The 72,089-nt window shown below is 40.7% G+C and overlaps 1 protein-coding gene and 1 pseudogene across 3 annotated transcripts in view; both read right to left on the reverse strand.

Moving 5' to 3' along the window:
• The window catches only part of LOC117514653 (focal adhesion kinase 1-like), a 176,274-nt gene extending 168,918 nt beyond the window's left edge, over positions 1-7,356 (reverse strand). For 2 of the 3 annotated variants that reach the window (XM_034175216.1, XM_034175215.1), the window contains exon 1: positions 7,144-7,356. Coding sequence is in view for 1 of the 3 variants with exons in the window: in XM_034175210.1 (XP_034031101.1) it covers positions 4,747-4,783 (37 nt within the window). In the remaining 2 variants the exon portion in view is untranslated. Of the gene's footprint in view, positions 1-4,746; positions 4,980-7,143 lie in introns of those variants that run through there. The other variant, XM_034175210.1, reaches the window with a different exon arrangement.
• A 7,799-nt stretch (positions 7,357-15,155) lies between these two features.
• On the reverse strand, positions 15,156-40,003 carry LOC117513506 (annotated as a pseudogene).
• Positions 40,004-72,089: the final 32,086 nt, after the last annotated feature.

Genomic DNA, 72,089 nt, shown 5'->3' on the forward strand with positions numbered 1-72,089 from the left:
CATAAATACAACTTTCTAATGGCTCAGTGCTTCAAAAACTAACACAAAGAGAAAACAGCTGCCGTGGAAACGTAGCAGAGCATCACCGGGGGAGAAAACCAGCATCTGCTCATGTCTACGGGATCTACACTTCATGTACTCATTGATTACATGGAGTGTTTGTTTTCTCAGTGCGAACCAAAACGCATCAGATTTAAATTAATGATTATTTTCAAAATCATTTTGAGAAATAACTGATTAGCTGTTAGGGCCATAAAATATCAGCAAGTGGTGAAAAACTTCAGTGTTTTCTGAAGAACAAGAGGTTTCCTTCTAAATATCTTGTTTTATCCACAACCTAAAGATATTCAGTTTACTGTCAGAGAGGAGGAAAGAAACTAGTCAAATAAACCACAAAATATTCACATTAGAGAATTTGGATATTTACCAAAAAACAAACAAACAAACAAACAAACAAACCACAATTACTCTGTTATAAAAATACTTGAATAATTTAATCGATTAATCAGTGAAACATTTGCATCACACGGTAAAAATTGGTCAACATTATTAGCTCCACCAACTGAAGGAGGATGGGTTTTAAACTTTGTCCTAATGTCTTTGTACAGAATATTCACAGATATTTATAATGTCGTAAGACAAATTTTTGAAATACCAGGAGGACACAGATAAAAGGAAAAGGAAAACATTTTTTTCATTCAGATTCAGATCTACCTCTAAATTTAATCAGTTCTCTTCCCTGGCCAAGGATCATCACTCCAGAAGTTCATCAAAATCCTCTACATTTACAGTTTTATTATATTATATATATATATATATTATATATATATATATATAAAATAACAGACGGGTGTAGTCAGACAACCTATGCTCCCTCTTCAGAAATGTGTGGAGGAAACAAACAGGAGCGATCACATAACCTCCACCCTCCTCTGTCAGACGGCGAACGTCAACAATGAACCCAAACCAGAACTTGTTATTAAGAAGACTCAAACATCTGTCACTACAAATGTGCAATGCATTTTTCAAATGTGTAAATGCTCTGGTGAGCTTCTCCCTCCTACTCTGTCACATTTATGCTCTCAGCCTTTTTCTTCTCTCTCCCACACAGAGGAGAAAGCGTTTGCCTCTGGCTGCAAACTACAGAGTCTGTGTCACAGTTGACACCATGCTAAGAGCATTGCACAACTCGGATTTGACAGAAGACAACAACAGCAGCCTTCCACAGTCCATGATCAACCCGTCAGAACATCAGATCCACCATAATGTTACCATAGCAGCAGCTTTAAAGCAATGGTATGGTTGTTCTCTGCAGTACGGTGCAGAAAAGAGGGAGAAGGACCTACACCACCATCATTTTTACAACTGTATTTTACTGACTGATTACAACCAAAACCACTACTAAACAATTATTCATGTAATGGCCAAAATAAATGCAATGCTAAACAAAAAAGCAATTTTCACACCGGGTGTTTGACAGAACAGCAGCTGTTACCATTTCTGCTTGACTCAACGATTCACTGGTTTAACATCACATTTAAAAGGATATCTGTCTTCAGCGGAAGTGATTAAATGATTAGTTAATTGGCCGAATAGCTACTGACATGGATCATCGATGAAGTGTTTCATTTGTCATTGTGTTTTAAAAACAAATGTTAAATTTTATCTGTAGCCCAGCAAACAGACCCGCTGGGCCGCTCATGAACCGCCATGAAAGATCGTCTTTTTGCTTCCCACCAGTGAGCCCGGGGAGAAATAATATGGTTCAAACCAGAATTACTAAACTGTTTATGAATCTTGTGTTATGTAAAACCCTGGTTCCCAACCTGGAAAGAATGCCTTAGGAGGGTGCCAAAGAATACAGGGAGGGGGCTGCGTGAAGGTTTGTCTGCTATGAGGTCACCAGCTGGCACGCCCACAAAATGCAAGTGACACTCCTCACCTTATTCTTGCTGAACTGTGTGTGGTGCATTTCTCTGTGCATGATTAAGCCCACAGGTGCCTCATTGTTGAGGACCCCAATGGCTGGAGAATGTCAAAGCACCCATGTTTCACCTGGCTGCAGCAGGCAGATGGTTACTTTCAAGAGGTGGGGTTGTCTGCCTGGGTGGTCGCCATGAAGGACCCATGGCAGGCTCATAGAGCGGTGGATGCATTGACACTTGGTACCAGAACACAGTACCAGACTTGATATGAGGTTGTCAAAACCTTTGATACAAAACAGCATAAAAACTCTGCACTCGACTGTAGACCAGCTTTGTGGAGGTCTATTGCTGCTCATGGGTGCCCTGATGAGTGCAAGTACACTTGCTATTTAAAATGACAGATGTGTCGCTTGGAAGCTAGCAATGACACTTGCGCTGCACAGTGCACTGCTTTGTGCTGGGTCGCAGATAGCACATACACACAAAAGGAAAATTTCATGAATGTGTACACAACAGAAAACAAGTCTGGTTGCATCCAACAAGGTAATTTACTATTTACTGTACGGGTTAACAGGTACGAAACATATGACATAACCCATGAGGCATGTGAGTAACAACTATGAGTGCAGCAACAGAAAACATGGCTTGAGGCACAGAATGGGTCTTTGAGGTGGAACAGTCTTGAAATTCAATACAACACAATAAAGTAACTGCAGCTGTCACAAGACATGAGACAGCATCTTACATCTTTTATAGATTAAGAAAGGTTTGTGTCTTTTTGCATATGGTGTAACTATTAAAGACACAAACACACAATGCATTTATTTCAAATGCTTTAAGAATTATGTGTACTCAGCTCAATAGGCTTATGTGTGTTTATCTATAGGAAACAAAAAAATGGTTTAACACAACAGTACTAACTGAAGAAATGTAACTTTTTCAATGCAAATTGCAAGATTTGAACTTGAGCTCAATGACCAAGTACTTGGTGCTTATTGTAGAGCAGAGAACTCAGGGATATAAGAAGATGGGCTACTAATATGTCAACCTGGGTTCAATTCCTGTCACACTGCCTGTTTGTGTCCTTGGACAAGACACTTCATCTATATTGACAGTCTATATGGCTGTAGTAAGGTATCAGCCAGTGAAATAACCTGCGTCAGACTCGCCAACTGAGCAAATAGGACTTATTTCTTCTTCTTCTGTGACATAGGAGTTGGACTAGCAATCTATAGATCAGGGTTTGGTGGTTTGGGGGGGGGGGGGCATTTTTAATTTTTTTTATTCTTTCTTACAGACAGTGAAAGAGACAGAAAATGGGGACTTGAAGACATGGAGTGGCATTCAGCAAATGTCACCCTAATGGGGAATGTGTCTTAGCACCTCCACAAGCACCCAGAGGTTTGATACCAGGTGTGTGCTTCAACGTGTCTGTATATGAACAAGACACTTCCTTATCATTGTTCCAGTCAGTGTACGTGTTGAGGGTGGGTGCGATATACTCTTCTTACAGACAAATCAAAATAGTGATTTAAAAAAATACATAAATGAGCTTTGTTGTTGTTATTGTGGCCATTTACCTCCTTGCTTACAGAGGCAGTACAGGTGCGCAGCCAGTGAATCAAGGGTTTGAAAGGGTCACCTCATCCCAACACCCAGTTAAAGAGCCACTTTTGAAGATATTTTAAAAACATTTTTTTTTTACATATAGTAACAATAACAATAATAATGAGAATTTTTATTATGACTGACCCTTGGTGACATTTCAAAAAATCTAGAAAACTCAAATGTACTCAACCAGGCTGGGAGCTTTGCCACTGAGGCAAATGTGTGTCAGGTGTTGGTCAAAGAAGCATTATGAACAAATAGAGGATAATAAATATGTTCCAGTTTTGTGTTGTAGTCAAGAGTCAGTTTATTTCAAAGTAATGGTTGGAGGGTGTGAACTGGCCTGCACCCACTGCTAATACAAATCATAATGAAAACACTCGATACATGCTGGCTGCATTTATATGGGAAGATAACTGAGTATTAACCATTCATGGTACAAATGGGACCAGAAACTGATACCCAAATACGGCCTGAAGATGAAACTCATTGTAAAGAAGACATAAAAAGGATGCTTTCTGTATATGTAACTAGATTGAGATCCATAAGTCTGAATTATATCACCTTAAGGCACAACAAACAAAACAACAACATATAGCTGTAAATCTGATCTAATCAATCTTTCTGTCTGATCTAATCAATCCTATTAGTGACACAATCAAAACATAGTGATACTGTGAACCTCTTTGGAAACCTTTTAGCACTTTCACAGATCCTTCATTAGTTGCAGTAATGACAATCGCAGTCATATAGCATCAGCAGCGACTACCAACAACGGCAGTGGTGCCAATGATTATTATACCCTGCCATTATAGTGGGTTATATCAACTATACAGCAAAAGAGTAGTTTAGCAATTTTTTAAAAAAGAATGCTGCCTTCATGTTGCAGTATGTTCGATGGGACCAAATGTAGCAAATACTACAAAAATTCACTGCAACAGCTACAAACATTTGAGTCAGTTTTTCATTTGTCAAATATGTTGTCAGAGGCAACCACTCTAGTTTATTAAAGGAAAACACAGCAGTCTGACACTGTATCGGAGCTTTCTGTGTCTTTGTTTGTCCACACGCACTACCTGTCTGAGGTTTTCACATGCAAGTGCTTGCAGAGCGGTGAGCAGCGCAAATTCCTTTCCAACCATCAGCCTGCCAGGCGCAGCCACAGTCAAACATTTTCACAGTACAGGCATCAGTAGACTACACATGTACGTACCTCCGTTGGTGCAGCCCAGGAAATCCCAGAACTGCATGTTGGCAGTCGGTATGCAGAGAACTGGACTACTGCTACAACACAGACGCCTGTATATGCTCGTCTCCTGTCCTTCTACTTCCTAGTTGTACTGTATGCTGTCACAGCGATAAAAGAGGGAAACACCCTCCCACTGAGTGTCACACCTGAGGGCTGAGTTTCAATTCAAAACAGCTGCAACTGCCTCCTCCTTCCTCACCTATCCTTTTTCTTCAGGTTCTCTCCTCCCTTTCCGTTTCATTCATGCGCTTTCTGTCTCTCACAATTATCTTTCCCTCAGTGAAAACAGGTGCAAGGACATCATCCAACATCCTCAATGTTGTTGTCAAAACTGCAGCGAGATTACAGGAAAAAAGATGACAAAGGGGAGAAAGGCAAAATTAAGAACTATAAGAAAATGGGCAAAAAAATTCCACTGCAATGTGATGGCATATGAGGATTCCTCATACATATGGCAGATACTCAAATATGACAAACTTCTCATTATCTTCATTTTACTTGACTGAAAATTGAATACTTTTGTGAAATAGTGCATGTTAATACACTGTAACCCCTCAATCACGACCTCTACAATGACAGAAAAAATGATATCAGAGCCAAAAATCCTTTCCACACAAACTAAAACAGCAGCTCATTCACACTAAATGGCGCCACCTGCAGTTGTTAAGTCACCTGATTAGAATACATCTCCTTTGGAGATTTTGGAGGCATGCCCAACTGGAAGCGAGACCCCAGAGAAGAAGCACAACACAACAGAGGGATTACAGTAATTCATCTCTGGCACAGGATTACCGTCAAGGTATTTTTCCATGTTTTTGCACTATATGATCCCTTTAAAAATAATCTTATCTGACCTTAACTATTGGTCGGCAACTGCTGGCCTACAGGCCAGAACTGGCCAGCCAGCAATAATATTTGGCCCCTCAGATGACTTAAAAAATTAGATTTTTTTATTATTTATTTTTACAAAAACAACAGATTAGATCACAGGTGTTGCTTTAGAAACACATTTCTCAAGGATACCTGGTTAGGGTTCCCGAAGGACAAAAGTTGGGAACCAGTGTCTTAGTCCCTAATACTAATATCAAGCAGATTCCTGACATTCAAGATTTTTGATAAAAATGAAGGGAAAGGGCAAAGGATGGGTATCAGGATTGGGCCTTTATTAAGTCCTTACTGGAGGTATAGCATGCACCATTTCAAGGCCATGACATGGTTCTAATCATAGTATGTTACTGTCAGGTTCCCTCAAGGTCATGGCTATGGGTATGGATCTGTATCTACAGAGACCATTCTAAAGATATGGAGGGTATTCCCCGGTGACGCCATATCTTACCGACCAATCAGAATGTGCAAATATGTCCGTACCGTGCACACCTGTCATTATTGTATGTGTCGCTTAAGGCTTAAAGCCTTTGAAACAATCCCTGTAAGCCTTAACTTTCGCAGTCCGCTAATGCTACTGTATACAAAATTCAGTGGGAGCGGTGTGAGTTTGGTAGTTGGAATTTTTGCCTCCGTTTGACCCACGCATGCTCAGATGCATTGCGCACTTCGTTTATTCTCCTCGGCCCATACCTTTAGCAGTCCTGCAGAAGATACGGATGTACGTATCCTTAGCCACGTCGTTCCCTCAAACAGGCACAGAACAAAAGACTTGCACAAAATTAACAAGCAAGAATATTATCACTTGAAATTGGAGTTGTGTAAAGAAGGGCATCTGGTGTAAAACTTGCAGACCTTAACTGAATCCAAAAAGAAAAATCTGTGCAGGAAATGACAGAACTTTGACACCACAAGATGAATTTGACATCCAAAGCACCGCTGTGATTTTTCATCACTGCATTAAACTGCTAATCGCTAATCCCGAAAGGAGTGGATTGCATTCCTAAAGAGAGACCTTCAAATATTAATACATTTCAATGAACCTTCTTCAATATTAAGTGGGTTTGACAAGACACATGCGTGAGATGCACAGAACCGCTCTTTCGTCCAAAAAAACCGATGTTTCTTACCACAATGAGTCTTTGACAAACTCGTTGATCAACAAAACCCAGATGTTTGGCTGCAGCGCTGCTGTGCGTGACAGACTGAAGCTCTGCCTTTGGACCTTTGCACCTACTTGAGAAAGACAGAGGGGTGGATTCGACCACTGCACCACCGTCTGTTACGAATACAAATGACTTCACCTTGTCAAAAATATCCACCGTATCCACGCACAAATCCTCTTCAAAAAACAGCCCACGTATTACACACTGGTGTTTGTTTACCCATTGTCTGTCACCCCCTTAAATGCTAAGCTAGCTGAGCTAGCGGTGGGCTATTACCACTCAAACGCCCCCACGGAGGATCGATACTCACCCGCTTTGACTGGCCGCACCTACTCTCTGAAGGCGGCCGCCTTCTCCAGACACCCTGCTTGAATTTTTACATATATACCCCGTTGTTTTGGAGCCGGCTCGGTGTCTGTGTCTGTCCCGCTGCGTGTTTTTGTCCACCGTAGCGCCGTAACCCGGTGGCTGTCTGCGTCCACTGACGCTAACCGTTAGCTTCGCTTTTCCAACATGGCTGTAGCAGAAAGAAAGCGGGCTGACAGCAGCAGAGGGGCCCCAGCTGCCCCCCACGGCAAAGATATAAGGAGTCCTCGCTGTTCTGACTTGGTAGGAGCCACGTGTTTTGTGCCATAATAATTTGTCCGTGGAGGGTAACCCACTTAGTGTAATTTTACCCCACACCCGTACTTTGGAGTAACTGGTTCCCAAATTCAGGAGTGGTACCAAAGGTAGGTAGGGCAAACAATGTGAATTTCAGCATAAATTGAATATACAGTTGCTTGCAAAAGCGGCTATACTAAAATACGAAATAGTGCGAAATGGAGCGAGATGGAGCCTAATGATCACGAAAAGGGGGTAAAAAGTAACGAAATGGAGCAGATTGACTCCAAACATGATTCAATTAATGTAAGTATTTTTAAGCAAAATGGAGTGAAATGGGGACTGATAATAACAAAACGGGGGTAAAATGTAACAAAATGGAGCAGACAGGCCTAGACTGACTTCAAATATGATTAAATATGATTCAATTAATTACTTTTATTTAGAGCCCGACCAATATATCGAGTGGCCGATATTATCGGCCGATATAAGCCCTTTTCAAAGTACTCACTATCGGCCGAAATTTTGCCGATAGAATGCCGATAATTTCTCATAAACAGAACAGTTACCGAAATAATGTTTGTGTCGGCAATGTAAAATGTCCTTGCACCGTTTGTCCAGTAGATGGAGCTCTGACTCCATTCAACTGAGAGCTGCTTACACCCCTGCTTAAATGTGTTCATCACCGGCCCCCATAGATCGCTGTCACACTGCACTGATCGACTGACAAAAGCATACAAGTAAGTTTATAAGGATGTTGTTTGTAATAACTTTGCGATTACATTCACCCCACATTTCTCCCGTTTCAGTTCAACAAAGTTTGATTAACTCAGTTTATATAGTAATTTGTCAAATGTTCGTCATTGCATCGGTCACACTTTTTATTAAGCCCACGTTGTGTAGACCTTATTTCTAGCATGAAAACTTTTGTTTACTGCTAAGAGGTTGAAACATTCACATTCACTGGTCGTCCAGAAGGGTTCTGGGAATTACTGTTGTTCGCCATTAACCCTCTGGGGGCTGGGACCAAGCTTTACTAAATTGTAAATAACTTTTTAATGATATGAGATAGAAAGTTAACTGCGCAAACTTTTGATCCACTGTCGGTACTCCTCATAGAAGATGTGTGATGACGTGCGCAATGTGAGTGTCCAATCGGAATTGGTTCTCCGTCACATGGTTTTCCAAAATCCAATCATAGGGCAGATTTGCCTCACGTGATATGGCAAAGATCATTTTCAGGAGTGATATCTTACTAGTTGGCCCATTTGAATAGCCCCCTAACTGCTCCAATTGCATTTTTGCATTTTTTGAACTTGAAAATTCTTCTCTGTTATAAAGTTAATCAATATGAGGACAAAGCTTCAGCTTTTAGCTCATACCTTTTCTGTTAAGGGTCCAAAAAAGAACATTTTATTCATGTAAAAAAGAATAAAAAATATTGGCTGATTCATCGGCTTTTGGCAAATCAGCCGATTTATCGATTATCGGCATTTTTTTCATCTAAATATTGTTATCAGCATCGGCCTCAAAAAATCCATGTTGGTCGGGCTCTACTTTTATTTAATTATTTTTAAGTGAAATGGGGACTGATAATGATAAAATGGGGGTAAAACTTAACGAAATGGAGCAGACTGATCCATTGATTGAAGTTTCATCTCTCGAACGCCAGATGGCGCACCTGCCCCGACTACATGTACTGAGCGTGTCTTACAAAAAACAAAAGCTAAACAATTAAATAAAAGTAATTATTTGGAGTCAGTCTGGTTCACTCTGCTCCATTTTGTTACATTTTACCCCGATTTCGTGATTATCAGTCCCCATTTCGCCTTTCGTATTTTTGAAAGGCCCTGCAAAAGTATTCAGACCCTTGATATTTCACGCATTTCACGCATTTGTTTATGGCATTTCAAATACAAAAAGTAAACCAGGCTTCTCAATATAAAAACTGTAAAATTATCTTCCTTAGACTCAAACTGAAAGTAAATCTCTACAACTTGATATAAATTAATTAAAAATATAAAAGCCAAGATGTTGGGTTGCATAAGTAATCAGCCCCTTTGGTATAATACCTGTAAATAATCAGTTTAATTGCCAGTTTTCTTCAGACAGGTCAGGGGATGGATACATGAACATTTCCAAGTCACTGAATATGTCTTGAACTTTATTTACATCAGTTATGAAGAAATACAAACAGTATGACACTCTATGGTAAATCTGTGTGGAGTAGACAGTTCTCAAAAACTGAGTGACTGTGCAAGAAGTAGAAGAGTGAGGGAAGACACCAAGACACCCAGACAATCCAGAACAAGTTACAGGCTTCTGTGGCTGTGATTGGAGAAATTGTGCATAGTGCATGTTTTGCTTTTTTATTATCCCGTTATACAGCTTCACAAGGAAGTGGTACAGAGGAGGGTTTTATTCAAAAGAAGACCTGAAAGTTCAGCTACAATTTGCTAGAAGGTACATCTGAGATGCAAGCCTAGATTTAATGTTTTGGTGAAAGAAAACCTTCCTCTGTACCACTTTATTCTCTTTATTGATGAGTCTGATCCCTTTGAAAAGAGACCAAATTCCATGTATTTATATTGAGTTCAACAATGTTTTCAGTGGCTACAAATGGCCACCAGAGGGCGCTCAGGTAAAGCCTGCGCTCTCCTATTACAGAACTGGACAAGGTCTTGATTGGAAATCTGTTCCTGTAAAGACTTCCTTCTTTGTGGAAGGTGATGTTCCCTGGTTCCCAAACTGTGTCCCGTAGGTGCCAGTGCTTACTTCTGGATTCTGTAGTGTCACACGGACGACAGTCTATGATGCTCCTTGGGTGGGACACCAGTCTGACGCAGGTTACTTCCCCAGCCAAGGCTGGTACACATTTACAGGTGGGTGGATTGAAACAATGTAGATTAAGTGTGTTGTCCAAAAACAAAGACAGGTAGCATGAATGGGATTGGAACCAATGTTTACATATTGCCAGGCAAACACCTTATCCACGCAGCTACCTGCTCTACACAACAAGCAATCCGGTTCTGAGGAGAGCAGAAGAAAGGCTACAAGGACCTCCTGAAGCACAATGTCAAGAGCTGCTCCATCAACTGGAAGATCTGTGAAGAACAAGCGAGGGACCAAGCAAGCTGGTGAGCAATGATCCACACTGGAGTGGAAGTCTTAAAAAACAACATAGAGGAGAAGAGGAGAAAGAAAAAGGTGAGAGAGTAAGATCCTAACCAGAAGAAGCTTCCTGCAACACCCATGTGCAGCATCTGTCAGAAACAGTGCACATCAAGACCGAGCCTGTTCAGTCATCTCCGCATTCACCATTTATCAAGAGACGATCTTCCTTGCTACAGAGGGATTGTCATGAACAGCCGTGTTGTTGAGGTAACCTGTGTCATACTGATGTCCCATCCAGGGGGAGGCATAGACTTTCATTTCACATTCAATCTGGAGATGAGCACTGGCACAATGGGTGTCAGGGCCTATATAGTCAGGGGTGCACATAACTGGTACTCATAGTGCTCATGTGTGCTAAAAATCATTGATGCACAGCAGACACAGGGAAACACTTTTCCTACAATCTGTCACTGCTTTCCTCCTATGAAGTGCTTCCTTTGTGTTTTCATTTTTACCATGCACATGCACCATGAGTACCAGTTATGTGCATGTCTGTATATAGTACTTCATTTTTCTTCTATGGCATAGGAGTTGGACTACCAATCTATAGATTGGGGTTCAATTCCAGGTGTATGCTTTAGGATGCCTGTGTCCTTGAGTAAGACACTTAATTTGTATTGTCTCAGTCCACCCAGCTGTAAATGGATACCAGTGTTGGCTGGAGAAATAACCTGATTTAGACTAGTGTCCCATCCAGGGGGAGTCAAGGACTCTCCTCCGTCCCATGCTACAGAATTCAAGGATGCACGCTGGTACCAGGGCCTAACACTGACTTACTGCTTCTCCTTCTATTTAGCATTTCTGATGTAAGGGTTGTGATTTGGGGGTCCAAAAATAGAACCACTGCTAGAAATGCTTTATCATTTTAATGATGCAGCCCATCTGTGCCGAAGAGTCGTGAAATTAATGAGACAGTTGGACGTAGCGTATGTAAGAACTCACGTTCACGCTGGTGCTGCTATTTCACAAGTTCAAGGAGTCTAACAGATTGTAGTGCCACATTGTATGGAGTATCATTATATAAACCAAACAAAAGAATCTTAAAAAAGATAAATATATGCTTCTTGCACACTTGTGGCTCCGAGTGCCGTTATATTTTGTTGGCTCGGCATTACCACTGTATCACAGCAGATGACAATGCATCCACTCATCAGCCTACACACTCAGTCCGACCTACACATACAGCACATTCATACATACAGTACATATGGCTACACACATGCACATGGTCGCATATAATTCTAACATTTTTCAAGTTGTTTTTACTTCTTTGGCTGACAGAGGAAAGTGATGCAAATTCTAAGGACAGAGAGGTTAATCACAATTCTTTTTACAGACTCAAAATGTGTCTTTTTTTCTTTCAAGAAAACTGAAAGCTTAATATACAGTAGTATCTGCACATTGCTTATATCTGGAAAGACAGCTCTGGACATTTTTCATAACAGCTTCTGGTAAATTTTCAAAGTCAAGAGTGCATTTGAGTTTGTCTGAAAGTTTTGTTGCATACTGTTTGATGAAATGGAAACGTGCACACTGAAAATAACAGTTTTAATAATGGGAATGTGGTTATAGTTCAGAAGTAATTTGGATTTATATTCAAAATTATGCCCTTTAGTGTGCAGTATCAGCTGTATTTGACAATGCTGCTGTTGGATTAGCAATGATTAATCAATTATCTATGACTAATACATTATTAATTGATTAATAAATTCATACAAATTTTTAAAATTCCAAATACTCTTATTTCAGCCTCTTAATTATTAATACTTTCTGGTTTCTTTACTCCTCTCTGAGGGTAAACTGACCATCTATGATATCTTGGCTGCAGGAAATAATCAACATTTTCCACCATTTTCTGGCATCTTATGTCCTAAATAAGTAATTGATTATTGTAATTGAAAAAAATAATAGACAGATTAATCAATAATGAAAATAATTGTTGATGGCAACCGGAGTTATTATGCAACACAGCAGTGTTGTATATGAGTCGTTACAATTTGGAGTCCCAGCCAAATCTCGAGTCTCCATCATTCAAGTCATAGTCCAAGTTGCTAAAGAAGAGTCAGAGTCAAGTCCAAATGATCCGAGTCTGAGTCCTCAAGGTTGAGTCTATGAAAACAAAGGTCACAATTTGGTGCATCTCTTTTGGCATCTTAGCACCATTTTTGTGTACAGAACACGATAGATGCACTTGAATCCAGATAGACGTTCATGCCTTCCCTTGTATGAAATTGAGTAATCTTACTGTATTAAAATTAATAATAAGGTCCAAGTCATAAGTGCCCAAGTCTAAGTCAAGTCAGAAGTCCTAAGAATCAGAATCAAGTCCCAGATTCGATTACTACAAGTCTGCATTCTACAACATACTCTACTTCACCGTACAGCTAAGAAGATACAGGGCTGAATACAACACTTCAAAATGCTATTGAAATTATTCACTGCAAATGATAAAAAAATACCAGTAATCTTTTAATTAAGACACGTTTTTAATTGTCATTCAGTAAAAAACATCACAGATGCTGTCACAGAATGATACATTGATGCACTGCACAAAAAAATAAAATAAAAACACAGAAGTAAAGCACAGAATACGAGGTCTGTCAATAAAGTATAGGTCCTTTTTATTTTTTTTCAAAAACTATATGGATTTCATTCATATGTTTTTACGTCAGACATGCTTGAACCCTCGTGCGCATGCGTGAGTTTTTCCACGTCTGTCGATGACGTCATTCGCCTGTGAGCACTCCTTGTGGGAGGAGTTGTCCAGCCCCTCGTCGGAATTCCTTTGTCTGAGAAGTTGCTGAGAGACTGGCGCTTTGTTTGATCAAAATTTTTTCTAAACCTGTGAGACACATCGAAGTGGACACGGTTCGAAAAATTAAGCTGGTTTTCGGTGAACATTTTAATGGCTGATGAGAGATTTTGAGGTGATACTGTTGCTTTAAGGACTTCCCACGGAGCGAGACGTCGCGCAGTGCTCTCAGGCGCCGTCGTCAGCCTGTTTCAAGCTGAAAACCTCCACATTTCAGGCTCTATTGATCCAGGACGTCGTGAGAGAACAGAGAAGTTTCAGAAGAAGTCGGTTTCAGCATTTTATCCGGATATTCCACTGTTAAAGGAGATTTTTTTAATGAAAGACGTGTGGGTGGATTGCAGCGTCGGCTCGCAGCCGCCGCGACGCTCCGCCACAGGAAAAACACCTCTGTTGGAAGCCTTAAGGACAAGTTGGAACATGTCCAGCTGTTAAACAATTTCTCATATACTCACTCCACTGAAAGCCATCAAAAGCCGCCTGGATTTTACAAATGGTTATCAACACGGAGGTGTTTTTCCTGTGCCGCCGCACCGCGCCAGCTGCGTCCCGACACGCGGACCCGTCCGCACGTCTTTCATTAAAAAAATCTCCTTTAACTGTGGAATATCTGGATAAAATGCTGAAACCGACTTCTTCTGAAACTTCTCTGTTCTCTCATGACCGTCCTGGATCAATAGAGCCTGAAATGTGGAGGTTTTCAGCTTGAAACAGGCTGATGACGGCGCCTGAGAGCGCTGCACGACGTCTCGCTCCATGGGAAGTCCTTAAAGCGACAGTATCACCTCAAAATCTCTCATCAGCCGTTAAAATTTTCACCGAAAACCAGCTTAATTTTTCGAACCGTGTCCATTTCGATGTGTCTCACAGGTTTAGAAAAAATTTTGATCAAACAAAGCGCCAGTCTCTCAGCAACTTCTCAGACAAAGGAATTCCGACGAGGGGCTGGACGACTCCTCCCACAAGGAGTGCTCACAGGTGAATGACGTCACCGACAGGCGTGGAAAAACTCACGCATGCGCACGAGGGTTCAAGCATGTCTGACGTAAAAACATATGAATGAAATCCATATAGTTTTTGAAAAAAATAAAAAGGACCTATACTTTATTGACAGCTCTCGTAAAAGTCCAAGATGTGTGATAGTGATGAGTTGGGTTTGGAAAAAAACTATGGATAACTGTCTCTGTATCTGTATATACGCAGCATACAATAAATAAACAAAGGACACGGGATATAATTGGACATATGAAGATGCTACAAGGATAAATTTGCTACCAGATGCTACAGTGTATTCTATATACTGCATTCTATATTGCACAGTTCTTTCTATCAATGTGTATTTAGCTGTCTTATGGCGGTTGGGTAAAAGCTGTCCCTGAATCTGTGTGTTTTGCACCTCAGACTACAGTGACGTCTACCTGAGGGCAAGAAGGAAAACAGTTTGTTAAAGGGATGTGAAGTGTCCCTGATTATCCTTCTTGCTCTGGATAAGCAGTGCAGTTTTGCCAGTTCACCAGTGGTTGGTAGCCTGGCCCTAATAAAATTCTCTGCTGCCCTCACAATCCTCCCCAGTGTGTACCTGTCTGCAAGGCTGCTACTTTCATGCCACAGAGAGATACTACTGGTTTGTACACTCTCTATTGTTCCTTTATAGAAGGAGGTGAGGACAGCCGGACTCAGATGAGCACTATTTAAGCTGCGGAGAAAGTGCAGATGCTGGTTGTCCTTTTTAATCAGAGAGGAGACCAGGTCAGGTTGTCAGAGATGTGAACCCCCAGGAATTTTGATTGTTGCACAATCTCCACAGCAAAGTCCTTGATGTAAGTGGGTATATGGGGTGGGGGTGGGCATCTTCTCCTGACATTGATCACCAGCCCCTTGGTTGTCTCCACATTAAGGATCAGATTGTTGTTGTTGCACCAATCAGTGAAGAGTCTCACTTCCTTCCTGTAGTGCATGTCATCCTCGTTCTGGATGAGCCCCACTATGGTTGTGTCGTCAGCATATTTTATGATGTGATTTTTGCTGAACTTTGCACAACATTCGTGAGTCAAGAGGGTGAAGAGGAAGGGACTCAACACCCACTGTTGTGGAGAGCCTGAGGTGATGTGTTTGACCTGCTGTTGTTACCTCCACACACAAACTGAGGCATGTTTGTCAAAAAGTCCAGTATCCAGTTTAGCAGGAGGGTGTTCAGTCCCTGTGGGCCCAGTGTGTCAATCAGATGCTCTGGGATTATGGTGCATATGAAGACATAAAATCACCCAGCAGCATGGACATGTGGAGAGCAGTGGATAAGGCATCCTCAGCAGAGCGGTTTGGTCGATACGCAAACTGTATAGGGGGTTGAATGTGCTCTAGCTACTAGAAAAATGCACCAGTTAAACTGTGGTTTGCCTTTCAAAGAAGTGAGCATCCACAGCATGGAACTTAAGTATTTACAACAAACATTTTGTGGTTCACATGATCTCCAAGATTATGGAATATTATACTAGTTTTCAGCATGCTACTATGAGCCACTGTATACCAACTTACTATACTATATGTATAGTTTTGATATTTATATCAGTTTTACCAAATTTTTTAGGTGTCATATCCACTTTAAAAACACACACTAAAGTTTGTAACTCAGAAATTCCCCACAGACACTGAGGTGATGCAGCCTAAAAACAGTATCGTAACATTAATGATTTCTGTGCCTGTTGCTTTAAATAGAAATGATCTGCATATTTCACAGAATAAAAAACAAAATAAAAAATCAGGGCTAAATATTGTTGATAGCAGGAGTGTTTTTATGCGGGACTTTCGGGATGTTTAACATTCAGTCTTAGCCGTATGCAACTATAAAAGGTAGGTAAAATTGTGTACAGTGCATCTTAAAATACATTTTCAGAGTAACATTCAAACCAACATTAAACCACATTCTACAAACACATGTGGATGCACAACACATTACTGCAGTTAATAAAAAAAATAGATTCATAATAATTACACATTCCTACAGAACATTAAGCTGCTGCACTAATAAATATCCTAATACATCAGCTGGGTTCTTGTCTTAAACACTCAGGAATGCAGATTTCAGTTTTTACGTCAGTTTTTGATTGATACTTCTCAGCTTCTTCACACGCTGTATGTAACTTTCAGATGAGAATGATTAGCGAGTCAGAGGAAAGGAGGCAAGGACATGAAGGTGGAAGCACAGGGAATGAAGATTGATGAACATTTGTTTTAGAATATAGAGAGGTTCAGGATGTGATGATGAAAACTTGTTTGGAAAGACTGCAAAGAATGGTGACGGACTGACGTGTCGAGATATTTGGATGGAGAAGGAAAGAGAAGAAAGCGTTCCAGCTAGTCAAGCGTGGTGTGACATTATAGTCAGAAACTAGGGGTCATAGGGCAGAACAGGACAAAGTAGAGAGACATGAGGCGAAGACAGAAGTGGAACAGGAGAGAGGATAGCTGAGTAGGTACAGTGAGATAAGTAAGATGGATCTGAGTTATGTTCATGGGTTTTGGTTGCACTGGGGTCTAGCAGAGTACTTCATTGGACTTGTTCTGAGCCGCAGTAGAAGTACACTCCTCCGTGCGGTGTGAGTGGGTTTGGCTGTGTTGGAGCTCACTGGTCTGTGTGACTGACATTTATCGATGGATGAGATGCTGGAGGCAGAGGTTGTCTGTGAGCAAGTCAGTCTGGTCATACTAGCACTGGACACTGATGAAAGACAGATCACGGTTAGAGAGAACACACAGGTTTGTACTACGCCGCATGAATGATCAAGGTTTACCCTGTATTTTAACATATTTCATTTCAACATCTTTAATTCACAGTTCTTTTGTTTGGTTGGATCTAGTTCATAAGGGCCTCATCTTGCAGCTGGTGGAAAGGGGTGTACAGTGTAATGCAAGCGCCATTTGTGGGTTCCACCAAATTCCCTTATGGGAGTCATGCCCAGGTCCCACATTCTCAAAATGCAGAGTATAATAGTGCTCATCTGTGGGGCCATGGTCTGAATATGAGGTGTGGGCAGTCACGGTGCAGGTGGATTGCCATTGTTTGGAGGAAGAAAGTGTTTATACTGTAGACCACCAAAAACCAAGTTTAAAGTCCAACACTGTCTCAAACTATAGAAAGACTGCAACAGTCAGGTGCGTTTGAATAACTGCTGATGATACGCCAACATGCATAATGGTAACTACCGTTACCTCTAATAATATTAATATGATGGCAAATTATGGCTGCTGTAGGCAAAGAAAAAATGAAGTCAGAGGAGGGAGAAAAAACTTTCACAAGAGAGCAGTCTCTCCCTTCTTTTCTCAGAGACAGGTGGCATTATCTGCATGGATGAAATGCACACAAGTGAATTGAAAACAACCATTAAATAAAATAAAAGAAAAAGAAAAAAAAAAATCAACTTGATGTAGGCTTCACCTCAGGGAGGTTTAGTTGCAGCTACGTGCATGCTGTCAGGTTGGCACTAATCAGTTAATGAGTCAGTACCTTTGCTTGTATCCACTTCTTCGATACCACAGAGCTGTGTGCCTGTTACAGTACAGTTTGAAGGGAAGTACAGGTGCTACTCTGATTAATTGATATCATCAACACCCATGAATCATGAATCCAGTAAACACAACCATTTTGTGTACAGTGGTTGCCTTTGTGCCAGTATTTTTAGCACTTAATTTGCAAAGTGTGCTCAGACATGACATAAACACTAGCTTGGAAATACACTAGCTTGTGCACTCTGGGCATGTCCTAGTCTGTGTCCACTGGCAAAATTGGGGCATTACTGGCAATGTTATTATCAAAACCAAGCAAATTTTTTGCTATGGTGGATGACCCACTACGTCACGTTTTTCTCTGGTTGTGTATTCTTGATTTTTGTGTAAAATTATTCCAACATATAAAATCGTTTCTCGTCTGCATTACATCAGCAGAGGTAGAAAGATAAGTATTCAGCTATGATTTTGATTATTTTGTTGGGGTCAAAGGTCAAAAAAGGAATTTGCCATCATTTTCTGAAAATGTTCTGTTTGACCAAATGGAAACTCAGGGTTTCTGAGCACTTTAAACCAAACATCTGCTCTCTGGTCTCAGTGGATGCAAAGTTCTGATTAGTTGGGGTTTTTAGATATGTTTGGCCATTGTCACAATAACTATTCTTTTTCCTGACAAATTGTTCCATTCATGTTTATAGAAACTTGTACCTTGCAAATATTTTGATGCCCATAATAATACAGTAGGACCAGCAGTTCCTGAGATATGGCACATGGCAGCGACATACTCGTGGACAGAGAGAATATAATAGACTACAAGTAGGATCATACTGAGGGAGAGATTATATGTTGAGATAAAGTGCTATAAATGACAGTGACATACAGTATCCTAGGCCCTGGATGAAATATTTGAAGGCTTCAATGACTTTGGCTGGCTGTGGAGCAGAGAGGAAGACAGACAGGGATGAAAACACATTAGGATTTGTTTACATCTTACTTGGTAATGAATAGCAGATTAGCTGATTAAAAGCCTTAAAAGCCTGTGGTACATAGCCAACTAATAAAGATAGATTGATCATATTTAAGATCGAAGCATTAAATAATGGTAGGGCTTCCTTGAGCAGCCTGGTAGGAATGGGGTCTAATAGACATGTTGATGGTTTGGATGAAGTAACTAATGAAAATAACTCAGACAGAACAATCTGAGAGAAAGAGTCTAACCAAATACCGGCATCACTGAAAGCAGCCAAAGATAACGATACGTCTTTGGGGTGGTTATGAGTAATTTTTTCTCTAATAGTTAAAATTTTATTAGCAAAAAAAGTCAAGAAGTCATTACTAGTTAAAGTTAAAGGAATACTCGGCTCAATAGAGCTCTGACTCTTTGTCAGCCTGGCTACAGTGCTGAAAAGAAACCTGGGGTTGTTCTTATTTTCTTCAATTAGTGATGAGTAGTAAGATGTCCTAGCTTTACGGAGGGCTTTTTTATAGAGCAACAGACTCTTTTTCCAGGCTAAGTGAAGATCTTCTAAATTAGTGAGACGCCATTTCCTCTCCAACTTACGGGTTATCTGCTTTAAGCTGCGAGTTTGTGAGTTATACCACGGAGTCAGGCACTTCTGATTTAAAGCTCTCTTTTTCAGAGGAGCTACAGCATCCAAAGTTGTCTTCAATGAGGATGTAAAACTATTGACGAGATACTCTATCTCACTTACAGAGTTTAGGTAGCTACTCTGCACTGTGTTGGTATATGGCATTAGAGAACATAAAGAAGGAATCATATCCTTAAACCTAGTTACAGCGCTTTCTGAAAGACTTCTAGTGTAATGAAACTTATTCCCCACTGCTGGGTAGTCCATCAGAGTAAATGTAAATGTTATTAAGAAATGATCAGACAGAAGGGAGTTTTCAGGGAATACTGTTAAGTCTTCAATTTCCATACCATAAGTCAGAACAAGATCTAAGATATGATTAAAGTGGTGGGTGGACTCATTTACATTTTGAGCAAAGCCAACTGAGTCTAATAATAGATTAAATGCAGTGTTGAGGCTGTCATTCTCAGCATCTGTGTGGATGTTAAAATCGCCCACTATAATTATCTTATCTGAGCTAAGCACTAAGTCAGACAAAAGGTCTGAAAATTCACAGAGAAACTCACAGTAACGACCAGGAGGACGATAGATAACAAATAAAACTGTTTTTTGGGACTTCCAATTTGGATGGACAAGACTAAGAGTCAAGCTTTCAAATGAATTAAAGCTCTGTCTGGGTTTTTGATTAATTAATAAGCTGGAATGGAAGATTGCTGCTAATCCTCCGCCTCGGCCCGTGCTACGAGCATTCTGGCAGTTAGTGTGACTCAGGGGTGTTGACTCATTTAAACTAACATATTCATCCTGCTGTAACCAGGTTTCTGTAAGGCAGAATAAATCAATATGTTGATCAATTATTATATAATTTACTAACAGGGACTTAGAAGAGAGAGACCTAATGTTTAATAGACCACATTTAACTGTTTTAGTCTGTGGTGCAGTTGAAGGTGCTATATTATTTTTTCTTTTTTGAATTTTTATGCTTAAATAGGTTTTTGCTGGTTATTGGTGGTCTGGGAGCAGGCACCGTCTCTACGGGGATGGGGTAATGAGGGGATGGCAGGGGGAGAGAAGCTGCAAAGAGGTGTGTAAGACTACAACTCTGCTTCCTGGTCCCAACCCTGGATAGTCACGGTTTGGAGGATTTAAGAAAATTGGCCAGATTTCTAGAAATGAGAGCTGCTCCATCCAAAGTGGGATGGATGCCGTCTCTCCTAACAAGACCAGGTTTTCCCCAGAAGCTTTGCCAATTATCTATGAAGCCCACCTCATTTTTTGGACACCACTCAGACAGCCAGCAATTCATGGAGAACATGTGGCTAAACATGCCAAGTCTCTGAAATTTCACTGTTCTTCACCACAATCTACCCGTATTTTCCAAGTTCATCACAAAACAGTATATTACTAACACGAGTGTCTGTGCATTGGTGTTTTCAAGACGAGTAGGCCTTTCCACACACAGAGCATGTCGGTGTTTGTAGGAGTGGAAGAACTGACTCACGTTGACTTGGTTCATTGTCTTCGTGATATGGTGACGGTATTTAGCAATGAGGTCATGGTTGTTCTGGATCTCATTCTGACAAGTCAGTTTGAAAACAGAGATGCTGGGTGTGTTTAGGTCACAAAATGCTGATTGCACAGTTTTATACGGATGCTATGACGACTCAGTTACAATTCACTGGAAAATCTGGATTTGAGCATTTTTGTCTTGGCCTACCTTTCCAAATAAATGTGTGATCAGTGTGTCAGGGAGGGTGTGTGTGAGAGAGAGAGCGAGCAGTTGATATAAAGGGATCAGAATCAGCAGTTCAGGTTGTGGGTGTTGCCCTGATTTGACAGTGGGATGAGGGAGCAGCTCGCACACACACACACACACACACACACACACACACACACACACACACACACACACACACACACACACACACACACACACACACACACACACACACACACACACACGCATGTCTGACCTTGTTTGCAACACTATCCATTAGTCCTTCAGCACTGGGGTTGATGTTGATCAAAGCCAAACCGTCTACCAAATCACGGTGATTCAACTGCAGAGAGAGAAATAACTTGTGATTTTTGTTCAATTGAGGAATAAAATTATTTAAATGCCAAACAATGTCATACTTCAGACACAGAAGAAATTTTGAAATTAACTACTTAAAAAGAGGAATTAAGGGATCTGCTCAAGCCATCAAGTGAAAAAAAAAATGAGTACGTTTAATGCTGTTTCACCCAAAAGCCGGACTCCCATCACTGAAATCTGGAAGTAACAGGATGGCATGAAACTGTCTCGCCACATCAAAGCTGTCTCCAATACAAGGGAGTCAAAGGTCAACCTCCATCACAGGGATGAACAGAATATTACTCTGAGGAAACTTAAAATACTACTCCATACCCTCCATTTCCTAATTTACAGTTTCACCTGAACCCCAGTGGCCATGTAATGTTTGAAATCTTTTTACCCTTTAATATACCTACTTGACTGAGTTTTTAAAAGATGAGGCTCTAACTCATCTAGCCAAGTCAAATCTAGTCAGGATGTAGGCTCCTGTTCCAACTCCCACTCCAATCACGTTGTTAATTCTGCAAAGCACACATTTAAAATGTCAAAACTAACTTGATTCTACAATGCTGCGTCAATAAACATGTTAAAATAGCTTGCCCTTTGAAGGTCGACGCTGAGGTAACACAAGGTTTGTTTGTCTTTATTATTCCAGGCCTGTCTTACCCAAAGTGCTTGAGGACTACACGAAGAGCTTCGGACAGCTGGTCCATGGAAGGGTACGTTAAACTAAGCAGCCAAATGTGCATATTAACATGATCTGAGTCAGATGCATTCACATGAATTAGATAATGAAAATAAGATAATTATTTGGGACATAATCCAGAACATTTGACAGAGTAATGGATGAGTAATAAACTGACGTGGTAGGAAGTGTTTTGGCACCCTCGTGTTGTCCTGGTACTTCTACATGGCAAACAGGCAAATGTTTCTTCATTTCCTGCATGTCCACATGGTTGAACATTGTCTCAAAACATGACTTGTCTACAGGAAGAAAAGTACAGAAGCGAGATGAGTTTTATTTATGAGAAAACCTCAAAGTAAAATTAATGTTGTTGTTGTTGTCGTCCATTCAGCTGCTCCCGTTTTTGTTCAGGGTTGCCACACAGCCAGATCCGCACTGGTAGTTGGCACAAGTTTTATGCCCTTCCTGAAGGATGCCCTTCCTGACGCAACTCCAGTGTTACCTGGAGAAACCCACACAGCCGCGTGTTCCAAAGAGTTCTCCCATCCAAGTACTAACCAGATCCTGCACTGCTCAGCTTCTGAGATCTGACGGGATCAGGCTGACACAGAGCAGACCAGCTGCCAAAAGTAAAATTAATAAAAAAATATACAATGTGCATTTTATTGTATACATTAAAGTGTTTTTAACACTGGATTTATGTCCCACTTTTTCATATAAGGCAGACACTCCAAGTGCTTTACAATAATGGATCAGATACACACGTCAAACTGCTCCCACAGAAGAGGCTCAACTGCACATGTGGAGCAACGTCAGCATTAAGGGTACATTAAAGATGGTAATAAAAGAGGAAAACAAATGCTGTTCTTTCAGCTTTCCCACATACAACCTCAATTCCAATGCAGTTGAAACATTGTGTAAAATGTAAATAAAAACAGAACACAATGATTTGCAAATCCTCTTCAACCTATATTTAATTGAGTACACCACAAAGACAAGATATTTAATGTCCAAACTGATAAACTTTGTTTTTGTGCAAATATTTGCTCATTTTCAAATGGATGCCTGCAACATGTTTCAAAAAAGAGCTGGGACAGTGGTATGTTTACCACTGTGTTACATTACCTTTCCTTCTAACAATACTCAATAAGAGTTTGGGAACTGAGGACACTAATTGTTGAAGCTTTGTAAATGGAATTCTTTCCCATTCTTGCTTGATGTACGACTTCAGTTGCTCAACAGTCCGGGGTCTCTGTTGTCGTATTTTGCACTTCATAATGCGTCACACATTTTCAATGGGCTGTCAAGAAAGGTTGAAATCCCTCACTGCTTACTGATATTAAAAATTGTCATCAGTAATCTAAGTGGTGTGTTTTGTGAACTAGAAATACACTGAGAAATGGTTTAAAGCTGCTAAAGAGAAAAATTTTTGTGATTGAAATGATTCCATGATGAAAAGAATTGAAGATGATTTCATAATGAAGATGTCAAAATAATGTTGTGATTAAAGCTGTTTTGAGATGAAAAAAATAATTTAACAAAGTGGTTAAGAGTTGAGGAGAAACTCCGATTTAAAAATATTAAAATAATGCTGTAAAAAGAATAACTGTTGAATGTCTGTTTCTGCTGATTAAAAAAAAGGAGAAGTGAGTGCTTTCCGGTGGAGAGGAGCAGTCCGGAACTTTCCACTGTGACATGACAAACAACTGTTGTAATCTCATGTGACTGTTAATGTTAATCAAAGAGAAAAACCAATGTAAATCAATGCTAATCAATGTTAATGTAAATCAACCATGTCCAGCACACAAGAGGAGAAGAATCAGCTCAACTTGTAACTATATTAGGAAGAAAAACCTGAAGAAGTGAGAGGCGCATGCCCACTGAAACAAGGAATATTTAAGGAAAGAACCAGGAAGGATCGGAGTTAGACGTCTGCCTTTCCTCTGACTGGACCTGATGCGAGGATGGACCACACCAAGCAACAGACTCTGGGACAAGAAAAACTTCAAAGAGGGAGTTTCTGAGCACTTATCATCGCAAAAAGAGACTTCACGTTTCACTCCAGCTGAGCTAAATGCAAAATAAGAACAGGCTCAACAGAAGGTAACCAACTATCCCCCAACCCTCAGCCGAGGGACAAATCCCCAGTTTGAAGATTTCTGAGCTCTAACCCTGCAAGGACCGTGAGCCTCGAGGGACATTAGACTTTGTACAAAGTTTAGTGTTTCCACCGGAGGATTACATTCCAGCAGAAAAGGATAAGACTACAAGGTGCCAAGTGGGTTTTCCCTCTCTCTTCTACTCGAGTATATTTTGGATCTTATTCCCCTTGAATTGGATTTTTGACCTCAAGTTTCTGGGTTATAATTTGGACATTACTCCCCTTCCATACGGAGTTTGGATTATAAATTAAGTTTTCCTAGGATTGGACATTCAACATCACCATTCTACAGTTGGTTTTTGTTCCTTTTTTCTGATTTGATCATTTTATTCCTTTTTATGCTATTAACTTTAATCTGTATGCCTGCACTTGCCATCTCTGCAAAAATTTTTCCAACTGCAGTTAAAGCATAAGTGTGGGCATTAGATTTTTTTGGAGTCTTCTTAAGGAGTGGTAATTAAATTGGTAAAGTGTGTTCAACATCAACAGGTTCTGTAAGGTTTTTCTGTTTTTTTTTTAAATTAATACATCCCTTGGGATCCACTGTATGGATCACTAAAACGTTTTCTAGCAACTACCAAGAGCCCAGATCGCTTAGAGGAGAGCTGCTGTGAACAGGCGTGGGCGGCTTTGTATCCTGGCTCCAGGGCTGTTCAGCCAGTGTGCGAGGTCAGCGTGAGCAGGGATGGACGTCCGGATGGAAGCAATGAGCAGCTAGACGAGTGTCCTCGCCACCAGCTTAAACAACCCTCAATCTAAATCCTCACGGGTTATACCCGCAGGTGATTGGGGGTTGGACCATTTAGATGGAGAGCTGGTCCAGCCAGTCCACAAGCTTCTCCCGTCCTTGTTTTACTTCTTTTTATGAAGATTTTTCTTGAATCCCCACTTTAGACAGAGCCACGATTTCGATCTCTGGGCGGACGTCTTTCTTGTTGATATTGGGGCTTCTACTGGCTGGTCAGACAGGTTCTCTGTACTCGGTCCAGGTCGCGACTCTTATCCGTCTCTCCCCTTTCCATCTGCAGGCTCACCTCCATCACCAGCTTCACTGAGTTCCTCCTCTGTGTCCTGGGCAAGGCTCCTGTTCTCATCTGCCTTGGGGTTAATCTCTTTGAGTTTTTCCCCCAGTTCTTTCAGCCATCGTGCCACGCCTTTAACCTCCTTCTGCTGACTGGTTGCCCGTGCTAAGGGGTCATCCAGGATTGCATCCATTGCCAGCAACCCTGCTGTCATCTTTACTATGGGATCATAATTTTTCCCGGGGTTTATCAGGGGCGTTATCTTGCCTTCTTGCAACATCTCTAGTAGCTCACACCACCATGCGAGCCACTCCTCGATATCCTTTTTGGTTTTTGGGACTTGTGGTCACTTCAGGACTATCAGCATCTGCCCTTCTACCTTGCGACCACGGTGGAAGACTCCTGATTCTGCCATCGCCTCACACATCCCTCGCTTCATGAGCTCCTCAATTGTGCTCACAGCATAGCCTTTGACATACCTTTGGACAGGCTCCGTCCAGGTGTTGTATCCATCTCCATACAGCACAATTCTGTGGGGTAGCCAGAGGGCGGACAGTGCTGGCTGAGAATCTCCTCCTTCATTCTCTGACTCTTCTTGGTTATCGAGGTCCTGCACTTGACCTGGTACTCCTCCTTCATCAGACACGGTCTGCGTGACTGTCCTGGAGTCGTCTGCCATGACGATTTACTGGTTGTTTCTGTCGTTAAACCTGGTGCTGCTTTCTCTCTTTTTTCTTTTGCCATCCTCCGCGTTCACACAGTTGTTGGTCATTGACACTGCCGCTGGCCTCACCACCTACACTGCTGCAGTCTCTGTCGTCTCGAGTCGTCTGTCTCTCAAAGCCTCTCGTGGTACCTGGAATCAGGGATGAGTGGCAGACTAGTTAGCTATTCAGCACCGATCTCAGGATTCAGCTTGACTGTCCCTTCTCAGCCGCTCCTTTTCCCGCTTCTCCTTGAAGACTCTCGCAAGGCTGGTGACTCTGCATGTCCTCGCAGATCATCCGACAGCACTGCTTCCCTCGCAGGGCTGTCATCCTTCTGACGCTCCAGCAGTCGTATTCTTCTGCTTCACGTCCACTTTGCTCGGTTGGTTCCACATGACAGGCAATACTTCTCTGCCGGGGTTCTTCTATAGATTCAATGATCCTTCCATCAGGTCCCTGTTCGGGCGCCCTGTTCAGGATGAGTCGCAGACTAGTTGGCTATTCAGCGCCGATCTCGGGATTCAGCTTGACTGTCCCTTCTCAGCTGCTCCTTTTCCCACTTCTGCTTGAAGACTTTTGCGGGGCTGGTGACTGTGCACGTCCTCGCAGATCACCCGACAGTACTGCTTCCTTCGCAGGGCTGTTGTCCTTCTGACGCTCCAGCAGTCATCTTCTTCTGCTTCACGTCCACTTTGCTCAGGTGGTTCCACACGACAGGCAATACTTCTCTGCCGGGGTTCTTCTATAGACCCAGTGATCCTTCCGTCAGGTTCCTGTTTGGGTGCCCTGTTTGGGATGAGTGGCAGACTAGTTGGCTATTCAGCGCCGATCTCGGGATTCAGCTTGACTGTCCCTTCTCAGCCACTCCTTTTCCCACTTCTGCTTGAAGTCTCTCGCGGGGCTGGTGACCGTGCACGTCCTCCCAGATCACCCGACAGTACTGCTTCCCTCGCAGGGCTGTTGTTCTTCTGACGCTCCAGTAGTCATCTTCTTCTGCTTCACGTCCACTTTGCTCAGTTGGTTCCACACGACAGGCAGTACTTCTCTCCCGGGGTTCTTCTATAGACCCAATGATCCTTCCGTCAGGTCCCTGTTCGGGTCCTGTTCGGGACGAGTGGCAGACTAGTTGGCTATTCAGCGCCGATCTCGGGATTCAGCTTGACTGTCCCTTCTCAGCTGCTCCCTTTCCGGCTTCTCCTTGAAGACTCTCGTGGGGCTGGTGACTCTGCACATCCTCGCAGATCACCCGACTGTTCTGCTTCCCTCGCAGGGCTGTCATCCTTCTGACGCTCCAGCAGTTGTCTTCTTCTGCTTTACCTCCACTTTGCTCGGGTGGTTCCACACGACCGCGAATACTTCTCTGCCGGAGTTCTTCTATAGACCCAACGATCCTTCCGTCAGGTCCCTGTTCAGGCGCCACGTGTCAGATCCAACCGAGTGCCACACCCTTGTTTCAGGAGGCACTGGACCAGCTCCCCGTCCAAAAGGTCTGACCCCCAATCTCTTGCGGGTATAACCCGTGAGGATTTAGATTGAGGGCTGTTTAAGCTGGTGGCGAGGAGACTCGTCTAGCTGCTCACTGCTTCCATCCAGACGTCCATCCCTGCTCACACTGACCTCACACCCTGGCCAAACAGCCCTGGAGCCAGGATACAAAGCCGCCCACGCCCACTCACGGCAGTCTCCTCGAAGCAATCTGGGCTCTTGGTAGTTGCTAGAAAAGGTTTTAGTGATTCATATAGTGGATCCCAAGGGATGTGTTAATTAAAAAAAAAAAAAACAGAAAAACCTTACAGAACCTGTTGATGTTGAACACACTTCACCAATTTAATTACCACTCCTTAAGAAGACTCCAAAAATCTAATGTCCACACTTAGCTTTAACTGCAATTGGAAACATTTTTTGCAGAGATGGCAAGTGCAGGCATACAGATTAAAATTAATAGCATAAAATGGAATCAAATTAGAAAAAGGAATAAAAACCAACTGTAGAATGGTGATGTTGAATGTCCATTCCTAGGAAAACTTAATTTATAATCCAAACTCCGTATGGAAGAGGAGTAATGTCCAAATTATAATCCAGAAAATCGAGGTCAAAAATCCAATTCAAGGGAAATAAGATCCAAAATATACTCGAGCAGAAGAGAGAGGGAAAAAACACTTGGCACCTTGTAGTCTTATCCTTTTCTGCTGGAATGTAATCCTCTGGTGGAAACACTAAACTTTGTACAAAGTCTAATGTCCCTCGAGGCTCACGGTCCTTGCAGGGTTAGAGCTCAGAAATCTTCAAGCGGGGGGATTTGTCCCTTGGCTGAGGGTTGGGGATAGTTGGTTAGCTTCTGTTGTGCCTGTTCCTCTTTTGCATTTAGCTCAGCCAGGGTGAAACTTGAAATCTCTTTTTGTGATGATAAGTGCTCAGAAATTCCCTCTTTGAGGTTTTTCTTGTCCCAGAGTCTGTTGCTTGGTGTGGTCCATCCTCGCATCAGGTCCAGTCAGAGGAAAGGCAGAAGTCTAACTCCTATCTTTGCTGGTTCTTTCCTTAAATACTCCTTGTTTCAGTGGGCATGTGCCTCTCACTTCTTCAGGTTTTTCTTCCTAATATGGTTATAAGTTGAGCTGATTCTTCTCTTCTTCCTGTGTGCTGGACATGGTTGATTTACATTAACAGTCGTATGAGATTGCAACAGTTTGTCACAGTGGAAAGTTCCGGACTGCTTCTCTCCACCGGAAATCATTCACTTCTCCTTTTTTATCAGCAGAAACAGACATTCAACAATTATTCTTTTTACAGCATTATTTTAACATTTTTAAATCTGAGTTTCTCCTCAACTCTTAACCACTTTGTTAAATGAACTTTTTCATCTCAAAACAGCTTTAATCACAACATTATTTTGACATCTTCAATATAAACTCATCTTCAATTCTTTTCATCATGGAATCTTCAATCACAACAATTTTTCTCTTTAGCAGCTTTAAACATTTCTCGGTGTATTTCTTGTTCACAAAACACACCACTTAGATTTTTGATTACAATTTTTAATATCATTAAGCAGAGAGGGATTTAATTTAATATCAGTAAGCAGAGAGGGATTTCAACCTTTCTTGACAGGGTGACAGGTCTGGACTGCAGGTAGGCCGGTCTAGTACCTGCACTCTTTTACTACGAAGCCACACTGTTTTAACACGTGCAGAATGTGGCTTGGCATTGTCTTGCTGAAATAAGCAGGAACGTCCCTGAAAAAGACGTTGCTTGGATGGCAGCATGTGTTGATCCAAAACCTGGATGTACCTTTCAGCATTGATGGTGCCATCACAGATGTGTAAGTTGTCCATGCCATGGGCACTAACACACCCCTATACCATCACAGATGCTGGCTTTTGAACTTTGCGCTGGTAACAATCTGGATGGTCTTTTTCCTCTTTTGTCCTGAGGACACAACATCCATGATTTCCAGAAACAGTTTGAAATGTGGACTCATCAGACCACAGCACACTTTTCCACTTTGTGTCTGTCCATTTCAAATGAGCTCGGGCCCAGAGAAGGCGGCGGTGTTTCTGGATGTTATTGATGTATGGCTTTCGCTTTGCATGGTAGAGTTTTAACTTGCACTTGTAGATGTTGCGATGAACTGTGTTAACTGACAATGGTTTTCTGAAGTGTTCCTGAGCCCACGTGGTAAGACCCTTTACACAATGATGTCGGTTTTTAGTGCAGTGCCGCCTGAGGGATCGAAGGTCACGGGCATTCAGTGTTGGTTTTCGACCTTGTTGCTTACGTGTAGAAAGTTCTCCAGATTCTCTGAATCTTCTGATTATATTATGGACTGTAGATGATGGAATCCCTAAATTCCTTGCAATTGAACGTTGAGAAACATTGTTCTTAAACTGTTGGACTATTTTTTCACGCACTTGTTCACAATTTGGTGATCCGCGCCCCATTTTTGGTTGTGAACGGCTGAGCCTTTTGGCGATGCTCCTTTTATAACCAATCATGACACTCACCTGTTTCCAGTTAACCTGTTCACCTGTGGAATTTTCCAAACAGGTGTTCTTTGAGCATTCATCAACTTTCCCAGTCTTTTGTTGCCCCTGTCCCATCTTTTTTGAAATGGCAAACTGCATTACGACCCTATGGTCATCAGGTTGCAGTGCTAACCTTCAGACCAGCACTCTCAAACTTGACAGGATATTAGATTAAAGCATCAAAGAAAGGTCAAACCAACACAATATATAAAGATATTTGAGTTGTGTTTATGCAAACAAAATCAAACAGTGATTTAAAATTATTATGCTTACGGTTCAGCCCAACATCATGAAAAGTTAGGATGACAGGTCGATTTACCCTGGGTGACCCTATCAGGGTACACTGGACCTTCCCATAAGGACTTTCTATGTTCTGCTCCTGGAAGGAAAAAACAAAACACAGTATTGTTACACTAGTTTTCATTGGTATAATCTTAAAGAAAACAATGCAGTTGCTTTGAAAACAGAATGTTCCAGGTTCAGCACCACCTGTACCCATTCTCCATGTCCGGTGTAAAATTTGTGCCAAATAAACATGCAGAAGCTGAAAGAACGTACTTAATACTTATTGCAGGACGGTGACAGCAGCTGGTTGCATGTAATTTTAGCATCATCCATCTGTAATTTGAGATCTTCAGTGTCTTTATTAAATTACTGAACAGGTGCAATACTTCTCATCTGAGTGTCTTGAAGTCACCACTTACTTGACACAAAGTTATTCCAGTGGTACCCAACCAAGTGCACAAATGGTGTCGACCTCAAGACTGAACCATCATATTGTCTTGCACCATATTTGCTAATACTTCCAGAAAGTTGATAGTCCGACCTGTGAGACTGTTGGCACACAGAGAAGACAGAGTAGTGCCAGAATATTGTGTAAATGTCTTGGAGTTGTGGTCATTTGTGCAAGAAGACCATATCTGAATTAGGTTTTGACATGCCAGTGTATGTTTGCAAGACAGTGGTGGGCTGCACGTGTCAGGGTTTGGATTTTGTTGTATTGTGTTTGCTCTGTTTAGTTAGGTTATGTTTTGTGATTTCTCTTGTGGGGTTTTTTCTGCTTGGCCTTGGTCTGTCCCTTTCTCTCTTGTTTGTTGGGCCACACCTTTATTCTGTTGCTTTCCACACACCTGTTCCTAATCGGTAGTTCATCACCAGGGTGTATACAACCCCTGGCAAAAATTATGGAATCACCGGCCTCGGAGGTTGTTCATTCAGTTGTTTAATTTTGTGGAAAAAAGCAGATCACAGACATGACACAAAACTAAAGTCATTTCAAATGGCAACTTTCTGGCTTTAAGAAACACTATAAGAAATCAAGAAAAAAAGATTGTGACAGTCAGTAACGGTTACTTTTTTAGACCAAGCAGAGGAAAAAAATATGGAATCACTCAATTCTGAGGAATAAATTATGGAATCACCCTGTAAATTTCCATCCCCCAAACTAAAACCTGCATCAAATCAGATCTGCTCATTGACATTGACCCTATGCCATGACATTGATCCTATGTGTCTTTTTGCAAGGAACGTTTTCACAGTTTTTGCTCTATGGCAAGATGCATTATCATCTTGAAAAATGATTTCATCATCCCCAAACATCCTTTCAATTGTCCAAAATATCAACGTAAACTTGTGCATTTATTGATGATGTAATGACAGCCATCTCCCCAGTGCCTTTACCTGACATGCAGCCCCATATCATCAATGACTGTGGAAATTTAGATGTTCTCTTCAGGCAATCATCTTTATAAATCTCATTGGAACGGCACCAAACAAAAGTTCCAGCATCATCACCTTGCCCAATGCAGATTTGAGATTCATCACTGAATATCACTTTCATCCAGTCATCCACAGTCCACGATTGCTTTTCCTTAGCCCATTGTAACCTTGTTTATTCTGTTTAGGTGTTAATGATGGCTTTCGTTTAGCTTTTCTGTATGTAAATCCCATTTCCTTTAGGTGGTTTCTTACAGTTCAGTCATAGATGTTGACTCCAGTTTCCTCCCATTCGTTCCTCATTTGTTTTGTTGTGCATTTTTGGATTTTTGAGACATATTGCTTTAAGTTATCTGTCTTGACGCTTTGATGTCTTCCTTGGTCTACCAGTATGTTTGCCTTTAACAACCTTCCCATGTTTTTTGTATTTGGTCCTGCTCTCCAAGGTGTGATCACTCCTTTTTAGATGCAGACTAATGAGCAGATCTGATATGATGCAGGTGTTAGTTTTGGGAATGAAAAGGGTAATTCCATAATTTTTTCCTCAGAATTGAGTGATTCCATATTTTTTTTCCTCTGCTTGGTCTAAAAAAGTAACCGTTACTGACTGCCACAATCTTTTTTCTTGATTTCTTATAGTGTTTCTTAAAGCCAGAAAGTTGCCATTTGAAATGACTTTAGTTTTGTGCCATGTGTGTGATCTGCTTTTTTTCTATAAAATTAAACAACTGAATGAACATCCTCCGAGGCCGGTGATTCCATAATTTTTGCCAGGGGTTGTATAAGCTTCATGGGTTGCACTGGTTACTCACCAGGTCATTGTGCTTTATGGCTTTGCTTCACAGCCTATTTCATAGTTATTTTCGACCTGCTTTCTTGCTGTGTTTTGGACTGTCTGCTTGTATGTTGGACCACGCCCTAGCCTAATGTTTCTGACACTGTTCCTGATTTTTGACTGCCTTTCCGTGTACCAAACTCTGCTTATTGTTCCAATAAAACCTTGTCGCCAAATCCCATCTGAGTCTGAGTTCTGCATTTGTGTCCAGCCATCCGGTACCACTGGTTCTGATAGCAAGTGAAGGTCACAGGGTCAAAATATGATGGACAAACGTAATTTTCTTTGAAGAACGAAGGTTCAGTGTTAGTTGTCCTGATGGGTGACTCTTGATGGGTTCCCATAGGGTTCACCTCAGTGGACGACATATACTCAACCCTATATCCTGGTCCTGGAGAGGGATTGTTTTGGTGGCTTCAGGATTATGGTCTGGCATATCATCTGTTTTTCAGATTACAGATGATGGGACATCTTGCATAGTGTTTGAACATGATAATGCTTGGCCAAACACAGCCGAGGTAGGTGACCAAGAATTTCCTTTGAAACAGTAATGTGGAGGTGTTGATTGCCCCTCATTATTACCAGAAATGAACACCAAAGAATCCAGCGTTCACCAGTCCAGATTTTATATCCACCTGCTCTACCCAGAGCTGATTGAATCAGTCAGGTGCCTGTTAGCTATTCAATGACTGAGCACACATGTACACCCCCTGGCAAAAATTATGGAATCACCGGCCTCGGAGGATGTTCATTCAGTTGTTTAATTTTGTAGGAAAAAAGCAGATCACAGACATGACACAAAACTAAAGTCATTTCAAATGGCAACTTTCTGGCTTTAAGAAACACTATAAGAAATCAAGAAAAAAAGATTGTGGCAGTCAGTAACGGTTACTTTTTTAGACCAAGCAGAGGAAAAAAATATGGACTTACTCAATTCTGAGGAATAAATTATGGAATCACCCTGTAAATTTTAATCCCCAAAACTAACACCTGCATCAAATCACATCTGCTTGTTAGTCTGCATCTAAAAAGGAGTGATCACACCTTGGAGAGCTGTTGCACCAAGTGGACTGACATGAATCATGGCTCCAACACGAGAGATGTCAGTTGAAACAAAGGAGAGGATTATCAAACTCTTAAAAGAGGGTAAATCATCACGCAATGTTGCAAAAGATGTTGGTTGTTCACAGTCAGCTGTGTCTAAACTCTGGACCAAATACAAACAACATGGGAAGGTTGTTAAAGGCAAACATACTGGTAGACCAAGGAAGACATCAAAGCGTCAAGACAGAAAACTTAAAGCAATATGTCTCAAAAATCGAAAATGCACAACAAAACAAATGAGGAATGAATGGGAGGAAACTGGAGTCAACGTCTGTGACCGAACTGTAAGAAACCGCCTAAAGGAAATGGGATTTACATACAGAAAAGCTAAACGAAAGCCATCATTAACACCTAAACAGAAAAAAACAAGGTTACAATGGGCTAAAGAAAAGCAATCGTGGACTGTGGATGACTGGATGAAAGTCATATTCAGTGATGAATCTCGAATCTGCATTGGGCAAGGTGATGATGCTGGAACTTTTGTTTGGTGCCATTCCAATGAGATTTATAAAGATGACTGCCTGAAGACAACATGTAAATTTCCACAGTCATTGATGATATGGGGCTGCATGTCATGTAAAGGCACTGGGGAGATGGCTGTCATTACATCATCAATAAATGCACAAGTTTACGTTGATATTTTGGACACTTTTCTGATGTTTAAGGATGATGAAATCATTTTTCAAGAAGATAATGCATCTTGCCATAGAGCAAAAACTGTGAAAACATTCCTTGCAAAAAGACATAGGGTCAATTTCATGACATAGGGTTAATGTCAACGAGCAGATGTGATTTGATGCAGGTGTTAGTTTTGGGGATGGAAATTTACAGGGTGATTCCATAATTTATTCCTCAGAATTGAGTCAACGAGCAGATGTGATTTGATGCAGGTGTTAGTTTTGGGGATGGAAATTTACAGGGTGATTCCATAATGTATTCCTCAGAATTGAGTCAACGAGCAGATCTGATTTGATGCAGGTGTTAGTTTTGGGGATGGAAATTTACAGGGTGATTCCATAATTTATTCCTCAGAATTGAGTGAGTCCATATTTTTTTCCTCTGCTTGGTCTAAAAAAGTAACCGTTACTGACTGCCACAATCTTTTTTTCTTGATTTCTTATAGTGTTTCTTAAAGCCAGAAAGTTGCCATTTGAAATGACTTTAGTTTTGTGTCATGTCTGTGATCTGCTTTTTTTCTACAAAATTAAACAACAGAATGAACATCCTCCGAGGCCGGTGATTCCATAATTTTTGCCAGGGGTTGTATGAGCTAATCAGCTTTTGACAGCACAGGGAGAGATGAAAAATGTAGTTGTGGGGTCCCTGAGGACCAGGATTAGGAACATTTGTGGGATGAACTTGGTCAGTGTGTGCGACAGTAGCCAAATTCACCACACAATGTAAAGAACTCAAACCCTTAACCTTGCAACAACACCATATACCACAGTACCAAAGAAGTGTACCTGTTGTTTTTTGGTCTGTGCCCGACTTGCAAAGTACTGGCTGACTAATGAATTGTCGTCCCTGTATAGTTGATTCCAAACACTTCCCCCACCTTTTTAAGCATTTTTCTTTCTTTGCCTCTCACATGCCTGGAAAAGCTCCTCGCCATCTAACCATGTCATTTAGGTCCTTCAGACTTTTTTCAGTAAAATTGTTCCTGGGAGCATGAGCATGAATAAAACCTTTCAGCTTCTGGGGGGGCTCTGCCCCCATACTCCCCCCTTTTTTTTTAAAGCATTTTTCGTTTTTGCTTTTCAGGTGACCCCCCAATTACAGCCCTCTTAACCCCCTGTCACTTGAAGCATTTTTTTTTAATGTAGATGGAAATTAATATTCAGAGTTTTCAGCTTGTTGACAGTAGGGCTGTACAATATGGCCAAGTTATTGTATCTCAATATTGTCATGTAAATGTCACTTATATGCATGCTCTCCATATTCTTGAGCCACTTAGGTGGGTAGGGAGAGTTCCCATGGGATAAAAAAGCTTTTCAACCTACCATCCCTGGTTCTCAAGACCAGGCACCAAAGTGGCTCTACTCTCTCATTTTTTTAAAGATATTTAGGTGTACCTTAGTAAACACTAGTAGAGTTCCACCTTAGATTTGGAATGTATAATAGAAGATATACCTTACTGAATTTTCATCTCAATATGATATACGATATGACTATGATTTGACACAAAGTGCAGCAACAGTGAAAATTAAACATTCTTAAACAAAACAGTAATAATACCACACTCATTTTGTACTCATCATAAGGTTAGGATACTGTGCCCTCCAAAAGTATTGGAACACTTTGAATTTCACACATTTTAATTTGTTTATGTCATTTGAAATACAAAAAATAATTAAAATTTCTAAAATTATCTTCCTAAAACTGAAATCAAATCTCTAAAACGTCATAAAAACCTGTAAATAATAGTCAGTTTCATTGCCAGTTTTCTTTAGACAAGTCAGGGGATGGAAACATGAACATTTCCAAGTCACTGAATATGTCTTGTACTTTATTTACATCAATTATGAAGAAATACAAAAGTTTATTTCACCAAAACATCAAATCTAGGCTTTCATCTCAAATGTACTTAGCAGCATCTTACATCTCATACACAGTGCAGCAGATAAGAGAATATTTAGAGTGGAATCCTGCAAATGGTGATACAAGCATCACAAATAATCCATAGACATGAACTCTTTAAAAAAAAACTGATTGGCCACTTAAATTTTCAATAATCAGCCAGGTAGGGATCAATTGAAGAATTACACAGGGGTCAAAATTAAAAGATGCTCCAGTTATATATATAAAACTACACCACATTATTTGCCTGATCATAAAGATTCCAAAAAAGGTGTAGTTTGGACAGTGAGTGACTGAATGTTATGGAGTTATGAGATAAAAGCAGCAAGAATGGTGACCAAGGTCAGTTTCAGTTTGTACAGGGATCAAGGGTTAAAGTTGCTCCATTAATTTAGCTTTAGTTCAAACGACATGTTCAGTTCAAATCTGGAGCAAACATTTTTCTTCTTCTACTAAGGTGGATTAGAATTTTTTGTGGTACACAGCACAAACTACTGGACAGGAGGAACCCAGCAGTCAATGTGACACTGATTTCAAAATACAGGTCTTTCAACCACATGTGTGGTGCTGTGACATGTCAATCATCTGTGTCCAATCAGATTTCAAGGGAGTCCAGTGAAACCCCACCCTCTGCTCTAGCTCCACTCATGCCAGGAAGTGTTCAACATTTCCTGTTTCACTGTGACTGAGAATTCGGCACTTCCTGTTTGAGTGTGAGCTTGCCACTGAGTTCCCACGAGATTCCATGGGATCTCATCTGTCAATCCAGGAAGTGTTTGACATTTGAACATTTCCTGTTTTACTGTGGATTTGAATTTTGGCACTTGCTGCTTAGGACGCCCTGTACCATGAGTGAGCTTTGCGACGCTTTGCTCATATTATTATTATTGTTGCTGTTATTATTATTTGCATACTGTAGTATTGGCTTGGGAGCGAGAGATAAATTATTCACTGTGGTGACCCTCAAAAAAGGAGGAATCGAGGAGAAAAGTTGAATTTCCAAATATTATTTTTTTTTTAAATAAATCAAATGTTATGGAGAATTTTGTATAGTTTTTAAAATAAATCAGTGATAATCAATTAAACATGATCAACATAAAGTAAAACCAAATGTCACTTCGTGTAGGCTTTACCCCCGTCCACTGCCCATAGAACATTTCACCAGACCCTTTAGTCTTTCTTTGCAGCCACATGGATGTGATGCCATATTCTATCTTTGGGCTGAGACCCATGACTGCAGACCCAGCCACCAGGCGCTTGCCTGTGACCCCACAACCAGGTGTATCTCTAGGAGGGGCAGTGGTTTCCCTAATCCAGGTGAGGTGTCTCTGTCCATTTTCATGTCAATCATCTAAGGTGTTTATCGAATCGCCCTTTGTTTGTTGTCTCACCTGGGACCAATTTGCCAAGGGAGGCCCTACCAGGAGGTAATGCTCCATACAACAGATCTTCTAGGTTCACTGGAGCCCACAAACACCTCCACCACATTAAGGTGTCAATTCAGGGTGTCATATTTCCTAGCTCACTTGATCATGTATCAGGATCCCTCAGCAAGAGTAAGACAACTTGGCCGAGGATAGGGAAGTGTGGGATGAGCTGCTTGGTCTGCTGCTGCCACAAGCCTTACTCCACTAAGCAGCAGATAATGAATGGATGAGTGTAAAAACCATGGGTTCACCCAAACAAATTCACACTAGATATTTGTTTTCTTTAGTCTTTAATACTTAACACTCTTGATTGTAAGTTGTCGTTTAAGGTTTTCATTGTTTTTAGCACATCATGTTTTGCACAATACTGTATAATCTGTTTAAATTTATTCTGTAGACCAGAATCAAAAACCTCTTAAGAAGAAAGACGCCAAAGGCTTTACCTTAATGAAAGCAGTTAACCAGCAATAATAAACCATTCAGTTTACAATAATTATTTAAAAAAATGAAAACATAATGTTACAAAATAAGTGCATCAGGAATTAGTTTTTAATTGTGCATCTTAAAGCACAATTGGATGAAAAGAATTTATCCTCTCCTGTATCTAAATATAGTGTAAATACTCGTAGTTCTTATTGTGGCCCACTGGGTCACATGTGCTGAGTGCATTTCAAATATTCAAAACTTTGTGAAGCATTATGAGGCTAAAATATTTAGACACCATCACTAATTCAACAGTGTTTTTAGAGTTTGAACACCTAATATGACTTGATTACTTCACTATGCAGTAGTTGTCTAGTATTAGTGTCATGCTTGACCCCGGCTCGGGGTTTAGATCCTGATTTTGGCGCTATATCCTTTATGGTTTGATAGTTTTTTTTTCTTTTGTTTATTCTTTCTCTTGTAAATCTCAGTTTGATTCTGTTTAATGCTTTGCTTTGCTTTCTAGGTAGTCACTGGTTCCATTCTTTATCTTATCATTTTGTTTCGCATTTATTTATTCTATAGTTGGTTTTTGTATTTGTTCTGTCATGGTCCTTTAGGTTTCTTTAGTTTTGTTCGGTTTATCACATTTATTGTATATGCTTGGTCACAGGTTTTTGTTACTATTTATCTTTGATGTTGCTTATCAGTTTACGTTCGATTTGTCATTTATTTATCTTTGATGTTGCTTATCAGTTTACGTTCGATTTGTCATTTATTGTATTATTCAGTTGTCACCTGTTTTGTCTTCTGTTCATTACATTTTTTTTTTTTTTTTTGCCAATTTTACTGGACCAGTTCCATTCTAGTTTTAGTTTTAATCACTAGTTTCCTGGTTTTCCTCTTTTTAATTTGTTACGGTAGTTCTTAGGTTTGCCACTTTTGTTTTGCTCACATTCATTTTTGAACACGTTTTGTTTCTCACAGTTTTTCTGTCACTCACCTCTTGTTTTGCACTGCTTTGTTTTGCCCTCTTGCACTCTTTTGCCCTTCTTCTCTCTTCTTTGTTAATTTCACCACACCCCTTTCCAGAACCTTCCACACACCTGCTTCACATCAACCTGATTAGTTTGCTCCACTTTAAAACCCTCACTGTTCCACAACTCACTGCCTGATTGTTGACTTTGTTTACTCTCTTGCCTTCAGTTCTTGTTGTGATTGCGCTTCTTCTTCTTCTTCTTTTTTTTTTTTTTTTCTTTTTTTTTTAAACCTTGCCTGTGTATTCCGACCTCTGCTACTCAGCCTGTTTTTTGACTCTACCTCTGTTTTGCCTACATTACTCCTTGACGCCGGTTGTATGAACTTTGCTCGTTTCTGGACCCTGACCTAACCTGCATCATGTCTGATACCTCTGCCAGTAAGTTTGACTACCTGTGTACCAAATCCTGTGCCTGGTCTTCTGATAAAGCTTCTTATCAATCTAAGCCAACCATGCCTGTGAGTCTGCATTGGGTCTCCTCTTGCTTCATGTGTCAAGCCACTGCCAGCCCTGATAATTAGGGTCTGAGACCAGATATTTACTCTGACTGGAGGCTCAAAGATGGATTCACGTTTGTTCTCCAGGACCATGGCTGAGTAGGTCGGACAGCGCACAACAGAAACACGAGAGATGAATGTAGGTGTGGAGTGTAATGAAGACCACTACAACTGTGGATCACTGTTGAAATCAAGCATTAAAGGTGTATTTTGCCAATAATACTTGGTTCAGGTCTACATTTCCCCTTTTTGCATGCACAGTTTATAAGGTCCAATATGTCATCAGGAGCTGCTGGTAGACTGCACCAATCAATTAGCAGTGTTGAAACATCACCAGTTTCTTCCAACTTCCATCCACATTCACTTGGAGATGGTACCTCTGGAACTTGTTCAAAACATCGGCAAAATATACCTGCCTGGTAATCTGCCCACATGATGTGTTTAATGAGGGAATTCTTGTTTGGTGGTAGTAACTCTTCTGCATGAGTACCAAGGTGAAACATATATCTGGCAGCATTAACATTATCTGCTTTGCCTTGTCCATACAAATGCCGTACAAATTCAGCCAGACTTGATACAAGCTCTTCTGATGGACTGAAGGCTTTTCCCAGCTCTTGGAATGCATGTACAAAACTTTGGTTCTTCATCATAAGCTTGTATGGTTTCAGCTTTCCCTTTCCGACAAAAGCACTCACTGAGTCACACCGTGAAGAGATGTAATCCAACATGTGCTGATGTGGTACTTGATTCCAGTTGATCTTGTAAAGACACAAGGACAGCCTAAGCTTATGATGACATCAGTCTCCATGCTCGTAATGTCCACTGCTGGTTGCTCTGATGTTGACGTGCTTGGAAGACTCTGTTGGGCAAATTTGGCATGTAACAATAATCTTGTATCGGCCTCTTCTTGAGTGCAGAACAGATCTGGCACATGTTCTGCCTTTACTCCACCATGGTGTTGCCAAAGTCTTTGGCACTCTTTGCCATGTGCAATGAGGACTGTTATACATCTGTACACTTCAAAAGGTACCCTCTGTCATGCACATACATGTCAACCCCTTTGAGGGTCCACCTGTATAACCAAGTGATAAAATCAACACAAAATCCTTAACCTCCTAAATTGCACCAAAATCAGTTTTATTACAGTACACACAACCGCATAGCAGTATCACATAATTGGGGTTTTGTCCATATATTAACACCAGGGATCTCCATGGGCTCTTTTATGGTGGAAGTCCTCCACAGTTAAATCCTCTTGCTCCACAGTAAAATTGCTTGCTGTCAATAAAATCAATGTCTGCAAGTACATTGTAGGTATTTTGTACAAACTCAATATATTTCCCGTGAATATAGTGTCACACAGGTGTTCTATTTTTACAGAAACAAGAACTCACAGAGTAACAGATCACTGCTCCAAACAATCTTTGGCCCTACCATCTGAGACTGCTCTGCCCTACGATTGGATATTGGAAAACCATGTGACGGTGAACCAATTCTGATTGGACGCTCACGTTGTGCACGTCATCACACAGCTTCTATGAGGAGTACAAAGATGGTGGATGGCTGGCCGAAAGACCGCAGAGTTAAGAAAAACAGTAAAAAAAATAAATAAATAAATTTACAACAGAAAACCCTGGATATCAATAAGACTTTATTTGTACGTCTGTATGACTCTGAAACTCGGAAAAATCCGTATAATTTACGGACAATCCGTATAGGTTGACATGTATGCATGCATGAAGTAAGTACTATGCTTCCTTGTTTTCACTCGCATTCAGGAACGTCTTCCATTGAATTGGCTGCTTCTGATTGGTGTTATCCTGCTGAATTCTAATAATTTGATGACCAGTACTAGCTCTACATCCTCGTTCAGCATTTTTGATGTGCAGTTGTGGGTAGATGTCAGTTACAAAATGAATTTCCTGTGATCTTTGACGTTCCGCTCATTTGATTAATTTTTCTAGGAGATATTTTGAGGTAGAAAGTTGGTGGTGCTGAAGGAGAATGCAACTGCTACAGCATTGCCATCCCATCAGTCACCCAAATGGTTTTGGATGGGATGAAATCAACAACCACTGTTCTTTCCACTGTCTTTTCTAGGTGGTACATGAGTGCTGCCTTATTTGTTTTGGCAAGAGCTCCCTGATCTGTTGCCAGAGGTAACGGCAGAGGCCCGAGACAGTACATCATCAGATGGCGGATGTCAAGTTTGCGAACCTTCGCAATGAATACCAGCCTTGCAAGTAGCTTCCGGGCAGCTTTCAGGGTGATGGTTTTCCCTTTTACTTTAGCAGTTGTAGTCTTCTTCAGCACTTCAAATGTTGCAAGGTTCTGGCGCTTCATTGGTTTGAAGAAGGAACTAGTGTCATCTTCTGTCTGTTTGCGCTCTTTGCAGAATCTTGTGAATCTGTTAATACCAACTTCCTCAGCACACATGAGATCATGTTTGACCTTCTCTGGAGCAACACCTGATGACAGATGCGGTAGATCATCAACTTCAAATGGATTGATCATGCTGTGAATAATGTCAACTATCTTCTTGGTATCTCTGTCATCCCTGTCAATTCTGCTCTGATCAAGATCTTTTCTTGTATGTGCATCTCCTTCTTTTCCTGCCATTGTTTTACACCGGTTTGTGATGGATGAAGATTCATGTTGTGTAAGAAGCCAATGTAGAACCGCTCCTTGATTGGTCGTGTAGCCTATGAGACCTCCTTTTGTCTTGGAATCTCGATTACATGTTTGCTCGATGCACATATCACACACAACTTGAGCGAATCCATGGCTGTCTTGTCGCTGGACACAAAATTCTCCTCATGAAAGCCTCTTGTGCCGATGGATGCGTTCTTGGTAAGTCACACATTTGTACATAATATGCTGAGAGGTACTGTGCATAGTTGGGCTGATCGTATGCAAACATCCATGTACATTAGTGTTCAGAATAATAGTAGTGCTATGTGACTAAAAAGATTAATCCACGTTTTGAGTATATTTCTTATTGTTACATGGGAAACAAGGTACCAGTAGAGTCAGAGTCTCACAAATCCAACAAGACCAAGCATTCATGATATGCACACTCTTAAGGCTATGAAATTGGGCTATTAGTAAAAAACAAAAAAAAAGTACAAAAGGGGGCGTTCACAATAATAGTAGCATCTGCTGTTGACGCTACAAACTCAAAACTATTATGTTCAAACTGCTTTTTTAGCAATCCTGTGAATCACCAAACTAGTATTTAGTTGTATAACCACAGTTTTTCATGATTTCTTCACATCTGCGAGGCATTAATTTTGTTGGTTTGAAACCATGATTTTGCTCGGTTACTAGAGTGCTTGGTGTCATTGTCTTGTTGAAACACCCATTTCAAGGTCATGTCCTCTTCAGCATAAGGCAACATGACCTCGTCAAGTATTTTGACATATCCAAACTGATCCATGATACCTGGTATGCGATATATAGGCCCAACACCATAGTAGGAGAAATATGCCCATATCATGATGCTTGCACCACCATGCTTCACTGTGAACTGTGGCTTGTTTTCAAAGTTTGGGGGTCGTCCCACAAACTGTCTGCGGCCCTTGGACCCAAAAAGAACAATTTTACTCTCATCAGTCCACAAAATATTCCTCCATTTCTCTTTAGGCCAGTTGATGTGTTCTTTGGCAAATTGTAACCTCTTCTGCACATGTCTTTTATTTAACAGAGGGACTTTGCAGGGGATTCTTGCAAATAACTTAGCTTCACACAGGCATCTTCTAACTGTCACAGCACTTACAGGTAACTCCAGACTGTCTTTGATCATCCTGGAGCTGATCAATGGGTGAGCCTTTGCCATTCTGATTATTCTTCTATCCATTTTGATGGTTGTTTTCCATTTTCTTCCACGCGTCTTTTTTTTTTTTTGTCCATTTTAAAGCATTGCAGATCATTGTAGATGAACAGCCTATAATTTATTGCACCTGCATATAAGTTTTCCCCTCTCCAATAAACTTTTTAACCAAACTACGCTGTTCTTCTGAACAATGTCTTGGATGTCCCATTTTCCTCAGGCTTTCAAAGAGAAAAGCATGTTCAACAGGTGCTGGCTTCATCCTTACATGGGGACACCTGACTCACACCTGCTTGTTCCACAAAATTGACGAACACACTGACTGAATCCCACACTATTATTGTGAACACCCCCTTTTCTACTTTTTTTACTAATAGCCCAATTTCATAGCCTTAAGACTGTGCATATCATGAATGCTTGGTCTTGTTGGGTTTGAGAATCTACTGGTACCTTGTTTCCCATGTAACAATAAGAAATATACTCAAAACCTGGATTAATCTTTTTAGTCACATAGCACTATTATTCTGAACACTACTATAAGTAACCGTCTTAGTGCAGAAAGATGGAGATTCCAATCACCATCACTGTTGGCTCGTGTAAGCAGCAACACATTCCAAACCATCTCCACATAAGATGACCAGAAAGCAAACGTTGTGCTTCCCTTACTCTTGTCACTGATAAAGGATGACACTAAGCTCTGGAACTCCTCATTGTTAATGACATCTTCAATATCAGCATTAATTAATCCAGAATGTAGCTTGTGCATAAGGTCTTCTGCTGTTGCTTTAACTTGGTCATCTAGACTATTCATGTACTGTTTCCATTGAAGATATCTGAGAGCATCATGCATGAGCTTGTGGCTTTGCTTACTCCTTTTGTAGTGATGTACACTTATTAGACCATTGATGGATCCTTCGGCCATCACCCCAGATTCAGTGATAATGTCTGCTAGACCAGCATCCTTAAACCTTTTTCCAATGCATGCTAGGTAAGTCATCTTGGTGTGAAACATGCCAAGCCGATAACTAGCCTTTCATTTAATGTTGTCTCGCCAATGAATTTGCTGTGCTTTGTCATATATTGCTTGATCAAACACTAGGTCAATGATTTCTTTTCCTAAGGCATCAGCATACTTGATTGAACATTCCAGAATGGTCTGTACGGTATTCATCTATGTTGGACTGGCATTGAGAACTGGAAGGTACGCAACTAGAGATGGGTATCGAGAAATGATTCGATCCATCAATACATTGATACAATACATCAATAACCTTTTTGCTTAACGATTCCCTTATCGGTCCTTCAGAGTGGCCGTTGTTTTGGGGGGTGTTTATCAGGAAAATGATTTTCTCTACATTTGATTTCTCACTATTGATTTTGCAGCGCGGCTTTGCTTTCAACCTTGAACCAATCGAAGCAGTGATTCGCAGATCAAAGCAGTGGTTCGATCTGCGAACCGCAGCGGGCCACTCACGCCGCCCCCCTCTCTGTTGTGTGGAGCTGCGGCCAACTCCGGCACCGCGCCCCTGTCTGGTGTGTGGAGCTGCGGCCAACTCTGGCAACAACTCCAGAGACTACACTCGCTGTTTTGATGTAGAGCACTTCAGCAGCCCGCAAGGATAGACTTCTTGTGGAAAAATCTGCAGCGCCGCAGGGTCTCGGTAACCGCAGCCACAGAGCTCCGTGTCCACTGAGAGAGGTTGGTATCTTTGTAATGACTTGGATTCTTTGGGGGTCCCGCATCCGTACCCCGCAACGGTAACACCGGGGTCAGCATTAAGCTGTTTGCTTCTCATGGGCCTTTCACATTGAACGCGTCAGCGCGACGCGTCAAAGCTTCCCAACGCGTCATGACGTCAGACGCTTCGCTTCAGAAGCAGCAAGGGGGCGGTGATTGTTACGTCACACGCTGGCTGTTTCCACAACCTGAAAAAGTTCAGAGATTGCCATCTTGAATTTGTCGCCTGAACCACAAAAAAAAAAACTTTAAAAAACAGCAATAGAACGATTTTTCCATCACCCTGCTGGGAGAAGCTTTTTTTTTTTTTATTTTCCCAGCTACTTTTCGGAGTGACGCCGACTGAGGGAGGACTGACGACTTGGTGGGATATTGATCAAACCGCGACAGTGGGCCGACCCGCACGGAGAAGCCAGCCTTCAGGCATCATTCCTGGGCAGACCGAGGCAGGCAGCCGGGGGGATGGAGCAAACCCTCTCGGTCCGAAATCTCCCACTTTTTGGATATATACGAAGTCCCAGTTTGCCCAACAGAGTTTAGTTCTGCAGCGTTATCGAGGTGAGAATAATATTAAAAATAAAACATGTTTACTGCACTGCTGTGAAGGTTTAATGATCGGCTAACGTTAGCTTAGCTTTTTAGCACAGTTGATCTGAGTGAACGCTTTAATTTCTAAATAGTTTTTTTTGTTTTTTTAGCAAGTAAAGCTACAGCTTTTTTTCGGAGACCACAAAAGCTCAACTTTAATAACTTTTTTTTCTGTATTTTTTCCCGTGTGTGTGTATATATATATATTTATGTATGTATGTGTGTGTGTGTATATATATATATATATATATATATATATATATATATATATAAAATCTACTACCAGAGAAATGGCAGAAGAGTTGGGCATCAGCACTTTTTCGGCATGAAAAGACATGGAGGAAATCGCACGTCGGGACGGAGCCGCATGCCGCAGAACAAAAAGCAACGCCGTGATGAAGCCTCACAGGACATGTTGTGGCATGTCCAGCTCATCCACAATTTCTCAGATAGTCACACGACTGAAAAGCCACCGAAAGCCGTCTGAATCTTCCGAATGGTGCAAGAGCTGGGCATGTTACATCTCCTGTGAGACCAACACGAAGGTGCTTTTGTCCCGCACCATTAGCAGCTCCGTGGCGAATTCCTCCGCTCCTCTTTTCATGACAAAAACTCCTGTAACAGTGGAATGTGCCGAAAAAGTGCTATGTCCACATCTTCTGCCATTTCTGTAGTAGTCAGACGACGTCCCGGATCAACACAGCCTTCACTTTGTAAATGATCTGGTTGTTTCAGCCAGTTGATTGCCACTCGGAGCGCGGCACGCCCTCTGCCATTGTGCACCGTCTTTAAACCGGTTGTAACACTCCTTAATCTGTGTGATCCCCCATAAGATCTTCACCGAAAGCCATCTGAATTTTCCGAATGGTTTCCACCTAGCTGTCTCTCACAGTTTCTGAAAAGATTTTGATGCAGTAAAGCAGTAGTCGATCAGCCAATTTCCTGACAATGAAAATCTGCCGAGGAGGCTGGACCACTCCTCCCACAAGGCGTGCTCACAGGCGAATAACGCAACCGACAGGCGTGAAAAAACTCATGCATGCGCACGAAGGTTCAAGCTTGGCTGATGCAAGCGCACGATTCAAATCCATATAGTTTTTGCAAAAAATAAAAAGGTCGGATAGTTTTCTAACAGACCGTGTGTGTGTGTGTGTGTGTGTGTGTGTGTGTATATATATATATATATATATATATATATATATATATATATATAATTTTTTTTTTTTTTTTTTTTTTTTTTTTTGTCCCAATCAGGAACACTTGCTGTCCAGACAACCTAAATACAGATGCACTTCAAAAACTTCCATTGATGAGCTGAACACCACCAAGTCCAGTCCAAAGAAAACATCTCCACTCTTCAAAATAAGAGAAAAGTGTCTTCAGCAACACTACCAGAGTTCAAAGCTGCAGAAGAGATCTTCATCTGGCCACTCACATTGCCCCCGTGTCTGCTGTGCAGCCGGCACCACGTCCCTGTCTACTAAATGGAAGTGCAGCCAACTTGGCAAAAGTCCAGAGACTACGCTCGCTGTTTTGATGCGGAGCGGTCGGTGACACCTGTTGCTGCAAGGACAGACTTTCCGCAGTGCCGCACGTCTCGGTAATCGGAGCCGCAGAGCTCCGTGGCCGCTGAGAGAGGTTTATATCTTTTTAATGACTTGGATTCTTTGTGGGTCCCGCCTCCCTACCCCGCGACGATAACACCGGAGGCGAAAGACAGTAGATTTTCAATGCGACACCACTCAATCAAACGGGCGTATGAAAAAGTCCCCCAAAATAATTTAAGCACAAATAAAAGAAATGTGTACTCACCAAACATGCCGCAAGACAACAGGAAGTCTTAAAAAAGTAGAGCCTTCCGTATAAGACAAGAAAAAAAGGTGCAGATGCAAACTGATGTAAATCCACAAATTACAGTTGGCGCGCGCAATGCATGCTGGGATAGGGTCTTTTCCCTGACATCTCGACAGCATCCCGGATGTGCTGACAGTTTGGCGGAGGACTAAATTTTAGCTGTAAATTTGTCATTTTTAAATGAAGATTTCTCCGTTGAATGACAGATCTGGGCTTGCAGATTTACTTTACTACATTCAGAAGGATCTTATGTGTAAATACGAGGTCTGTTTAGAAAAGTATCGTACCTTTTTTATTTTTCTATAAACTATATGGATTTGATTCATATGTTTTTACGTCAGCCAAGCTTGAACCTTCGTGCGCATGCGTGAGTTTTTCCACGCCTGTTGGTTGCGTCATTCGCTTGTGAGCAGGCTTTGAGTGAGCACTCCTCCACCCCTCTCGTCGTCGTTTCATTGCGAGGAAATGGCGGAATGATTTGGGCTTTTTTCCATCAGAATTTTTTCAGAAACTGTTAGAGACAGGCAGCTGGAAACCATTCGAAAAATTTATCTGGCTTTTGGTGAAAATTTTACGGGCTTCACAGAGAATGAGTGTTACTACAGCTTTAAGGACGGCCCACAATGGCGCGCCGCGCTCCAAGCCGCCATCGAGAGGCAGAAACCACCACATCATCTCTAAACGGATCGCTGTGTGGAGCCGGGACCGTCGTGTGCAATTTCTCTGGTTATCACAAGAGCTGGACATCAGCCATTTTCTGGAAGATTTCACTTTTAACAAGAGATTTTGTCATGGAAAGCCTCGCAGAGGCTTCGTGCATCACGACCGATTCGCTGATGAAGCGAGACAAAGGAACACCTCCGTTTCAGAGTGTTAGAGGACAAGTTGGGACATCCACAATTTCTCTTATACTCACTCGACTGGTAAGCACTGAAAGCCGAGATAGGCATGTCCCAACTCGGCTCTCTGCCGAGTCAAGTTAGAACGATAGAGTCCAGTCGGAATTAATAACTTCAAAGCGAAATGCCATTTAAATCAAACGACACCTCTTTCCAAACGTAATACAAACAACCTGCAATTGATCAAAGCATTTTTCCTCCCAAAACGAGACGTCCTGTGCTGATGTGCAGCAGCCGGCTCAGCTCAGAGGTATGGAGAGACATTCATGTCAAAATGTCTGAAAGGAAATGCTTTTGAGAAAAACTACAGATTTTATTTATGGCCAGAGATTAAGGATCCAGTGACCAATTTAAAATGTTGACATAGAAAACCTGTAAAGCCTACATTTAGTACACAGAAAATTCACAAGAGGTATCGATAAGGGAATCAGATCGATAATGGCATCGATATCGACAAAATCTTATCAATACCCATCCCTATACGCAATCACTGACTTTGGAATATTTGTGACTAGGTCGGTGTTAAAGCCTGTCCATCCAGGAGTATCACTAAATTAGTATCACAGAATGCTGTATGCCATGTTTAGACTACGACCACTTGCTTCCGAATCTTTGTCTGTTGCTTGAAACATCAATGGTTGGACTAACATCTGTAGGGCCTTTCTTCTCACCAAATCCCATAAATGGGGTGATGTCTGTTGGAGGAGGATGCAGCGTTCGCTCACGAGTTCTTTTCGGATGGGCGTACAGGTTCAGGTGCTGTTCTTTGTGATCGCTGTATCACAATACCATTGGTATTGTGGGTGGTGTCTTTCCCTGAGATGGTGTCTTCTCCAAAATCAATGTTATCCCACACTATAGTGGTGAATTGATTACTGTGGATTTCATGAGGAAGAGCGTTATCACCACAGTTGATCTGGATCTTTGCAAGTGCAGTATTATATTCAAGCAGTGCTGAATGTGAATGCTGTGCCCCAGTCCATTGAGAAGACCAACCACTTGCGCTGAACCTGTCATATGGCGAACGGCAGTAGCAATGGCATAGTGCTTTGGCATGGGCTTTGAACCTTTTTCTGGTCAAGCTCAATATATCCTGCGTAATTGAGAGGAGTTTCCTTTCGCTATCTGTTTTAACACCAACAAACTTATCTTATTCTGGTTTGTTGGATTCACCAACTAGCCAAGTCAGGAAGTTGAATAGGTACTAGGTTCTTCACTTTTCTCCATTGTCACATCATCTGCCGGAGGTGGCCATGGTACTGACAGTTGTTGTTGTGTGTTTTTTTTTTTTTTTTTTTTTTTTTTGCTTTCAGTTGATGACTTCAATATCAATGCTGCATTGAAGAGTGTGTGAACACTTGATGGTTGTGGTGTCCGTCTACTGCAACCATCATATGTATCAGCATCATCTGTAAAACTTTCTGTAGAGGTGGTTTCAGTGTGTACAAGTTCCGGTGCCAAATCGTCTGCACAAAGTCCTTCACTGAACACGATGTCACTCATTTTTCGATTGGATGGTGCTAGGAATACAAGCTGTGGGAATGTTCTACGCAACCACTTTTTCAGATTCCATGTTCGGTATGGTGCATCAACATTTTCAATTTCCTTAAGTGTACGAATAAATTTTTTGTTCAACCGTGAGAATCTTAGGATCTCCTTGTATGTATGTCTCCTCTTAATAGTCTCTTCAGAAAATACAGTGAAAGCGTTAGCATAGGAGGTCTGAATTGGTGTTAAAGGTTTTTCTGGTTTACTTATAAACCTTGTGTAGGCCCTGTGACAGTCATGATGGTATTGTAAATCATGTGCTACCAAATCCTCTCCTATCTGAAGAAGAGTACTATCTTTTTGTTTTGCAGCTTCTAAGAGCTGCCCACCACTTATTAAGTTCACACTTAACTAATCTTACAATAGACCTTTTACCAGTCACATTGTCCCATTTGTATTTGTTTGTGTGACATATGTATTATGCAATCATCTGGAAACGTGGCGCTTGCTCTACTCTCGTTGGCTACCTTTTACATCTGAACGAAGCACTCGCTTGGCTTGGTTCCCCTTCACTTGATCAGATTGGATGGAAATCCAGCTCATTCATATGTGCCCTTATCTACATTGATAAAAAGGAAGATACAAATGCACAGAATCTGAAGATGTAAATACAACAGATTTTGGTTTGAAATACTTGTAGCATCTCCCAACCAGTCATTTGTACGTAGTCTCTTTAATTAAGGAGCTTGCATAGAGACAGTCATGCCCTAACTGATATGAATCAAGCACTTGTCATCTTGCTGTATCACATCATAGACTGTGTAAAAGAGAGCAAATTGACGTGTCCAGCCAAGATCCAAGGGTGCCTGTATACGTTTATGCAAAAACAAAGAAACCACACTACAGTCAATTTTAAATTAGCATACCTAATGAATGTCTGCTTAGGCTTTTCTTTGAACCCCATCTACTTGTGTGGATTGGTTTGTCATCTAGTTCACATATGTCAGTTTCTGCACCTAAGTAAAATGAGGGAGGCAGGACAAAAAATAAAGTTTAAAGATAAAATAAAACAGTGATAGTGTTATACTTCATCTGATAATATTTGATTATATTTACACACCTGTTCTACTGAAAATCTGGTTCTGTTTTTCTTTGAACCACCTCTATTTGCTTGGATTGGTTGCTCATTTAACTTTTGCCTGCCAGTTACTGTATCAGCACTGAGGTAAAGCTTAAAAGAATTGAAACAAACAAGGGGAAGAGACAATTGGTAAAATATGAAGCAACAGCATATTATGTAACAAAACATAGCTCACAACAATAAATCACAGCCTTTAGATCCAGTTTTCTCATGACCATAGGTGAGGATCGGAACGTAGATTGATCGGTAAATCGAGAGCTTTGCCCCCCTACTCAGCTCTCTCTTCACCATGATGGTCCGATACAGCAACCGCATCACTGCAGACGCTGCACCGATCCGTCTATCGATCTCACGCTCCATTCGTCCCTCACTCGTGAACAAGACCCCGAGATACTTAAACTCCTCCACGTGAGGCAAGGACACTGCACTGACCTGAAGAGGGCAAAGCACATTTTTCCGGTCGAGAACCATGGCCTCGGATTTGGAGGTGCTGATTTTCATCCCGGACGCTTCACACTTGGCTGCAAACCGCCCCAGTGCACGCTGAAGGTCCTGATTTGATGAAGCCGACAGAACCACATCGTCCGCAAACAGCAGGGACGAGATTCTGTGGTTCCCAAACCAGACCCCCTCTACACCCTGGCTGCGCCTAGAAATTCTATCCATAAAAATGAACAGAACCGGTGACGAAGGGCAGCCCTGGTGGAGGCCAACGTGCACTGGAAACAGGTTTGACTTACTACCGGCAATGCAAACCAAGCTCCTGCTGCAGTCGTACAGGGACCGGATAGCCCTTAGCAAAGGACCCCGGACCCCGTACTCCCGGAGCACTCCCCCAGGGTGCCCCGAGGGACACGGTCGAACGCCTTCTCCAGATCCACAAAACACATGTGGACTGGTTGGGCAAATTCCCATGAACCCTCGAGCACCCGATGGAGTGTGTAGAGCTGGTCCAGTGTGCCGCGACCAGGACGAAAACCACACTGCTCCTCCTGAATCCGAGGTTCGACTATCAGTCGAATTCTCCTCTCCAGTACTCTGGAATAGACCTTACCGGGGAGGCTGAGGAGTGTGATCCCCCTATAGTTGGAACACACCCTCCGGTCCCCCTTCTTAAACAGAGGGACCACCACCCTGGTCTGCCAATCCAGAGGCACTGTCCCCGATCACCACACGATGTTGCAGAGGCGTGTCAGCCAAGACAGTCCCACAACATCCAGAGACTTAAGGTACTCAGGACGGATTTCATCCACCCTAGGAGCCTTGCCACCGAGGAGCTTTCTAACCACCTCTGTGACTTCGGCCTGGGTAATGGATGAGTCCGCCTCTTGAGTCCTCAGTCTCTGATTCCTCTTCGGAAGACGTGACGATGGGATTGAGGAGCTCCTCGAAGTATTCCTTCCACCACCCGACAATATGATAATTTGATAATAATTAAAATAAAATATGATTAAAAAATACTAGTAATAATAATAGTAACAAGGGATAGTTTGCTGGATGTCAAATCATGTACATAATGTATACTAGTAAATAGCCACCAAATCAGACGAGTGAAGTCAAAAATATCGTTCTTTGCTCTAAAATGGTTTTTAGCCAATGGGAAGACGGTATTCATGTCTACTGAATGATAAAAATAAATACCATGACAATAATTTTGTACAAAGCACAAGCTAACATATTTATAACTAACAACAAAATAATTCAGTCTACCCAGGTTCCAACAAGTGAAATGTAACTTGAAGTGATCATCCTTTCTTAACCCTCTTAACTTATGTCAGATGTGGTTGGTACTATTCTTTTTTTCTTTTTTTTTAAATCAACAATTTAATATTTACAAAACGATGTACAGAATTGACCATATGGCATAACTTTGCACTGCCACTGGAATGAATGGAGATAGGGATTTCAGTTTAATGTTAGTGTTACAAGGACTATATATTGATATTATTTTTTTCTTTTTTTAAAGCTTGAGATTGCTACAATTAGTAGTGCACACTGATGTGACTGACCGACTTGGCAATTATGATTTAATATGAATGCAAGTCGCATATACAATATGTACAATAACAATGTACATCAAGTCGCATATACAATATGTACAATAACAATGTACATCAAGTCGCATATACAATATGTACAATAACAATGTACATCAAGTCGCATATACAATATGTACAATAACAATGTACATCAAGTCGCATATACAATATGTACAATAACAATGTACATCAAGTCGCATATACAATATGTACAATAACAATGTACATCAAGTCGCATATACAATATGTACAATAACAATGTACATCAAGTCGCATATACAATATGTACAATAACAATGTACATCAAGTCGCATATACAATATGTACAATAACAATGTACATCAAGTCGCATATACAATATGTACAATAACAATGTACATCAAGTCGCATATACAATATGTACAATAACAATGTACATCAAGTCGCATATACAATATGTACAATAACAATGTATATCAATATAGATAAATCTTATCGAAGTTTTTATTTTATTTATTATATTTACCACCTACCCCGTGCAGTTAACTTCTTCGCAAGGGATTTCTCCTTCCTTCTTACTTTACTTATGTCACAGAAACATTTGTACCAATTGTAATGATATCCAATGTTGCTAGATGGTGATGGCTGAGCAGCCATACATGATGCTGTATCGCGAAAATCAATACCAAGCTTTGTTGCTGTATCGGCAACATCGCTCTCTTTACAGTCATGCTTCACCCATTTGTAGGAAAAACGACAAAACGTCTCCACGAATCATTGCTGAATGTAAGAAATTTACTCTTAGTTGTAGCATCTACATGCATAACACAAAATTTCAGTGCAAATGCGAGACCCTCCGCCTCAGTACGGCTTGGCGTGGGCGCCGACATCTTGGTAGTTAGTGTGATAGCATGGTGATAGTACAGCAATGTTGATTGGTGTATTTATCGAAACTACGTCATCGACTTTGTGAACATCAAATACGATATCGCTGATTGGATTATTTTTATCACGTGAATAGACTGGTCTGTGACATTTACAGTTGCAAAAGTCATCCAAAATATTCGTATTTTTGTCTTTCATGAGCACTTATTTGGATTGGGGATAAACATTTTCTGTTAGTTTATAATATTTTTGATATTATCGATCAAGAATTAAGTTGCCCCAGAGATGTTACACGAATGAACGGCTTAGAGATGACTGTATTGTGGCCTATAAAACCACACTGCACCTCCTGAATCCGAGGTTCGACCATCGGTCGAATTCTCCTCTCCAGTACTCTGGAATAGACCTTACCGGGGAGGCTGAGGAGTGTGATCCCCCTATAGTTGGAACACACCCTCCGGTCCCCCTTCTTAAACAGAGGGACCACCACCCTGGTCTGCCAATCCAGAGGCACTGTCCCCGATCGCCACGCGATGTTGCAGAGGCGTGTCAGCCAAGACAGTCCCACAACATCCAGAGACTTAAGGTACTCAGGACGGATTTCATCCACCCCAGGAGCCTTGCCACGAGGAGCTTTCTAACCACCTCTGTGACTTCAGCCTGGGTAATGGATGAGTCCGCCTCTGAGTCCCCAGTCTCTGATTCCTCTTCGGAAGACGTGACGATGGGATTGAGGAGATCCTCGAAGTATTCCTTCCACCACCCGACAACATCCCCAGTCAGGGTCAACAGCTCCCCACAGCTAGAGGGGGAGACAAAGGAAATACTAGCAACACAAAAAGAACCTTGTGTCCAGAGAACTTTTACTGACAGGCCGTTCAGTGCTTCACGATGCTCCGTTATCTTTGAGCTGTAGTGCATGGCACCTCATCAGCAGAGATAAGCAACTTTATTTCATTTATTGATGATTTTACGGTTAAGCTGCTCTTTATAGGGCAACTTAATTTTTTGCAGGAGACACCCAGATAGCTCTGAATTATAAGCTTCAGTGACTGTGATTGGAGAAACCGTGATCCAATTTCCTAAGTGCTTTGTGGCAAACTTTGGTTGAAATTTCACATCTTTCTAAGAAAAGTCTTCTCTACACCTTTCCTTTCCACCTGTTTCTCCAGTCACAGCCAGAGAAGCCTATAACTTCTTCAGAGTTGTCACATGTGTCTTGGTGGCTTCTTCTAAGGCAAACTGGTTTTTGAGAACTACCTTCTCCAAACAGATTTACCTTAAAGTATAATGCTGTTTGTATTTATAAATGAACTAATGTGAAGTAAGTCAAAGGCATATTCAGAGATTTGGAAATGTTCATGTCGCCATCCCCTGACTTTACTAAGGAAAAGTGGCCTTAAAAGTAAGTCCCTTCGGCTGTTCCATTGTTTGCACTCGGGGTCACCACAGCAAATCCAAGGTGGATCTGCATGTTGATTTGGCACAGGTTTTACGCCAGATGCCCTTCCTGACGCAACTCCACATTACATGGAGAAATGTGGCAGGGGTGGGATTTGAACCCAGAACCTTCCGAACTGAAACCAAGCACATTAACCACTTGGCCACCAAAAGTGGCCTTAAAAGTGATCATTTAAAATTATCTTATGGCCTCTTACAATGGAGAGACTGTGTATAGAATGGTGGATTTAGCCTCTGCAGTCTGAGAAGGCCAAATTTTGTAGAGCGCAGCCTTTGAAGGTTGTGGCCCCTGAACTGAGACACAGCTTTAGATAAAGTCACAGCTCAATCAATAGGTGGGGATAATCTAGAAGAGGTGAGTTCATGGCCGGGGGATCCTTGATTTAATTCCCTGCCAGACTGAAAAAATCACTGCGGTCCCTTGGGCAAAGTTCTTAATCCCTGTAGTGAACATCTTCTATGGCAGCACACACACATGGGCGTGCAGGTGAATGTGGGCCTTCATATAGCACTTATTTAGTCCATTTAACATCTCAGGAATTCACTAGGTTTAACAGCTTTGATGAGGGCGAAACTTTGGGTTTCCAGGTTGGATCTGATCTTTGCAGGTTTCACACTTTCATGTTGCCCATAGCAGTTAAATTGTTATTAATGAAGTGGTTTCGCTTAGAAAAAGGGAGAATGGTCGGCTGCAGAAAATGTACATCAAACAGTCCTGTCAGTCAGGGTCTTCACTGAACCCATTCATAACAACTGTGAATGCACCTGCATGAGTGTGCACGCATGCACTGTGTCACTGATAAATGCTTGCAGTCAGTGTTTCCTGGATTTTGAATAAGAAACTCATCCATCAGGTTGTTTGAGTGCAGGAGTATCTGCAGTTGACGGCCGTGCACAGTGACAGCTGTCTGACTGTAAACCAAGCAGACGGTGACCAGCCTAGAGACGTAATGCTGCCGCTGTCTGTAACGCGCAGAACTCTCTGAGGGCTGTGAGTGCCACGCCTTTAATCCAGAGGCCAACAGATGGGTCTTACTCAGTCTGAAGCCTTTATAATTCAGTACTAACGCTGACATTTTACCTGTTTCATCATTCACCTCTGTCCGATTTGATCTCACACAGTGATTTCCTGCAGGGGGCAGCGTGAGGGGAAGAACAGTAAATTTGGTACAATTAAGATGACTCCTTTGACTCACAGTTCAGTTACTTTATCACACTTTGACACACACCATTATCATTGTGAACTTTGGTGACCATTAGTTCTCTTTAAAAAAAAAAAAAGAAAAAAAAAAGAGATGGAGCCCAAATGATGGATACCTCTGTGCTTTGGTGATGCAATCTTAGCCTTACGTAAGAATGAAATGTTTTCAGTGGATCCTGCAGTGTTCTAAGAATTTAGAAACACTCAGTAGTTAGACAGAAATTCATAGTTTTGAAGTTGTTTTTCCACAACTATAAGATCATCATTATTTCAGAAAAACAGCATTCTTTCTTCAAGTAACTGCATTATGCTTTTATAGTTTAGAACTTCGGGCATTTAGAAAACGGAATAATTTTGTAAAGGGAAAATCAGTTTGAATCTTTTCAAAGACTGAATCATTTTTTGAAACAGTAGTTTAATTTAGTGTTACCAAAAACTTCTTTATGTTATTATACCATTCATCTTTCTACAGTGTGTGTGTGTGTGTGTGTGTGTGTGTGTTCATGCATTTCAAAGCTGTGAAACTTTTTCTGAATCAGTTTTTTTTTTTTTTTTTTTTTTTTTTTTTTTTTTTTTTACTGTTTTGAGTATTTCAAAAAAGTGATCAATTTAATGAAGCAGTTGTTTAATTTAGTATTTTGAGAATGTAAAAAGAATCATGTTCTCAAAAACTAATCAAAAAACTGTGTTCATTTGTGGTGACTTAAATATTGATCTGCTCAATCCAAATAAGCATAAAATAACAGATGAATTTATCAGTATAATGTACAGTATGAGTTTATATCCAAAATCACCAGGCCAAGCAGAATTACATCCCATAGTGCCACCTTAATTGATAATATATTCAGCAATGATATTGAGAATAACACTGTGAGTGGATTATTAATCAATGACATTAGTGATCATCTACCAGTTTTCATCGTTTATAATAGAAACCATCGGCGGAATCAGCCAGAGGAGAAAATAAAATACAGGCGAGTACGGACAGAGGAAAACATGAACACACTAAAGAAGGATTTACAGGAGCAAAACTGGGAAAAGGTATACAGTGAAAGTGATGTTGATAGTGCATATGAAACTTTTTTTTACAAATATTTACATCATTATATGATAAAAATTGTCCAATTAAACAAGACTACAGAAAACAAAAAATCCAAGCTCGACCATGGATGACGAAAGGGTTACGAAATGCATGTAATAAGAAAAATACACTGTATAGAGAATTCATAAAACTAAAGACTAAAGAGGCAGAAAATAGATATAAGAAATACAAAAATAGATTAATATTATACGGGTATGTAGGAAGGAATATTATAGTAACATATTATATAATAACAAAAACAATATTAAAGGAATATGGGATATATTAAATAGCATTATCAAAAATGGTAATAAAAAACAGAGTTACCCTCAGTATTTCATTGATAATAATGTCAAGAAGGAAAATAAGGATGAGGTAGTCAACGGTTTTAATAATTTTTTTATAAATATTGGACCAAGCTTGGCAGAAAAAATTCCCGATTCCCAATCTGAGGATTGGGATAATAATCTTATAGAAAGAAATCCCTGTTCAATGTTCCTCACAGCAGTGGATGGAAATGAAATTATAGACATTGTGAATAATTGTAAATATAAAACATCTACTGATTTAAATGAAATTGATATGGTGGTGGTAAAACAGGTCATTGAATGGATTGTAGAACCATTAACATACATCTGTAACTTATCATTTCAAACCGGTAAATTTCCCAATCAAATGAAAATAGCTAAGGTTGTGCCGCTGTATAAGACTGGGGATAGACACCACTTCACAAATTATAGACCTGTTTCTTTGCTTCCACAATTTTCCAAATTATTAGAAAAGTTATTCAATAATAGATTAGACAAATTCATAAATAAACATAAATTACTTACTGATAGTCAATATGGATTCAGAGCACATAGTTCAACATCACTTGCATTAATAGAATCAGTTGAGGAGATTACAAACGCCATAGACCACAAATTACATTCAGTTGGAATATTTATAGACCTTAAAAAGGCTTTTGATACAATTAATCATGACATATTAATCAATAAACTTGAACAGTATGGGATTAGGGGGTTGGTGTTGCACTGGGTGAGAAGCTACTTAAGTAACAAACAGTTTGTGAAGTTGGGGGAATATACATCATCATGCTTGGACAATGCTTGTGGCGTCCCACAGGGGTCAGTATTGGGTCCAAAACTGTTTCTAATTTATATAAATGATATTGTCAATGTTTCCAAAATATTAAAATTAGTATTATTTGCAGATGACACAAGCATTTTTTGTTCATGGGGGGATTTGCAGAAGTTACTGAGGAGGATCAGTATAGAAATGGGAAAATTGAAAATATGGTTTGACAGAAACAAATTATCATTAAACTTAAGTAAAACAAAATACATGTTATTTGGCTATTGTAATACAGACATACAGGTTCAGTTACAAGTCGAGGGGGTAGATATTGAAAGGGTACATAAAAATAAGTTTCTGGGGGTGATAATAGATGATAAGATAAACTGGAAGACTCATATAAAACATATACAAAGTAAACTGTCAAGAAGCATTTCAGTTCTAAACAAAGCGAAACATATTCTGGACCACAACTCACTCCGCATTCTTTACTGCTCACAGGTTTTACCATATTTACAGTACTGTGCAGAGGTATGGGGTAATACTTATAAAGGTACAACACAATCACTATCAGTAATGCAGAAAAGAGCTATAAGAATTATTCATAATACTGTCTATAGAGATCATACAAATCCACTATTTTTACAATCCAAATTCTTAAAATTCACAGACTTGGTTCATTTTCAAACAGTACAAATTGTGTATAAAGCAATAAACAATTTACTTCCAGCAAATATTAAAAATATGTTTTTTAACAGATCAGGGGATTACAGTCTGAGGGGGAAATTTAATTTAAAGCATCAGTGGGCACGAACAACATTAAAAGGTTTCTGTATTTCTGTCTGTGGGGTGAGGATGTGGAACAGATTGGGAGTGGGGCTCAAGCAATGTCCAAGCATGAACCAGTTCAAACAGCGGTACAAAAATATGGTTTTTTCTGGGTATAGGGAGGAGGAAGGGTAATGAGGGTTAGGGTGTTTTTGTTTTTTGCTTCGGCTTGTAAATATATAGTATTTTGTATGTAAGTAGGTATGTGTAGGTGTATATTTATGTTTGTGTATATATATGTGTATGTATGTTGATGTATGTATGTTGATGTGTGTATGTATATATATGTATGTATATATATATGTATGTATATATATATATATGTATATATGTATGTATATATATATATATGTATATATATATGTATGTATATATATATATATGTATATATATATGTATGTATATATATATGTATGTATATATATATGTATGTATATATATATGTATGTATATATATATGTATGTATATATATATGTATGTATATATATATGTATGTATATATATATGTATGTATATATATATGTATGTATATATATATGTATGTATATATATATGTGTATATATATGTATGTATATATATATTGATATCGGTTTAGGTGTGTAGGAATCTATGTGTATATGTGGCAAAGGGTATTACTGGTTGTGGGGAAGAAAGGGTAGGGATAAATAAGCTGATGCTTCACCCTACCCCTTTTCGGACATGTTGGGTACACGGTAGGAACTTTTTTGTTGTTGTCTTTACTGATCTATCTTGTAATTGTTGTTGTATCAAATGTTCGAAATAAACAGTTTTCATTCATTCATTCATTCATCATCCTGAACTAATTTTTGTAAATTTGGTTATTGGCGACTCTGTTTTAAGAAATGTGAAGTTAGCGACAGCAGCAACCATAGTCAATTGTCTTCCGGGGGCCAGAGCAGGCGACATTGAAGGAAATTTGAAACTGCTGGTTAAGGCTAAGCGTAAATTTGGTAAGATTGTAATTCACGTCGGCAGTAATGACACCCGGTTACGCCAATAGGAGGTCACTAAAATTAACATTGAATCGGTGTGTAACTTTGCAAAAACAATGTCGGACTCTGTAGTTTTCTCTGGGCCCCTCCCCAATCGGACCGGGAGTGACATGTTTAGCCGCATGTTCTCCTTGAATTGCTGGCTGTCTGAGTGGTGTCCAAAAAATGAGGTGGGCTTCATAGATAATTGGCAAAGCTTCTGCGGAAAATCTGGTCTTGTTAGGAGAGACGGCATCCATCCCACTTTGGATGGAGCAGCTCTCATTTCTAGAAATCTGGCCAATTTCATTAAACCCTCCAAACCGTGACTATCCAGTGTTGGGACCAGGAAGCAGAGTTGTAGTCTTACACACCTCTCTGCAACTTCCCTCCCCCTGCCATCTCCCCAATACCCCATCCCCGTAGAGACGGTGCCTGCTCCCAGACCACCAACAACCAGTAAAAATCTATTTAAGCATAAAAATTCAAAAAGAAAAAAATAATATAGCACCTTCAACTACACCACAGACGAAAACAGTTAAATGTGGTCTATTAAACATTAGGTCTCTGTCTTCTAAGTCCCTGTTAGTAAATGATATAATAATTGATCAACGTATTGATTTATTCTGCCTTACAGAAACCTGGTTACAGCAGGATGAATGTTAGTTTAAATGAGTCAACACCCCCGAGTCACACTAACTGTCAAAATGCTCGTAGTATAGGCCGAGGGGAAGGATTAGCAGCAACCTTACACTCCAGTTTATTAATTAATCAAAAACCCAAGACAGAGCTTTAATTCATTTGAAAGCTTGACTCTTAGTCTTGTCCATCTAAATTGGAAGTCCCAAAAACCAGTCTTATTTGCTGTTATCTATCGTCCACCTGGTCATTACTGTGAGTTTCTCTGTGAATTTTCAGACCTTTGGTCTGACTTAGTGCTTAGCTCAGATAAGATAATTATAGTGGGCGATTTTAACATCCACATAGATGCTGAGAATGACAGCCTCAACACGGCATTTAATCTATTATTAGACTCAATTGGCTTTGCTCAAAATGTAAATGAGTCCACCCACCACTTTAACCATACTTTAGATCTTGTTCTGACTTATGGTATGGAAATTGAAGACTTAACAGTATTCCCTGAAAACCCCCTTCTGTCTGATCATTTCTTAATAACATTTACTTTAATGGACTACCCAGCAGTGGGGAATAAGTTTCATTACAGTAGAAGTCTTTCGGAAAGCGCTGTAACTAGGTTTAAGGATATGATTCCTTCTTTATGTTCTCCAATGCCATATACCAACACAGTGCAGAGTAGCTACCTAAGCTCTGTGAGTGAGATAGATTATCTCGTCAATAGTTTTACATCCTCATTGAGCACAACTTTGGATGCTGTAGCTCCTCTGAAAAAGAGAGCCTTAAATCAGAAGTGCCTGACTCCGTGGTATAACTCACAAACTCTCAGCTTAAAGCAGGTAACCCGTAAGTTGGAGAGGAAATGGCGTCTCACTAATTTAGAAGATCTTCACTTAGCCTGGAAAAAGAGTCTGTTGCTCTACAAAAAAGCCCTCCATAAAGCTAGGACATCTTACTACTCATCACTAATTGAAGAAAATAAGAACAACCCCAGGTTTCTTTTCAGCACTGTAGCCAGGCTGACAAAGAGTCAGAGCTCTATTGAGCTGAGTATTCCTTTAACTTTAACTAGTAATGACTTCATGACTTTCTTTGCTAATAAAATTTTAACTATTAGAGAAAAAATTACTCATAACCATCCCAAAGACATATCGTTATCTTTGGCTGCTTTCAGTAATGCTGGTATTTGGTCAGACTCTTTCTCTCCAATTGTTCTGTGTGAGTTATTTTCATTAGTTACTTCCTCCAAACCATCAACATGTCTATTAGACCCCATTCCTACCAGGCTGCTCAAGGAAGCCCTACCATTAATTAATGCTTCGATCTTAAATATGATCAATCTATCTTTATTAGTTGGCTATGTACCACAGGCTTTTAAGGTGGCAGTAATTAAACCATTACTTAAAAAGCCATCACTTGACCCAGCTATCTTAGCTAATTATAGGCCAATCTCCAACCTTCCTTTTCTCTCAAAAATTCTTGAATGTGTAGTTGTAAAACAGCTAACTGATCATCTGCAGAGGAATGGTCTATTTGAAGAGTTTCAGTCAGGTTTTAGAATTCATCATAGTACAGAAACAGCATTAGTGAAGGTTACAAATGATCTTCTTATGGCCTCAGACAGTGGATTCATCTCTGTGCTCGTCCTGTTAGACCTCAGTGCTGCGTTTGATACTGTTGACCATAAAATTTTATTACAGAGATTAGCGCATGCCATAGGTATTAAAGGCACTGCGCTGCGGTGGTTTGAATCATATTTATCTAATAGATTACAATTTGTTCATGTAAATGGAGTCTTCTTCACAGACTAAGGTTACTTATGGAGTTCCACAAGGTTCTGTGCTAGGACCAATTTTATTCACTTTATACATGCTTCCCTTAGGCAGTATTATTAGACGGCATTGCTTAAATTTTCATTGTTACACAGATGATACCCAACTTTATCTATCCATGAAGCCAGAGGACACACACCAATTAGTTAAACTGCAGGAATGTCTTACAGACATAAAGACATGGATGACCTCTAATTTCCTGCTTTTAAATTCAGATAAAACTGAAGTTATTATACTTGGCCCCACAAATCTTAGAAACATGGTGTCTAATGAGATCATTACTCTGGATGGCATTACCCTGACCTCTAGTAATACTGTGAGAAATCTTGGAGTCATTTTCGATCAGGATGTCCTTCAATGCGTATATTAAGCAAATATGTAGGACTGCTTTTTTTGCATTTGCGCAGTATCTCTAAAATTAGAAAGGTCTTGTCTCAGAGTGATGCTGAAAAACTAATTCATGCATTTATTTCCTCTAGGCTGGACTATTGTAATTCATTATTATCAGGTTGTCCTAAAAGTTCCCTGAAAAGCCTTCAGTTAATTCAAAATGCTGCAACTAGAGTACTGACGGGTCTAGAAGAAGAGAGCATATTTCACCCATATTGGCCTCTCTTCATTGGCTTCCTGTTAATTCCAGAATAGAATTTAAAATTCTTCTTCTTACTTACAAGGTTTTGAATAATCAGGTCCCATCTTATCTTAGGGACCTCATAGTACCATATCACCCCAATAGAGCACTTCGTTCTCAGACTGCAGGCTTACTTGTAGTTCCTAGGGTTTTTAAGAGTAGAATGGGAGGCAGAGCCTTCAGCTTTCAGGCTCCTCTCCTGTGGAACCAGCTCTCAATTCGGATCAGGGAGACAGACACCCTCTCTACGAGGTCTATCCAAAAAGTATCGTACCTTTTTATTTTTTTCAAAAACTATGTGGATTTGATTCATATGTTTTTACGTCAGCCAAGCTTGAACCTTCGTGCGCATGCGTGAGTTTTTCCACGCCTGATGGTTGCGTCATTCGCCTGTGGGCAGGCTTTGAGTGAGCACTGCTCCACTCCTCTCGTCGTTGTTTCATTGCGAGGAAATGGCGGAATGATTTGGGCTTTTTTCCCATCAGAATTTTTTCAGAAACTGTTAGAGACAGGCAGCTGGAAACCATTTGAAAAATTTATCTGGCTTTCGGTGAAAATTTTACGGGCTTCACAGAGAATAAGGAGTGTTACTACAGCTTTGAGGACGACCCACAATGACGCACAGCGCGCCGCGCTCCGAGCCGCCATCGAGAGGTAGAAACCACCACATCATTTCTAAACGGATCGCTGTGTGGAGTCGGGACCGTCGTGTGCAATTTCTCTGGTTATCACAAGAGCTGGACATCAGCCATTTTCCAGCAGATTTCACTTTTAACAAGAGATTTTGTCATGGAAAGCCTCGCAGAGGCTTCACGTGTCACGACCGATTCGCCGATGAAGCGAGACAAAGGAACACCTCCGTTTCAGAGTGTTAAAAGACAAGTTGGGACATGCCTATCTCGGCTTTCAGTGCTTACCACTCGAGTGAGTATAAGACAAATTGTGGAGAGCTGGGCATGTCCCAACTTGTCTTTTAACACTCCGAAATGGAGATGTTCCTTTGTCTCGCTTCATCAGCGAATCGGTCGTGACGCGCGAAACCTCCACGCGGCTTTCCATGACAAAATCTCTTGTTAAAAGTGAAATCTGCCGGGAAATGGCTGATGTCCAGCTCTTGTGATAACCAGAGAAATTGCACACGATGGTCCCGGCTCCACACAGCGATCCGTTTAGAAAGTATGTGGTGGTTTCTGCCTCTCGATGGCGGCTCGGAGCGCGGCATGCCGTGCGCCATTGTGGGCCGTCCTTAAAGCTGTAGTAACACTCCTTATTCTCTGTGAAGCCCGTAAAATTTTCACCGAAAGCCAGATAAAGTTTTTGAATGCTTTCCAGCTGCCTGTCTCTAACAGTTTCTGAAAAAAATTCTGATGGAAAAAAAAGCCCAAATCATTCCGCCATTTCCTCGCAATGAAACGACGAGAGGGGTGGAGCAGTGCTCACTCAAAGCCTGCCCACAGGCGAATGACGCAACCGACAGGCGTGGAAAAACTCACGCATGCGTACGAAGGTTCAAGCTTGGCTGACGTAAAAACATATGAATCAAATCCATATAGTTTTTGAAAAAAATAAAAAGGTATGATACTTTTTAGACAGACTTTTTTAAGATTAGGCTTAAAACTTTCCTTTTTGTTAAAGCTTATAGTTAGGGCTGGATCAGGTGACCCTGAACCATCCCTTAGTTATGCTGCTATAGACTTAGACTGCTGGGGGGTTCCCATGATGCACTGAGTGTTTCTTTCTCTTTTTGCTCTGTATGCACCACTCTGCATTTAATCATTAGTGATTGATCTCTGCTTTCTTCCACAGCATGTCTTTTTCCTGATTCTCTCCCCTCAGCCCCAACCAGTCCCAGCAGAAGACAGCCCCTCCCTGGGCCTGGTTCTGCTGGAGGTTTCTTCCTGTTAAAAGGGAGTTTTTCCTTCCCACTGTCGCCAAGTGCTTGCTCACAGGGGGTCGTTTTGACCGTTGCAGTTTTTCTGTAGTTGTTGTATGGCTTTTGCCTTACAATATAAAGCGCCTTGGGGCAAGTGTTTGTTGTGATTTGGCGCTATATAAATAAAATTGATTTGATTTAAATTTGGTGTTTAGATGCATTATTGTTTTGAACATGTTGAAGCAGTGAATTGTTTTTTTTTTTTCCTGAAGTCATTATTTTATTGTTTGAGCATTTAAAAAGAACAATTCCTTTACTCAAACAATAGTTTAATTTGCTGTTTTGTCTCAAAAGCAGTTTTTTTTCCTTTAGTGTTTCCAGCATTTCAAAATTGAGTCTTTTTATGAAGCAGTTTTGTTGAGCATTTCAAGAGTCTCTTGTTTAATGAAGCCAGTGATTCGCTGAGTGTTTTGAGCATTTCAAAGGAATCTTTGTAGTGTGTGTGTGTGTGTGTGTGTGTGTGTGTGTGTGTGTGTGTGTGTGTGTGTGTGTGTGTGTGTTCATTTCATCTTCAACCGCTAATCCGGGATTTGGTCCCGGGCTGCGCGCACACACACACACACACACACACACACACACACACACACACAGAGCTAAAAAAATAAATAAATAAATAAAGGAGCACTTTGAAAACACATCATATGTCATCAGATCTCATTTTTGGGGCTGGAATTATGCTGGATATCGTTTGATGGATATCAGGAAAGATATCCAGCATAATTCCAGCCCCAAAAATGAGATCTGATGACATATGATGTGTTTTCAAAGTGCTCCTTTATTTATTTATTTTTTTAAATGGAAATTGTCAGCCTACAGAGGGCTGAATTCAAAGACACCCCGAAAATCAAAGTGGAAAAAACAATGATGTGGGAGGATTTTTCAGATGGTGTCCTGGGGGATCTCCTCCCAGATATGGACTGAGGCATCACTTAGCTCCTGGACAGTCTGAGGTGCATCCTGGTGTTGTCGGATGGACCAAAACATAATGTCCCAGAGGTGTTCTATTGGATTTCAGGTGAGCGTGGGGGGCCACTCAGTGGTATCAATTGCTTCACCCTCCAGCACCTGCCTGCATACTCTCACTACATGAGGCCGGGCATTGTTGTGCATCAGGAAGAACCCGGGACCCACTGCACCACAAAAGGGTCTGGCAGTGGGTCCAAGGATTTTATCCCGATACGTAATATCAGTCAGGGTGCTGTTGTTTAGCCTGTAGGTCTGTGCATCCTTCCAAATATATGCCTCCCCAGACCATCACTGACCCACCACCAAATTGGTCCTACTAAATGATGTTGCAGGTAGCATAGCGTTTTCCAGGGCGTCTCCAGACCCTTTCACGTCTGTCACATGTGCTCAGGTTCATTCACACCAGTGGCCTGCCGGAGGTCATTTTGTAGGGTTCTGACAGTGCTCATTCTGTTCCTCTGTGCACAGAGGAGCAGATTACCCCCCCCAGTACTTAACTGACCAGATCAATATCCCAGAAGTTGATGATAGTATGTTTAAAAAGTGTTCCTATATATATATATATATATATATATATAAAATGTATTGTTTCATGTATTTCAAAATGGTGAATCGCTGTTGTGTTTAATGTTTAAAACTTAAAAAAAAATAACTGCAAATAGTTTTAATTTGTATTTTGAGCAGATAGTTTCTGAAGCATTTGGTTAAAAATTTCAAATAAGCCTTCTTAACCAGATCAGCATTGAAGATTTCTAAGGGAATTTAAATCTGACTCATCTGAAAAAAACAAACAAAAAAAAACTCCAGTTCACTTTAATCTGAGCAGAAACATCACTTTTACCAAAATGATGTAACTTCAAGTTACACACAGCATCTCATGGATGAGGCTGTTCTCTTGTTGTGGTGGAGCGCCCCCTGTTGGATATCACCCCGACATAATAGTGTCTGTCACAAATAAATTGATCTCATATCAATGTCTCAGGACATTTTTTTTTAGATTGCTGAAAATTGTTGTGTGAATTCTCTAAAACACACATCCCAGATTAATACACTGCTTACATTAAGTCAGTTCAATTAATCCAGAGGCAGAGAAAACAGGAGGTTGCATTTTTTTGGGGGGGGGACTGGGAAACGCCTTTGACATTTGTTGTTCAAAATGATGGAAAAAATGTGCATTCATGTCATTTCCAGCAGAATCCACTTGAAGTGTTGAGTTGTCGGCTGCTTGGTTTGAAAGGGGGAAAAAAAATCTTCTGAATTTTACTATATTTGGTCATTAGTTTAGTAATAATTTTCATAACTTGTTGATTTTGTTTTATGCTTTTTCTTTTGCACAAAATATTTTAATTAAAAATAGAAATTTTTGTCAACCCCCCCCAACACTTCAGCACAATGTAACCTGTGAATTAAATACATAAATGAATGCAAGACATTTATAGAAACATTAATAATGAATAATCCTGGGGTCATATCGATCTAAAAATCTAACAGCCCTTCCTTGATGCAAGACCTACAGCTCCTCCCTGTTTGATTGAAATGTGGTGATGCATTTTTAAGACATAACAAAATAAAAAAAAAAACCCAATGATCAGTACATTAGATAAATGTTGTGGCATTTGTTAATATATCAAGACGTTTTTAAAAGTGGCTTCACTATTCACGATTTAGAAATGTTTAACAACAAAAAGCTTTAAATGTCAGAAATCTCAACATGTGATTGAATCACACTGTTGATTAACGTGTTGACTGCTTGTATACTGCCTTTACTTCCTCAATGTGGCACATTATAATTTTAGTGAATCTGGAAAGTATTCACGGCGCTTCAGTTTTTCCATATTTTATGTTACAGCCTTATTCCAAAATGGATAAAATTATTTTTTTCCCCTCAAAATTCTACTCACAACACCCCATACTGAAAACACGAAAAAAGTTATTGTTGCTTTTTAATTTGGGTAAATTTATTAAAATTTTTAAAAAATTAAGAAATCACATGCAGATAAGTATTCACAACCTTTGCTCAATACTTTGTTGAGCACTGTCAACTGTGAGACCTTATATGTAGACAGGTGTGTTTTCTTTCCAAATCATGTCCAGTCAGCAGAATTTACCCCAGGTGGACTCCAGTTAAGCTGCAGAAGCATCTCAAGGATGATCAGTGGAAACAGGATGTACCTGAGCTCAATTCTGAGCTTCATGGCAAAGGCTGTGAATATTTATGTACATGTGATTTCTTTTTTAAATATATTTGCAAAACACTCTGTCTCTCTCAAAAAACTTTTTTCATATTGTCATTATGGGGTGTAGAATTTTGAGAAAATGTATTTCATCCATTTTGGAATGAGGCTGTAACATAATAAAATGTGGAAAAAGTGAAGCGCTGTGACTACTTGCCGGATGCATCCTACCTATTCTTATGTGTCTTAAAGTCACAGCACAGTAATGTTGCACTGTTGTGCTGGCAACTTGTTGTCATGGTAACTTCTCATTCTGCAGGTGAACGTCCTGCAGTCTGACTCTCGGCTTTCAAAACAGTCTAATTTTACACACACAGCAGCTGCTGCTGCTTGCCACATGCTTCAAGTGCGTGCACGTGTGTTTTAGATGCGAGCTCATGTGCATGTGAGAGATAAAAGTACACGGTGGACTCCTCTGTGAGCCTTGTATGTGCACGTCCATGCATGCATATTTCTGTCTGTGCTGAGCAGTTTTGACAGTGCAGGTTATTTAATGTAGAGGAGTAGAAAAAAAGATTCATTGTCACATTCAGGATGAATTAAAAGTCATCTGCAAGAAAGAAAAGGTCAGATAAAAATAATGCACAAATGCCATTTTATTGTTATATCCTGCTGATTTGCATTGTATTCTGCTGAATGAATTACATCACACATCAAAGACTCAAGTGGAGTAAATAAAATACATCATCATCCATCATTTTCAGGTTTGAAAACTCTAATATTAATATTGAAAGCACTTGGTGACAGTGGGAAGAAAAAACTCCCTTTTAACAGGAAGAAACCTCCAGCAGAACCAGGCTCAGGGAGGGGCAGTCTTCTGCTGGGACTGGTTGGGGCTGAGGGGAGAGAATCAGGAAAAAGACATGCTGTGGAAGAGAGCAGAGATCAATCACTAATGATTAAATGCAGAGTGGTGCATACAGAGCAAAAAGAGGTGAATAAAAAGAAACAGTGCATCATGGGAACCCCCCCGGCAGTCTAAGTCTATAGCAGCATAACTAAGGGATGGTTCAGGGTCACCTGATCCAGCCCTAACTATAAGCTTTAGCAAAAAGGAAAGTTTAACTTAATCTTAAAAGTAGAGAGGGTGTCTGTCTCCCTGATCTGAATTGGGAGCTGGTTCCACAGGAGAGGAGCCTGAAAGCTGAAGGCTCTGCCTCCCATTCTACTCTTAAAAACCCTAGGAACTACAAGTAAGCCTGCAGTCTGAGAGCGAAGCACTCTATTGGGGTGATATGGTACTATAAGGTCCCTAAGATAAGATGGGACCTGATTATTCAAAACCTTAGAAGTAAGAAGAAGAATTTTAAGTTCTATTCTAGAATTAACAGGGAGCCAATGAAGAGAAACCAATAGGGGTGAAATATGCTCTCTCCTTCTAGTCCCTGTCAGTACTCTAGCTGCAGCATTTTGAATTAACTGAAGGCTTTTCAGTGAACTTTTAGGACAACCTGATAATAATGAATTACAATAGTCCAGCCTAGAAGAAATAAATGCATGAATTAGCTTTTCAGCATCACTCTGAGACAAGACCTTTCTAATTTTAGAAATATTGCGCAAATGCAAAAAAGCAGTCCGACATATTTGCTTAATATGCGCATTGAAGGACATATCCTGATCAAAAATGACTCCAAGATTTCTCACAGTATTACTGGACGTCAGGGTAATGCCATCCAGAGTAAGGATCTGGTTAGACACCATGTTTCTAAGATTTGTGGGGCCAAGTACAAAAACTTCAGTTTTATCTGAATTTACGAGGTCTGTCCATAAAGTATCGTACCTTTTTATTTATTTTTTTTAAGCTATATGGATTTGATTCATATGTTTTCATATCAGACAAGCTTGAACCCTTGTGCGCATGCGTGAGTTTTTCCACGCCTGTCGGTGACGTCATTCGCCTGTGAGCACGCCTTGTGGAAGGAGTGGTCCAGCCCCCTCGTCGGATTTTCATTGTCTGGAAATGGCGGAATGATTTGGGGTTTTTTTCTATCAGAATTTTTTCAGAAGCTGTTAGAGACTGGCACCTGGAAACCATTCAAAACATTTATCTGGCTTTCGGTGAAAATTTTATGGGCTTCACAGAGAATAAGGTCTGTTAGTACAGCTTTAAGGACCCCTTTAAGGACGCTTCAGCGCGCCGCGCTCCGAGCTGCGACAACGCGGCACAAGCCACCGGACCATTTCTAAACGGATGGCTCTGTGGATACGAACATGTCCAGCTCTCCACAATTTCACTGATAGTTACTGGACTGGTAAGCATTGAAAGCCGAGATAGACATGTCCAAACTTGTCCTCTGACACGCCGAAACCACCGCAGTGCCTTTAATACCTATGGCATGCGCTAATCTCTGTAATAAAATTTTATGGTCAACAGTATCAAAAGCTGCACTGAGGTCTAACAGGACGAGCACAGAGATGAATCCACTGTCTGAGGCCATAAGAAGATCATTTGTAACCTTCACTAATGCTGTTTCTGTACTATGATGAATTCTGAAACCTGACTGAAACTCTTCAAATAGACCATTCCTCTGCAGATGATCAGTTAGCTGTTTTACAACTACCCTTTCAAGAATTTTTGAGAGAAAAGGAAGGTTGGAGATTGGCCTATAATTAGCTAAGATAGCTGGGTCAAGTGATGGCTTTTTAAGTAATGGTTTAATTACTGCCACCTTAAAAGCCTGTGGTACATAGCCAACTAATAAAGTCAAAGTTAACTTTATTATCCCAGAAGGGAAATTCAGATGGTCAAGGTGCGTATAATACAGACAACTTCAGACAAGATAGACAAACTTAAAAACAGACAAATAAATAAAATATAAATACACCCCCCTCCCCCATGCCTCTCTGGCTCCTCTCCACACAGCTAAGCTGCTGCATACCACACACACACACACACACACACACACACACACACATAATAAAGATAGATTGATCATATTTAAGATCGAAGCATTAATTAATGGTAGGGCTTCCTT

Source organism: Thalassophryne amazonica, chromosome 7, assembly GCF_902500255.1.
Source record: "Thalassophryne amazonica chromosome 7, fThaAma1.1, whole genome shotgun sequence".
In the NCBI taxonomy this organism is placed as follows: Eukaryota; Metazoa; Chordata; class Actinopteri; order Batrachoidiformes; family Batrachoididae; genus Thalassophryne; species Thalassophryne amazonica.